Source organism: Hydra vulgaris, chromosome 14, assembly GCF_038396675.1.
Source record: "Hydra vulgaris chromosome 14, alternate assembly HydraT2T_AEP".
NCBI classification, from domain to species: domain Eukaryota; kingdom Metazoa; phylum Cnidaria; class Hydrozoa; order Anthoathecata; family Hydridae; genus Hydra; species Hydra vulgaris.
The window spans coordinates 23,608,492-23,680,580 of record NC_088933.1 but is presented as its reverse complement, the minus strand read 5'-3'; the positions used below and the strand labels follow the sequence as shown (position 1 = coordinate 23,680,580).

The following is a 72,089-nucleotide window of genomic DNA, read 5'->3' as shown; positions in this document are numbered from 1 at the left end:
TAGCTGTATTTAATTTAGTGGCAGCATCAGAACTGGATCCTCCTGAGAACTTGTTTCGCATTCGTCTTGTTTGCACTTTGTTAGATACCTGTGGCCAATATTTTGATCGTGGATCATCCAAAAAAAAGCTTGACTACTTTTTAATTTTTTTCCAGGTTCCAATTTTTTAATTTTTCACTTTACGCTTATAAATAAAAATGCAACAAACTTTAGAAATGCAAAAATAAATATACAACAAAACATAAGAGATGCACCAATAAAAATACAAAAACATTAGAGGTGCACCAATAAATAATTAGCTGGTTGTTATTGGAGTTAAAATTAACAGTTGATTGTTATTTATTTTATGTTTATGCAAGATTTTTCTGTAAGGGTTTTGGCATTGATTTTGTTACATTGTATAAAAAGCTTTTAAAACATAGATGACAGGTCTATTCAATATACCTAGCATGCACGGGTTAGCACACCACTGTTACTTACTGTATGCAGGGCGCGGCAAATCAACCAACGTGAAAACGCTTGTTAAAAAAAAGACAGAAAAACGAACGTCCCATTTCCTTACTTTTACTTAAGCAAATGTTGGCGTTCGCCTAAAATTTTTAAAAACAAACGCATAACTTTAGCAATTTTTTTTTCCAAATAATTATGCGATTGATAGTTTTTTATTTATTATTAAAAAAAAAACATAATTATTAATAAAAAGCAGTAAGTTACTAGAACTTAAAATGCATTTTCAACGACATTAAAAGAAACCGTGCTAATACTTTCTTCGATATCATTACTTTTAAGTTTAATAATTAAGTACGCAACTGAAGAAAGTAATTATGTCTTAGCATGGTTTTTACATGCATATACAAAAGAATGGGAAATTTTAGTTAAAAATAAATGCATTTGCGATTACTTTAAAAGAAACCATGCTAAAACATGCTTTTTTTAAAAGCGGGCTTTTTTTTTAATTTTCTTATTATCATTAAATTAAAGTAATGTTTGCCCTCTTTAAAGTTTTGAAAAAATTTTGTAAGTTTGCAGAAATATATATAATTTAATATCACCAATAATGTGATAATTTAAAAATATCACCAATAATGTGATATTTTTTTATTAAATACTTAATATTATAAAAATATTAATATCATATTAAGTATTTAATAATAACTTAATATAATAACTTATTAAATACTTAATATTATATTATTATTTTTAAATATTTTAAAAAAGAAATGTCAAAACGACTTTTATTTTTAATTCCCTTTTATTTAAATTTCTTCAAGTTTATACCTTCTTTTTATAAGTAAATAAATTTAACAAGCTAAATTAAGATAAATTCACTATTTTGTATAAATGGATAACAGTTTACAGTCATAAAGTTATTGCATATTAGTTATCATTAATTTGCTCGCCCTTTGCAAATGCGTGAAAAATTGTTTTGAATGAATTAAAAATGATAAAATTTAATAAACAACTTTTATATATCTAATTATTATATATCTTATTAACTAGAATAAAAGTTATTTGAAAATAAAACTCCCTTATAATTTAATAAAAAATTATTTGAATAAAAAAAAAAATTTGAAAGAATTGAAAATAAAACTGGCTTATTCATGGCTGACAACACAGGTTTTGAAGTGGAGGTGCACAACCATCTATTTCTAAAAATCTAGAATTTCTTTTTTTTTTTTTTTTTTTTTTTTTTAAACGGGGGGGGGGGGACCTTTAGAAAAAAGTAAGGGGTATGTGCCTTCTCTCCTCTCCCCCCCCCCTCCTTCTGCATTGTCTGCCCTGCTATTTGACATACCTCTTAAATTAGGCGTTCATCAATAAATAAAGAAACGAACGTCTAATTTCTAAATAGCTTAAAATGTCTTTTAGTTTTAAAAACTGATAAAACAGTTGTTAATATCAATTTCCAAATTTACATCATCTACATTGGTTGCACTATGTAACAAATTTTCACTTTTGTTTTGTTCCTGGGTTGAAAGTGTGTTTTGCTAACCCGTTAGGTCTAGAACAGAAAGGAAATCACTGTTATTCCAGAAAAATTTTGCTTCTGTGATTGAGACAATGAAATTTGGAAAGTCGCATGTTTTTGACAAAATTCTCGATTTGCTTTCAATGCCGAGCTTCCTCCTATAATATTCCTGAACTGCTAGAGTTATCCAGATGTTTCTACAATTTTCCTAAACACTCTAGAATATTCAAGAAACTTCTAGAACTTTCGAGAAACTCTCAGAACTTACGAGAACGTTCTTAAACATTCCAAAAGTAGCTGTACAAATATAAATACACAGGTGTCTCAAGCCAAAATTCCCATTTGTGTTATTGTAGACTGAAAGGATAGCGATTTGTAGTTGAAGAGAAGTTATTTGATATGGCATCAAGAGGTTGTTTGCATCCAGCTGATTCGTTCTGCTTTGTGTGTGGACAATTCATAAAGACAAGAGCGAAAAAGTATTCAGCGGAAGCAAGTTGTATAATGTGTGAGGCCTACAAGGCATACTTTGGCGTGCTGGTTGGGGATAAGAGACAACTTGGGCACTGCATTTCACATGCTAGTATTGCAAGAAAACACTTTAAGGTTAATTGAACAGCTGCTTCTTGCTTAGATGTGTTTTAATTTATTTTCATAAAATTTCAATGCTTTAAATCTTGTTCATTGCAAGAAAACACTTTAAGGTTAATTGAACAGCTGCTTCTTGCTTAGATGTGTTTTAATTTATTTTCATAAAATTTCAATGCTTTAAATCTCGTTCATTTCAAGGCGTTGTAGTTTAGAAAGTTTTGTCGTAAGTCTTGTACTGTAGGCAAATATGTTTGATCTTGAAGTTGTCCTCAATTATTATAATTCTTTTGTATTATTATGTGCTGTGTTACAGGTTGGTGCAGAGGAGAGAAGCGAGCTATGAAGTTTGCTATCCCGCAAGTTTGGCGTGAACCGACGGATCACTCAAGCAACTGCTACTTCTGCATAGTAAACCAAAAAAAGTGTTGCATTGGCAAAAATGCCCCTTAGGTTGTTTATCTGGACATACCTTTCATCACCCTAGTACCACACAACCCCAATCTGCCTGTTCCGTCTCCTAGGTGGCCATCTTCAGAAGACAGCAGCAAGTCAGAAAGCGAGGCAAATACTGGAGATATGGACTACGATTTCACAGATGAAGTTGGGGATAGTAAGCCGTAATTCCCTAACCAGAAGTTGTGAACGATTTAATTAGGGACTTCAGGCTTAAGAAATCGAATGCTGAGCTTTTGTTATCCAGGCTCAATCAATGTAACTTGGTTGATGATAGCGTAAAAGTCATGGATCAGAGAAAGCGGTATCAAAGACTCTCCAACTTCTTTAGTCAGCGTTATGGGCTTTGCTTCTGCAATGATGTTGCCAGTCTATTTCAGGCTATAGATATTGCATGTAATCCTATTTAATGGCGTTTATTCATAGACAGTTCATCCCAGAGCCTCAAACCCGTGCTGCTTCACAATGGAAACAATAACTGTTTTTCCTGATGGCCTACTCTGTGCATCTCAAATAGGACTACACCAGTGTCAAAATGTTGCCGAACGCATTAAAGTATGATGACTAGGGATGGAAGGTCATCAGTGACTTCAAAATGGTATCATTCCTCATGGGTCTTCAAAGACAAAATTTCTTTGTTTCCTGTCTCTGAGACAGCCATGACACTAAGGTGCATTATCGCACAAATGACTGGCTGCAACATACCAAGTTTTCTGTTAGGAAGAGCATAGTGGAGTGGGAGCCGCTGATAGAACCTTATAAAATGTTTATGCCACTGCTTCACATCAAGTTAGGCCTCGTTAAGCAATTCTCACTGCTTTTAACAAGGAGTCAGTAGCATTTCAATACCTCTAAGATCTTTTTCCAAAGCTGCCCGAGGCTAAGGTCAGGGATGGTATATCCGTCGGACCACAGATCAAGAAGATCATAGAATGTGAGGATTTTGCAAAGCCGTTGAACAGGACAGAGAGAACGGCTTGGAGCAGGTTTGTTGCAGTTGTTCAGGGTTCTGGAGTTGGTACAGACTCTCATAAAGAATTAAGCCAAAATGAGGTGCAGAATGTCTCTGAAAATTCATATCCTTGATTCGCATCTTGACAAATTCAAGGAGAACATGGGTGCTTACTCTAAAGAGCAAGGCAAGTGCTTTCATCAAGATATATTGGACTTTAAACGTTGTAACCAAGGACAGTGTAATGAAAACATGATGGGGGACAATATATGGGGACAACTTTGAGAGAGTGATTCACAGTACAATCGTAAATCTAGAAAATCTAAACATTTCTGAACCTTGTTGAGTGGTTTCCGACTGTGTTTATTCCTTGTGCAGTTTTTGTTTTTACCTAATCATAATGACATGTATTTATTGGTGCATCTATTTATAAAATTGGTTCAGAAACTTATGGGGCAGCAATCTTTTCTTTTATTATTCTTCAAGGAATTTCTTGAATTTCAAAATTATTTTAATTTGTCTAAACTTGAAAAAAAATTTCAAACTTGAAAAGCTCTTTAAAATGTGATCTCAAATTGTCTAATTTGTATTTATTGTATTAAAAAACAATATTGAATTAAAAAGGTAATTTTAGTTTTAAATTTATAACTGTTAACATAAAAATAATGTATAAAAATATCTATGAAAGAATTAAAACATGCAATTCTTAAAGAATATAAAGTTAAAAATAAAATTAAAAAAAATTTTTTAATTATAAAAAAAAGTTTAATAATTTTAATGTTATAAATTTTACTTTTGAAAACTTTTTTTTCTAATAAATTTTTTTTTTTCCTTTTTTAAAGAACTTTTTCTAGAAAATTGATAGATTTTAAATTTACCAAAATTTTTTTCAAAATTGTTTTAGTGTTACATCTGGCAAAAAAAAGAAAGTGACTGCTGGAATGAACAGTGCCCTTTTCCTAAAGAAGTTGAGTATATGGTACATGATACCTTTGAAAGTTTGCGGCCTTCTTTAAAATTGTTTACTTCATTAGAAGATGCAAAACAAGCAGCTGAAGATTTGAATAAAGAATTTCAGAATAAATTTTGTAAGATTAATACTTTTTAATATAAATGTGGAACTCAGAACTTGTGCGTTCAGTACAATCAGTTCGTTCATTCAGTTTTATATTTACAATGCATGAATATTTGGATTATACAAACTGCATGAATCTTTAATTAAGTATTGTTGAAAAATTTAATATAGGTGCAATAATTATACAAACTCTATGATTGAATAGAGTTCATGACATTGCTGCTAAATTTTATTTTACCAATTAAAATTTGAATATTAAGAATGTTGTTTAAAGGGGGTAAAAATGTTTGAAGGGATTTAAAATTGTGTTTTTTTGATTAATAAAAAAGAGATCAAGTCTGTTGTGTCTTAAAATTTTAAAATAGCAAATTTGTTTAATAAGGAAATATTTTGTTATTTCATTAAACTAATGATATTGAATACAATTGTACAAGTAGTAATTATGAATGAAAATTATGAAAAATAAACTATGAATAAATATTGTCAGTAATAAGTAATACAAGTAATAATTATGAATGAATATTGATTGTAAATAAAAAATTACTCTTTATGAATGAAAACAAAAGTTTATAATTAAAGTTTATGACTGAAAATTAAAATATTATAGGCTTTATAATTTTTTATACATAGTTTAATGTCTAATAATAAATTATTAAAATTTCTAATCAATATTTTCCAAGTTAATGAATTTACTTTCTTGTCTGATTTGAAGAAAACAATTTTCAGGTTTGACTGTTCATAATTTTAAATTTTTTGCATTTTTGTTCTAGCTGAAGTTGAAAAGAATAGTCAAGATAACTTTTCAAATGCTTCTTCCTTATCTAGTCCATTACAAGATTCTCCACAGGCTTTTTCTTTTGTTGCATCTCAATCTTCTCAAGAAGAAGAGGATAGATATGAAGGAGAAGATGAATATGAAAATAAAGATGATAATAATTTTTCTGGTAGTGAAAATGATGAAATGTTTACTATGGATAATGTTGAACAGGTATTGTAGCAGAACGGTTTAAAAAAAAATTGTTTTAAAAGTTTGAATTGTTTGTCTTGTAAAAGGTTTTCTGTCTTGTAAAAGGTTAATTTTTTATTTTAATAATTGTTTTAAAATTTTTCATATATATCTATTTAAAAATGGTTTAAAATGTTTCATATATATTTACAGAGGACATTATTTTCATACTTATGTATTTCAATAAATTTTTTAAAATTTTTTTGATAATAAAAAAATTAACCAAAATGAAATTTTGTATTATAATAGTTTTAGGTTGTAAAAGCTATTATATTTCAGCTTTAGATGTTTTTTTTGTTTTTGTTTTTTGTTTAATAATTTACCACCTATAGGCAACTATAGGGTCCACTATAGGCAAGGCAACTGCACTTTCTTTCTTTTAAAAGTGATGTTACAACCCCCTCTCAGCCCTTTGACACCGAAATACAAGGCCTAATTAACTAGGCTACCACGTGGAGAAACAAGTTGAGTCTGGTACTACCAGAAACTCAATGGATTGAATTCGAAGCGTCCCATTTACAATGTGAGTGCTCTACAACTTCACCACTATCACAAGTACATACAGCTGAATTTAAAATTATGACCATTAGTTATTCTTATATATTAATTATAAAAAGTTTTTTTTAAAAAGCCCTAGATTTAATGTTTAATGCTTTTCAGGTTGTTTTACTTGAGAAGCCTAAGCTCTACCAATGTGAAGAGGATGACTTCTTTTGCAAGCAATTTGAGCGTATGATTGGAGAAAGTGTCACGGAGCGATTGCAAGATAATATGGTTACACCAAATCTGGACATTGCCATTCCGATGAACTTAAAAGGTAATTTCAAACTTTCTATTTATTGTATCTTTTACATGGATACTCTGTTTATATTTTTTTATATCTCATTATGTTTATTTGTATGTTCTGTTGATATTTGCATGTGTGCTTATATTTAATATCTTTATGGGAATGTTAGGTTTTTTAGGTTGTTATATACAGCACGTTTATATACATGTTATATGTTTATGTTATATGTATATGTTTTATATTTGTTTTCATATATAGTATTTAAGCTTAATTGATGTTTCCTGTTATTGTTGTCCTGTTATCTTGTATGTGAATTTATATAAAAAAAAAAATTGTTTTTTGTAATCTTAAAAAATAGGTAAGCATAAGAAGATGAGAAATAATGCTGAAGAGCCTGTTGAACATCCTCAGTCAATTAATTTTGTTATGATGTTAAAAAAAAATAATAAACAAATTCTGAAAGATTTACCCATTCCAATAACATCAGATCTTGCTGCCAATATGCATGATAAACAAAAAGCAAAGCAAGCTGAACATGAAGAGATGAAGAGACTTGTGCTGGATTATAACCAAAGACAAGAAGAGGAATCTTTGAATGGTCATTTATAATTTTAAAATTTTCATTTTCTTATATTTAAATGTGTATTTAAAAGTAAATGGTTGCAACCATAAAGATATATTACTATAATTTTAACTAGTTATTACAAAGTATCTCCACTAATTATATCTCCACAAAGTGTTTCTCTCCACAAATTTTATTAACCTTGATATAACATACATTTATAACTAAACTAATCAAACTAAACATATAATATATTTATAACTAAACTAATCAAGCTGTGTTATTATGATTGCTTTTGGAAAAAGTAATTTACAACTCTTAATGAATTAATTTAAGTTATTTATAATATACTTTACAAGTAATTTACAAGTAACTTATTACTTCTAGGGCAGACCTAAAATTAACCAAGTTCACTTCCTCTTTTTTCTTTATTTTTAAGTGCCTTCCTCCATTTAACTTAAAACTTGTTTAATATAAATAATTTATCTTACATTAGCACTATCTTTTAGTCAACAGGTGTAGTTTATTTTGCAATTAAATTCTGTTAAAAATATATTCATTTGGAAAGAGTTAACAGATGCCATCTATTAAACAATTTAATTTATTAGTTATCATTTATTGGGTGTCATCTATTTATTTGGTGACGTTTTTAACATAAATAATAGAATTCAAGTCAAAATAAAAATATTAGTTTAATTCATTGAATTTATTCAAAATTTATTTAATTAACTAAACTTTTATTTTTTATTTATTAAATTATTTGAATTTTCATTTACTTTATTAAATTTATTTATTATTATATTTCATATTATTATCTTTTTTTTCTTCAGAAATTATGGCTCACTCAAAACCAATAAAGCGAGCTTCACAGATTCGTCCTTTTTCTGCAAAAGGTATGAATTCAACCCAAAATCGAATTCGTGATACTGAACAACAGTTTTTTGGCTCTTCTACAAGGTATTTATAGCACAGTTCTTTTGTTTGATTTTGTAAATATCTTAACAAATGTTTTTAAAATCAATAAAATAATCATTAAAATTGTTAACTCTTATATTGCACACTTTTTTTTTAATTTAAAAAAACGAACAGCTACAGTTGTCTTCAGTAAAAAATAAATCCAACCAAATTAAGACAACAGAAGATTTTAAAATTAAGCAGTTATTATGAAACATGTGATGCAATGTTTTTCTCAGGATGGTAAAAATGTAAACAAACAAGTAAATATTAAATCAAATAAGGTATAAGATTTCAAAAAATAAGAGCATTTTCTCACATAAATACAATTAAAATATAAGTTAAGAAAAAATCAGCAAAGAAAATATTATCTGCACATCTTTAAGTCAATAAAATAGAAAAGATGTGAATATCAAGTTAAATTGTATTATTGGTTAAGCAGGCGCTTTTGCAATAAGTTTATTATTAATTTTTTTCTTATTTAAAAAAAAATCGATTTTGTACAATTTGTTTATTCTTTAATTTTATAGAGAGGTTCATGTCTTATTTTTAGGTCAATATAGTCACTTCAACTTATATAATCGGGTCATAAAAAGTAAATTAATTTGTAAACTATAATTTTATAACGTTAATATGCGTCGATTATACTCTTGTATAAGCTATTTTGACTATGATATAATATGACATAAACTTCTCGACTTACACGAGCATATACGGTACTTTACTTTTTATACTATATTTTGAATTGAATAAAAATAAAAATCATTAAATATTTTAATTTGAAATGATTGAGTAGCAACATTGTGAAATAATTTTGCATTCTCATTTAGGCGTTAAAAGCAGAGTTAAAAGCAAAGTGAATAAACATGTTAACTTTGTGCTATCAGCGTTTAAAGTTGAGTTCGTGTTGATGCGAACGAGTTGGCTTGTTTCGTAAAGATGATAAGAAATAATTAGATACAAAAAGTCACTTGGTTTCCTGTAGATTAATGAAAAACCTGGGAATCTATCTTATACGATTTAAGTTTTGTTCAAAATTGAATGGCTTTTTATGTTAAAACTTTATGTTTTTAATTCGATAATTTACCATTAAATGGAGGAACATTTCTTTTGTACACTTTGTTTTCAATTTCTTTTTAATTGTTTAAAATTGAAAAAGGTTTGCAAAACGCTGCCCTTTACTACTTAATCCCTGATCCTGCTATTTAACATTTTTTGGGGTTTGAGATAAAAATTTTATATCTAACCCCCTCAAATTGAGAAGGGTTCAAAATTTATGTCATAATTTTTGAAAGCTAAGAGTTTATACTATGAAACTTAAAACTTATCGATGAATATAAATTTAATTAAAAAAGTTAAAAACTCTTGTTGCTCTGACGTTTAAGTCAGGGGTGAGGGGCGAAAATTTTGGAGCTTTTTTGTTCCCAGGTTCTAATCTAATTTTTGCAAAGCATCCTTATTTGACATAAATATAAACATGTTTATACTTATGTCAAATAAGGATGTATATGTTTGTAGTTTACTCTTTGTGTGGAAGTTATTTCAAATATTAAAAAATGCTTGATCTGCCCCTGGTTGCGATAAATAATCAGATAAAATTTAATAAGATCATATTAAATAGGATCTATGAAGGAAGTAAAGATGAAGTTAGACATTCATTGTTTCAGTGGCGTCACTAGGGGGGAGGGGGGGTGTCGCGCCGGGTGATGCTATAATGACCTGACAGAGAAAGGTGACACTAAAACAACAATCCTAATGAACCCAAGTTATACATTTTGAACATTGCCTCAACTCCTCTCCTTTTGCAGCTTTACTCCATAATTCATTACAAACATTACACTCTCAGTCTTTGACATTTAAACTTTTTATCTTTTGTTTACTGTTTCCTAATGCACTTTTATTTTCTATTTTTTTGATTTTTCAGAGGATTCAAGTAGTGATTTTCTGTAATGTGAAGTTGTAATTTTCTGTGATTCTTCTCCCTTTCATAGTGTTAAAGCGATATTTGGCATTGCTACAATATAAGAAATCTGGCATTACTATATTAAAATCAATATTTTATTAACATTCTGACGACGATGAAAATAAGTAGCTTGAATTAATTTGTTATTAAATTTTGATCAGGTTTATGTAAGGGGCTGTCCATAAAAGATGTAACCATTTTTTAGACAATTTTTTGACCCCCTTCCCCCTCCCTTTGTCACCGGTTGTCCATTTTTCCAATACCCATTTAAAAAAGATGTCATAAATTTGGCCCCCCCCCCCCCCCTATCTCTCTCTTTATTTAAAAATAATAATTCGTTCTTAATTTAAGCATTTTTGTTGAAATTTTTCACATGAATTACATTTTTCTGAGTTTACATATCATCCAGCAGCTTATTGAGTATTTCCACTTTTGTTTCAGCTGTTTGTTCTTATAGGCCTCCCTGAAAAAAAAAATTATGTTATATTACTCACATTTTATATATTAAACTTAATCAAAGTGTGTCATGGGAACTTGTCTCACTATTCGTCCCTCCAAGGATTTTTTAAATAACCTTCAATTGATATTATTGGAATAGAGGAGCCCGATTCAACTGAAATAGTCGCATTACTTGGAGTAATAAGGCTCTCAATTTTCAATTTCGTCTTCATCAAGCCATTTACCAAAAGTCTTCTACCGCAATTACGGCTATTAACTCTCCTTAGCATTTGGCGGCAACGCAAACAAGTCTAATTCGCAAAAAGGTATTTCGTATTCTAACGCAAACAGCTATTTGGTAAATAAAAATGGAAGGAGTAATGCTAACATGCTTTTTTATTATGACTTGGGAGGCAAAGTACAAGTTACAATTCTTACAGATTCTCCGAGATAAACTTGGTTGCTCATAGGGACAAAAAAGATCGTAATGAAGAAGTTTGAATAATTTCAATGATCGAGGAGTGGTACTCTGAATATTGGAGGCGATAAGAAAAATACAGAAGGAAAACTATTCTTGCTGGTGATGTCTGAAACGGCTAAAGTTTTCAAGCCATCATCTGCCTAGCAGATTAGAATAGGTGGAGGCAGAAACCAACCGGGAATAACATGGAAATAAGAGCTCCTTTTCAAAGAACAGCATCCTGGATTTTCAAATTTCACAACTTGCGTTAAATATTGGCTGGTGCGCACATGAGAGGCTAACCATTCCTGAATTGAGATACTCAACCACCGCTGAATCAATAATCAGACCTGAAAAGATCAAAGGATATATCTTTCCAGCAAAATAAAAATTCTGTTTCTGCAAAAAAAGATCCACTGTCCTACCTTAAATACCTTTAAAACCTTAAAGTTGCAATGCAGATAATTAATTCATTAATTCCTTAAGTCTTGCTATATATATATATACTTTCGACTTCATAAAAACAAATGTCTACATAGCTTTCCATGTTATTAAAAATAAAATAAAAAAACTTAACATGACGTCCTTTTCCGATAACCCCCCTCTCTCTTTTTGTCCTTTTTTGTCCTTTTTATCTTAAGCCCCTCTCCCGCTATAAACATGAAGCCCTTTGTGGATGGCTCCTAAGGTGGCATTAGATCTTTTGTCATCATTAAACTCAATATCTAGAATTATATCCTAACACAAAGGACATATTGCAGATGTACAAAAGCAAGAACAGATAATTTCTACAAAAATTGTGATAGGCTTTTAAGAATAAACCTCCAAGTTGACTATTATTTTTCGTCCAAGATGCTTTCGCAACCACGATCAACATTCTATATTATAAAGTTGTTTTAAGCGGTTTGAAAAACTTTCGATTGAACGACTGCAACTCATGAAAAAGATGAGTTGGTAAGGTTATAACAACTATTCCATTTTCCTTTGCAAAATCTAACAAATTAATATTTTTTGTATGTGTTTTGTGCCCACCCAAAATTAAAAGAATTTATTTTTCTAAAGAAGCTATTGTGTACATATAATCTATGATTCTATCAGTTTTAATCCAGCTATTTTTAGAGCATCCTTTATTTGTTCCAGTGTGAGAATGATCAATGAGCTCTAATTTCATTCGTTTTCTCTTAATAATCATCATTTACGGAATAAAATTTCCAGTCACGTGACTTTCGTGACTTTCCAGTCACGTTCATAGCACAAACAACGGTTGTGCTATGAACAATACCAGTATTTACTCACAAATGAGCTAAGGGCTCATTTATGAGTCACTCTATATGTTATTTCCATGATAATATATCCACTGCAAATTAATTTACTGTTTTACTAAATTCCGTAGCAAACTCAGAAAATCATTTTCTAAGTTGAAGCTCGCTTCTCTGGTTTAGCAATAACTTCTATTGAAAAAAAAATCAATCGAGCCTTGTACTATTCAGATTTACTTGAAATTTCGTGTTTTTGTCCCAGACTTACTTGAAAATTCGCCTATCTGTGAAAGCTGAAAAAAAAAGTTGTGAACTATTTTTACTTGCATTTTATTTTATAAATAGTATTTCAGTTTTACTTTATTGTAATAAGTTTTTTTTAATAAGTTTATTCACTCTGAGCTTCGTTATTCCTTGGCATGCGCCATTTTATCTTAATAAAAAATATCTTGTTTGTATACACTATTATGTGTTGTTTCAACGTAGATGTAGTATAAACGTATGTAGAAAAGACCTATCGTTTTCATATTTGCCTAAGGCCTCGAACATCTCAACGCCGTTTCTACTTTGTTACATTGACCATAAAACACTACATACAAATGTTTCTAGTTACAACATTTCTAGTTACTAAAAATATATTATTTAACAGTATTCTTTCTCAATCCATTATATTTAGGCGACAGATCAATGAAAACTCGGTAAAAAATTTTTAAAATCTTTTAAAAGACAACGTTGATTGGAATTTGGTATTGCAGTCACATGACGTTAACAACGCATATGATCTATTTTTAAATCAATTCTGCAAGCAATATGATAAAGCATTTCCTGAAAAAAAAAAAACTGTAAAAACCAAAACTGTTTTAACTCCATGGATGTCTAACGGGTTACTAAAATCTTCAAAAAGAAAACAAAAGTTATATGATAAGTACTTGAAAAAAAAAACTTATAAAAACGAAATGACATATAAAAATTATAAAAATATATTTGAAAAAACAAAAAGGAACTCAAAAAAGCTTTATTATGCAAAGCTATTAAGCAAAGCCACCGGAAACACTAAAAAAACATGGAGTGTAATTAAAGAAATAATAGGAAAAAATATTTATGCGAGAAACATTCTGCCAAAAAAAATAACAATTGATAAAAACACAATTTATGATAAATCAATTATTGATCAGAAACTAAACAGCTTCTTTACTAATACTGGTCCGAATTTGGCATTAAAAATTCCTATGAATTCAACACCATTTGAATCTTATTTAAAAAGTTACGATGAAGTCATGGATGAACCTAATTTAAAACTAATTGAATTGCAAACCGCCTTTTTTTGCCTTAAAACTAACAAAAGTGCTGGATTTGATAAAATTAACGTTAATGTTGTAAAATCAGTATATAATATAAAAGAACCCTCGTTATTTCACATATTTAATCTTTCACTTAAGACAGGTATCGTCCCTGAAAAGCTAAAAATTGCACGAATCACGCCGATATTTAAGTCCGGAGATGACTCAAATATTTCTAATTATAGGCCAATATCTATTTTACCTTGTTTTTCAAAATTACTTGAGAGAATAATGTACAATAGACTTTTTAATCACTTATCAGAAAACGACATGCTGTATTCAAAACAATTTGGTTTCAAAAAAAAAAATTCAACGGAGCATGCAGTGATTGAACTAGTAAATCAAATATCAAATACAAGTGCATTCAGTAGTAACTACTTTACCTTAGGAGTTTTCATTGATCTGTCAAAAGCTTTCGATACCGTTAATCATAATATACTAATAAAAAAACTTGAACACTATGGTGTAAAAAATAACAACTTACTTTGGTTCAAAAGTTATTTGGCCGATAGAAAACAATTTATAGTTTATGAACAAAAACAAACATTTCCGACTGCCGTAACTTGTGGGGTTCCCCAGGGCTCTATTTTAGGACCACTGTTGTTCCTAGTGTATATTAATGATTTAAATTTAGCAACAGACCCATTAAATTGTATTCTTTTTGCAGATGACTCCAATCTTTTTTACTCCCACAGTGATATTAATACACTATTTGAAACAACAAACGAACAATTATTGAAAGTTAATGAGTGGTTCAAAAGTAATAAACTTTCTCTAAATGTGGATAAAACCAAATTTATTTTGTTCCACAAAGTTAATAAATCAAAAAATATTCCCATCAAATTGCCTAATCTAATAATCAATAACACTAACATTAAAAGAGAAAACTCAGTAAACTTTCTAGGCGTAATCTTAGACGAACATTTACGTTGGAGTTTACATATAAAAAGTATTGAAAATAAAATATCAAAAAATTTAGCAATGATATATAGGGCTAAACCATTTTTAAGCAGTAGTTCTTTGAAAAGTTTATATTTCTCTTTTATTCATTGTTATTTAACTTACTGCAATATTGCATGGGCAAGTACAAACCATACTAAATTAAAAAAATTGTACTGTAAACAAAAACACGCGTGCAGAATAATTTTTGGAGCTAATAGAACACTACCTTGTGAGCCTCTTCTGCGTATACTTGGAGCATTAAATATATATAAAATCAACTTACACCAAGTTTTAATGTTCATGTATAAAACAAATTTAGGATTATCTCTTAAAATATTTCAATCCTATTTTGACAAAATAGTTCATAAATATCCAACAAAATTTTCAAGTAACAACTTTGTTGTCCCAAAATATAATTCAAAACTAACTTCATATTCAGTTCTTTATCGTGGACCCTACTTGTGGAAAATGTTTCCCAAAATTGTAAATACACATAAAACTAGTATAGAGCAGTTTAAAAATGAATCAAAACAAGCATTCTTACTTATGGATTTTAATATATCCGATTTTAAATGTTTTTTTTAATTAAAACTCAAATACATAAAATAATTAATACAAAATTATGTCACTGAGTGTATCAACATTTTTTATTTTTTTTTATTATCTTAATTATGGTATTACCTCTATGACGTTTGATAATTTATTTACGTTATTTCTATGAAGTTGACTAATTTATTTTTGTTATTTCTATAGTGTATATTAATTTATTTACTTTTTATTTTTAAATCTTACTTTAAATTTTTAATTCTTAAATAAATGATAATATCTTATTTATTTTTTCTTATTCTGAAAAAATGATCTTACTCTTTCCTTAAAGTTTTATTCTTTAAGTTTTTCTTTAAATGATAAGGAATTGTTATCTATTTTGCTTTTTTACTTTTATTTTTTTTTTATAAATAGTTTGTTAACTATAGATATTTAAATATTACGGTTTTTGTAAATACGTGAGAATAGGGCTAAATTAGTCTTCTTCTTGCCCTGCCAATATTTATTTTTATTAATGTGCTTCGAAACTGTATGTATTATTTAACGGCAAAAAAAAAAAAAAAAATGTGACCTCCAAAAATCTAGCAGCTGTAGTATAGGATACATTGTTAAAGAGTTTATGTTGCTTGTAAAATATATATTGTTATTTGTGACACCTGTTCTGTCAGTGCAGATTAGTAAAAAATATATTATTAGTTTTTAAATGCGTATCAGTTAATGAATAACACAGGTTAACAAAAAAAAACTTTTTCTGTTGCAGAGCAACATTCCTATAGCATTTCTCATTTTGATTTTGAATTTACAACTCATTTTTCACCATCACGTCAAGTTGTAATGATATTTGGGTTTGACAAAATTAGGGATTGTACCCCAAATGCTAAAGATTTGGACCCAAATATCTTTTCAACCTGACGTGATGGTTAAAAATGAGTTGCATATTTGAAATTAAAATGAGAAATGCTATCGGATGCTCGGTAAATTTTCATCAATTTAGATTCATTGATAGATAATAATATTGAGTATTACAATTTAACACTATTTTCAAAAGCATATTTAGTTGGTCATTTTCATTGATTTAGTTTGATTGATTTAGATTCATTGCATAAAACACCACGTTCTTCTACAGTAAAAACGTAAAGAGATGATTATAAGCTATTGACTAATCTTTTTTCATAAAAATGTTCTTTTTAATGATATTTATGCATTATAAATGTATTTTATTGATTATTTTTCTAGGTTATACATTATCTTAAGGCAATAGTTGGATGCCAATATTTTACCCAAACTGGATTTAATAAAATTGCCAAGTTCTCACACAGCAAGGTTGAAAAGCCGATCAATTCAGTGTTTACTTGGCATTTTTTTTATCCCTGAAAAGTACAGGATGCCCGTAAGTTTCGTCCACCCTTATTTTTCTTTAGTCCTGAAATCGTCTTACATTTTTTTACTTGAAATATACACGCTTTTTTAATCAAAATATAAACTATGTTATAGAAAATTACAAAATTTAATTTTGTTTTTTGGCTTAGGATCCTTAAACACACTTTTTGGAAAATGTTTCATAAATGTTCATTTAAGTTAACATCTGAGCTGTTCCCAGGCAGCAAATCTTTTGGAATCATCATTGGAAAGGCTTCCACACACCTTTTATTGCTGAAACACTTTCGCTGTGTGTTCTGGCGCGCCATGTTGTTAAAACATTGGAATTGAAAAACCTTTTTCTCTCATCAGCATTTTCAACTTATGGTTTCTTGTAGTAGTCTCAACGCACTAAGGTAAAATATGATTGAAATAGTTATTGGTGGTAACTGTCTGCTTTTCTGGCACAACAACCAATTTAGTCAATCCATACCTTGACATTCCTCTACATAGCATGCATACATGTATATATATATATATATATATATATATTTATATATATATATATATATATATATATATATATATATATATATATATATATATATATATATATATATATATATATATATATATATATATATATATATAATGCTATGCAGAGGAATGCCAAGGTATGGATTAACTAAAATGGTATATATACATGTTTATATGTATATATATATATATATATATATATATATATATATAAATATATATATATATATATATATATATATATATATATATATATATATATATATATATATATATATATATATATATATATATATATATATATATATATATATATATATACAGTTTATACCAGTATACCAGTTTCTGGTCTATCGTGAATTGTATTCGCAGAGATAATTGTAGTCTTCCACCTTCTATTGACTCTGCCTAAGGTCCTGATAATGTATGCCACATGTGGTATAATAACAATTCCACCCTGTTCAACTCAGTCAAGCCAGCATGCAATATAAATGACAACTTTATAGTTAAACTCTGTAATCTTCTTAAAGATGATGCCTATCTTATCACTCCTGCTGAAGTCCAATCTATCTTAAATCATATGTCTTGTGGAAAAGCAGCTGACCATTTTGGACTTCAGTTGGAGCATTATCTCTATGCTAGCCCAAATTACTTTAATATTTTGTCTTTGTGTTTTTCCTCCATGCTTTGCTATGGATACATGCCTATTGGTGCTTCACACTCTGTTATTTCTCCTGTGGTTAAAGATAAGAATGGTGACATCTCCGATTCTCCTAACTATCGTCCAATTGCTTTGGTGACAATTTTCTCCAAGATTTTGAAATATATTTTTGTCTCACGCATTAATGAAACTTTCACTGGGACTCCCAACCAATTTGGATTTAAGAAAAACCATAACACTTTTATGCCAGTTCTTATTTTAAAAGATATTTAAAATTTTTATCTTTCACATGGCTCAAATATGCATGTGACATTTATTGACATTAGTAAAGCCTTTGATAGAGTTCGCTTTGATACACTATTACGAATCTAAAATTATCTCTCGTGTAACTTTACGCTTACTCATTTTCTGGTATGTTGGTCAAACAGCTCAGATCCTTTGGGAAGGAATATTAACCAAAATAATTAATATCAGTAATGGAGTGCGACAAGGAGGTGTACTGTTTCCTCTTCTATTTAATATATATATATTAACGATCTTAGTGTTTTACTCAATAACACTACCGTAGGCTGTTGCTTGGGTCCTTCTTTTGTTAACCATCTTCTTTATGCTGATGATATTGTCCTGTGTGCACCCTCAGCCAAAGGTCTCCAGATCTTACTTGACTTATGCTTCAGTTATGCTGTAAAACATGATATAGTTTATAACAATATTAAGTCTCAAACAATGTTTTTTGAAATTTATAAACCCCTTATAAATAGCCCTCGTTTCACATTATCTGGCATGGTTCTCACATACACTAGTCAATATAAATACCTGGGTCACTTGATCTCAAATGATATGCAGGATGACAAAGATATTTTAAAACACGTGCGCTCTATGTATGCTAAAGCTAACCTCATCCGTAGAAAGTTCAGCTCTACACAAATACAAACGAATATCATGTTATTTAATGCCTTTTGCAGCCCAATCTATGGATGTCAGCTGTAGTATCTTTGGAGAAAAGACTCATTTCATCGCCTATGTGTTGCATATAATAATGCACTTCACTGGATATTAGACAAGCCACAATGGAACAGTGCTAGTGAATTATTTGTGAAAGATGGTGCCCATTCACTTAATGTTGTTATTCGCAAGCAACAATACTCCTTACTGTTACTGCTGCAGAATAGTGAGAAAATCGTCATAAAAGCTTTTGTTAACTCAGACAGGTTCTTGCAGTCTCCACTGATGTTTAAATGGAGAGCTGAGTTATATTTATAACACTTTAATTTCTTATCTTTACTTATTATTGTTTTTTTCTTAAGTTTTGTTTATATTCAAATGCGTTAGTCTTTGTTTTATTCAAATCCACTTTATTTTACCCATTGTATATTTATTATATTGGGCCTTGAGTCTGTCATTAAATTTGATTGTTTGATTGATTGATTGATATATATATATATATATATATATATATATATATATATATATATATATATATATATATATATATATATATATATGTAGAAAATTTTTTTTGACTCATCAGGTCGTAAAATAATAAGTCCCAAACAAAAATTTTCTTGTTAAGAAATAATTTAGCAAAATAAAGCTGTTTTTTATGTTTTGCGTAGCTAATCATTGACAGTTTTTTGCTCTAAATTTATATAAACCAATTGAATTTAGTTTCTTTTGTATATAGTTAATTCAAACGCACTTAAAGCAAAATCTTCTCTTAATACCAATGCTACTATTTCTAAGGAAGAAATAACTTTTTTCTTGATCAAACAAGTTTTATGCTCATTTATTAATGGTTTTCAGCCTTCACTTGACACTTGCTCGTGGCATTAATTGTATAATTCTTCTTAGACTTCTGGCTCCTCCAATCAAAATAGAATGCTTTTTCTTGATATTTTTGTAAGTTATTTTATCTACCTGTAAGAATTGATTCTTGTACTTCGACTGGTTAAAACTTGTTGTGTCTAATATTTTGGCTGAAAGGATTATGTTTGGTTTGACTAATATTTAAAAGTAAGTTTTATATAATTTATTTTTAATTGTGTATAGAAATATAAAAATCATACTTTGAATTGACCACAAATTAATTTAATTTTTACAACTTTCTATTATAAAAACACCAATATTACAACAATGAAACACCGATACTTTCCAAAAAAAATACCAGTGCTTAAAACAGATTTCAACTGGTAGTTTTTACCTTGCGCATTTTGTACAATAATAGCACGCTAACGGAAAGCGATATAAGTGCAATATCGTCGGGAACAGTGCAAATCTGCGAATCTACTTTAGGTAGGGTATTTGCACTACAGATAGTTTTACAGAAGAAGGTTATAACTTTATTTTAACAAATTTTGGGCTCATTTTGGCATAGTGACTTTTATTCATTTTCTTTTTAATGTAGGTGTTAAAATTATAAATTTATATGCTCAATATAAATTGGGTACATTTGTCAGATATGTTGTATTATCCAATACTAGTTATGCAGATTTGAATTATCCCCAACGATATGGAATAATAAGACTATGTAGATTTAAAGGTAAATTTATACTTTCAATCAAAATGAAATAGTGCTGAATTTTATTAATGATTGCAGTTTTTAACTCAAAATCTATCAGAGACTTAGAGTTTCTTAGCTTAAAGAATAGGGTAGAACTTTTTAACCTTAAGAAGATTTTGTGCAATGTATGCAAACTAGTTTTGGTATTTAGTACTTATTAGTTTCTTTCACTTAAACAATTAACTACCCAGCAAATATTCAAAAGCTGAATTTCGGTGGATCCTTATAGACATTTTGAGGGGGCTATTGTAGTTTTGCTCATCGTTTACTTGGTGGACTATTAGTGGCAGCCGCCAATAGTGGCTAGCCGATGACTAGCCACTATTAATATGTTGGAAAGTTATCAACTTGCCATTTATAGCGGCTGCCAATAATGGTCCACTAAGTAACTGATGTGCAAAAATTTATTAAGATAATGCTTGTAATATTATTTTTATAGACATAACTCTCTAGATTGTAATGAATTTTTAAATTGATCATTTTTAAACATTTTAACTATTTTTTTTTTGTTAGGTTTTTTTTGCCCCAAGAAGTCCTAATGGTCTTGTCATAGAGCACCGCGGAAGTGCATTTATCCAGGAAGTTCACGCCTCTTTACTTTGCGCGACGCGAAAATATGTCCAGAGATGGTTTCGAGCCTGGATCTCCTGCTTATAAAGCAAGCGCTCTAACCACTGCGCCACGGCCGCACAGCACGATTTTTCATTTTTATATATTTTCAATACAATCTCACAATAAAAAAACAATATTTAAAAAATAAAAACATGTAGGGCTTTTTTCCTCCAGTTTTTACACCAATTTCAAATTGTTGTAATCTTTTTTTTTTTAAAAAAAACCATATTTAAATATAAATGGTTTTCTTTTGTTTTACAATATTTGCATGATAATAGCTAGTATGAATCAGGCGATTCATACTAGAAATTATCACGCAAAAAATGGTCTTTGAGATAATAGGGTGAAGTGATTTTGGAATCAGAACTATAGTAACCCTGGATTAAATAGATTATCAAAAAATGTATAATATGTACTTGTTAATAATGCACGGAAAATGGTTGCTTTACAAAAATGTACATTTATTAAGACAACCTATTTTCGAGGAAAACTGCCATTTTTTAAAGTGGGCATGCGCATTACACGTTCTTTGTTATTTTTAGATGATCTTTAAATTATAATTTAGAAATAGCAAAATAATTCATAGAAAAATGTCTAAGAGCAAATCCAGAAAAACTCGTTTGGAAAATAGTCCGAAATACGGAGGTCTCCCATCATTTTACACTGTGTTTTATCAACAAAGATTCATCAGAAATGAATGATCAAATTAATAAAACTTCAATATATACAAAAATTAAATTACAGGAAGTCGCAAATGTCTTAACTACTGTAAATTTTCACACACTTGTGGAATTTGCTAACACTATTATAAAAAAAGTTCTTTTGAAATGATTACTTATGCTTTTTTTAAATGTTTTTTAAAAAAAAGAGTATTTAATGTAAAAATTTATTTGAATTCATTTGATTTTATAGTTTTTTAGGAGAAACTTATTTTCGTGCCTACATTTAGAAATTAATTCCGATTTTTTGTTTAATAAGCATTCTTGATTTGCATGTGTAATTATTTCAAATTTTTCTTGAAGGCATTGTATGCATTTTTTTGGAAATATTGTTACATGCAGGCGCTGTTTTAAGGACGGACCAATTCAGTTTAAAATCATCAATATTTTTTTCTTTTAATTCCCATATATATTTTGACAGCATGGTATCTTTTGAATACTTTTTATTTTTGAAAGATTGCTCATGATTGGCAAAACGTTTTTTCCATTCACCCTCTGTAATGCCGATGTATTTTTTATCAGGTGCATTCTTAGAGGAAACAACACATTTATATACCACATTTTTTGATAAACAACTTCCACTCATTGGACAATTTTTTTTTGTTTACAGTTACAATTTTCTGTAGTTTTTTCATTTAGGATTTCTTTTTTGTTTAACAAAGCATTATTTTGACCTTTTATAATTCTTTCCATATTTTTTGTGCAACTGTGGCTAACTTTAATTGTATTTCGATTAAAAATTTTATGTAATTTATTAGAGGGCGGGAAATGCTTATCGACCAATTTTAAAAACACTTTTCCTATGTTAGCGGAAACATTTTTGCTATATGTGGGGTTGAACCAAATTACATTTCTAGTTCTATTTCGTTTTTTTGTATTCTTTTTTTCAGGGTCAAGTTTTAGTTCAAAATTTTCAAAACCACTTTTTTTAGGGCATCTTCAAATATTCGTTTAGAGGAGTTGAATACATTTTCATTAGAGGAGTTTTGGTTTAATCTGTTATTAATTGAAGTCGGGATTTGTTTTAGAATTTGGGGTGGATGATTTGAGTTAATATTAATATACAATAATTCATCGTTTGGTTTTTTGAAAGGCTTATATGAATTTTCAGAGAGGTTAAATGTGACACCAAGAATATTCACAATTTTTGAATTTATGTTTATTTCGATTTGAAAGCCAATATTTTGAAAAATTTTTATAATATCTTTTCTAATTTTATCGAGCTGTGGACCAGATTTTCTACGCATTACTATTAAACCATCGTCGCGATAAAGGCCTAAATCTTTTATATTGATTATTTTACTTAACAAATCTAAAATATATTGTCCAACAAATTCACAAACTTCTGCTCCGTCATAACTGCCCATTGTTACATCAAAGCAGTCATGTATGTTTTTCTTTTTCCAAGTTTCCTTATTAAAATAAAGTAAGGTTTTTCTACAATGTTTTATTATACGGATTGTGTCATCAGGAATAACTGTGTGGTTTTTTTCAAATTCCATGGAATTTGAAAAAGAAAAATGGGCTTTCCAACGAATTCTTTTAATGAAATGCTCAACTTTTTCAATCAAAGAAATGGTATCTTTTTTCATCTAGTATAGGTATACTTTTCAACGAGTAAGTGAAATTATTAGTTTCCATATTTACACAGAAAACCCATTTTTCTTAAAACCGAATACAAACACTGATGATGTATTTAATAACAACCAAGATAATGATAATTATGGGTTAAAACAAAAAATACCCCACCTTTTATATCTGATTTGGAAAATTTTGAAAATGACCTATTGCATTTAATAAAAACGATAAAGTTTCGCCCTATAAATAACGAATTTCAAACAGAATTTAAGTTAGATGTTAAAAAAATTTAAATCAAACCCTAATATTTTGGTTTTTGCTGATAAAAAAAATAACATTTACCAACTCACAACAGAAAACTATAAAAAAATTTTACGCGACAATATTACTAGTTTTTATGAAAAAGCCCTTAAAAATTTGGAAAACGCAATTAATTTAGAAGCGCTTAGTATTGCTAAGAATCAACTGCCCCTGCCCAAGCCTTCGTAACACTAAAAGACCGTAAACCAAATTTTCAAAACAAACTTCCTTGTAGGTTATTGGTTCCCTCAAAAAGTGAGGTTGGACATATAAGCAAAATTAAAATGGACAAAATTGATAATATTCTTAGAAATAAATTAAATCTGCCACAGTGGAAAAATACCACTGATGTTATAAATTGGTTCTCCATAATCGAAAATAAAAATGACTGTACATTTATTCAATTTGACATTAATGATTTTTACCCCTCAATAACTGCAGATATTTTAGAAAAGACAATTGAATTTGCAAAAAGCCACACAGTTATTCCTGATGACACAGTTGCACAAAAAATATGGAAAGAATTATAAAAGGTCAAAATAATGCTTTGTTAAACAAAAAAGAAAATCCTAAATGAAAAAACTACAGAAAATTGTAATTGTAAACAAAAAACAATTGTCCAATGAGTGGAAGTTGTTTATCAAAAAATGTGGTATATAAATGTGTTGTTTCCTCTAAGAATGCACCTGATAAAAAATACATCGGCATTACAGAGGGTGAATGGAAAAAACCTGACTATAATAATAGAATATAAGAAAAAAATTGAATGCGTTTTTACTAATTTATATATATAAATATATATGAATATATATATATATATATATATATATATATATATATATATATATATATATATATATATATATATATATATATATATATATATATATATATATATATATATATATATATATATACAGTTGGTTGCAAATGTTTATATATATATATAAAAATTTGCAACCAACATCGAACAATGCTAAAAAGTGTTCTGAATTTTACATGTCTTAAAAACGAAACGAACTATACTACCACAGCATATAGTTCAGGAGTCTGGAGTCATAGCATGCCATGACATGAGCAATCAGCTGACAGGTGACAGCACACAGGCAGAATTTCGTTGACAAGTGACATTTTGCAGCGGACAAAACAAGTGCAACTTTTTTGGTTTGTTTCATTTTCTTAAGTCTGGTCCGTGTCAACGTCACGGAGTTTTTTAATAATTAAAGGAAGTATCCAAAAGTTTCGAGAAGCATCGAAAAGAAGCATCTAGAATCTCCCAGAACAGGTTCACACAGGTTCATTTTACTATATAAGAGACATGTAAATCGACATGTAATTCAGTAAGTATATGGAAGTCAATCAGTCAGTATTATCAAGACAGTTTATCGAAGTGAGTTTTATCAAAGTGTTTTATAGAAGAACATCAATACAAGAAGTGAAATACAACAAGTGTTTCATTACATCAATACAGTCCACATCCAACCAAGACGTTGTGTTCCACAGACCATTATTGTATCATCACAAGGTAAATGTAACACGGTAAGCCTTGAGAAGCGTGATTATTTATTTTTATTATTTTTATGACTTCAAGTGCAAAAATGGCTTCAGACAGTCTTGGATTGGAACTAAGAAAAAAAATTATTGGCGATTACGTAAGTGGAATGTCACAAAAATGTATTTGTGATAAATATCGCGTGAAAAAATGGACCGTATCAAGACTATGTTCCAAATATCGTTCTACGGGGAAGTTGGCAGCAGATAACAAAGGTCGAAGACCGCGTTCCACCACTTCTAGAGTGGATTCTATAATCGTCAGATCCGTCAAAAAAGATACCTGGATATCATCAGTCGAGATACAAAAGCAATTAGAGCTGCCTGTATCGGACCGAACAATGAGACGACTTGCTGTTGAAACCGGATTGTTTTCTCGACGCCCTGCAAAGAAACCGCTGATTTCACTAAAAAACCGGACGAAAAGACTTCTGTTTGCTACATCTCATATTGACTGGAATGTGCAGAAATGGCGAACTGTCCTGTTCAGTGATGAGTTGAAGTTCAACATCATTGGGAGAGGTGGCATTTGCCGTGTACGTCGACCGGCCGGAAAACGCCTCGATTCACGTCACTGCTATAAGACCGTGAAGCATGGTGGAGGTAAATAATGGTCTGGGGGTGTTTTTCTGCTAACGGTCTAGGTCCAATACATCGAAGCGATGGAATAATGGACCTTTTCATGTATAAAAATATCCTGTAAGATGTTATGTTACCTCATGCTGAATGGAATATGCAAATAAAATGGTTTTTTCAGCAAGACAACGATCCGAAACACACTGCAAAAGTAGTCAAGCAGTGGTTTCAAGACAACCACCTATCGGTGATGGATTGGCCGCCTCAACCTCCGGATTTCAATCCTATCGAAAACCTGTGGGAGATCGTCAATCGCAGAATTAATCGTAAAGGTGTTCGTAATGAGGATCAACTGTTTGAAAAAATCCAAAAGGCCTGGGCAGCGATTTCACAAAGTTTTATTGATCACCTGATCGAATCTATGCCTCGAAGATGCAAGGCTGTGATCGACAATAAAGGATTCGCCACGAAATATTGATAGTAAAATACAGCTTGGTCAACATTTTGTCGAGTTGCACTTGTTTTGTCCAGAAGGAAATCAACTTTTTTTTAATACTTTTGATTAATTTATTAATTTTCGTGTACAAATAACAAACTTTGTGATGAATAAAACTTGAAGAACTCTGTCTCTAAACAGTTACATAGTTACTTCTCTAAATTGAATATATATATATATATATATATATATATATATATATATATATATATATATATATATATATATATATATATATATATATATATATATATATATTTATATGTATCCCGGTGGGCACAGGACGTAAAAAAGACGTCTTTTAAACGTCTATTGAACGTTTTGGACGTCTTTTGAACGTTCAAAAGACGTCTTATTTAGGTCCTGTGCCCACTGGGATATATATATACAGTCAGAGAAATAAGTATCCGAGCAAAACATTTTATTGTGAAAAATAAACTTTGTCAGGTTATTTCAGAAAAACATATGTTTTTGATAAATACTTTTATAATTATTCTAAAAGCAAATTTAATTACGGTTTTATGTTGCAAAAAACTAATCAACGGTAATTAACTTGCGTTGCTAAAATTTAACGATTCCCGAAGGAGTGTTAAAACTTCAATGAAAAATAATTATCCGAACATGTTGTTTTGTAAACGAAGTTTTGAAATTGATTATTAAAAAAAGTTTTTAAACCAATGGTTTTAGAAATATTGTTGTTTTACAACGAGTAATTTTTAATAATTGACTGATATTTTTTTAAATTCATTTGATTTACCATTGATATCATCAAGTATGGGAGTTAAAATCAAGGAATGGTCTCAAGCTCAGTGCAATTTGGTTATTGACTTGTTCAAGCAAGGTAAAACGTTTAGGTCGATAAATAAAGCGACTGGAATAGCATTAGGAACCATCAGCGATCTGATTAAAAAGTATAATATGTTTGGATATGTGCAAAATCAGCCCAGATTCGGAGCAAAGCGTAAAACAACATCAAGAATAGATCAACAAATTGTCAAGATGGTGCAAAAAAACCTCTTTTTATCAGCACCAAAAGTGTCGAGCCTCCTTGAGAAAGATTTTGGGTTAAAAGTGAGCTCATGCACTATTCCAAATCGATTGAAAGAAAGTGAATTCAAAGCAAGAGTTCCACGCAAGAAACCATTCCTTTCAAAAATCCATCGAAAACGAAGACTTGCATTTGCTAAAAAATATGTAAATATCCCGGTATCATTCTGGAGGAAAGTTTTGTGGACGGACGAGTCAAAATTTAATCTTGTGAAGTCCGATGGAGCTCAAAAAGTATGGAGAAAAAAAGGGGAACCATTCACACTCAGTTGTATTCGAGACACAATAAAATTTAGTGGAGGCAATGTTATGGTATGGGGATCGATGGCTTGGAGCGGAACAGGAAAACTGGAGTTTATTGATGGAATTATGGACTCTGAGGTTTATGTTTACATTCTCAATAAAAATCTTATGGCTTCAACTAAAAAACTGCGATTAGGAAAACACTTTATCTTCCAACAAGACAATAACCTTAAACATACGTCAAAGAAAGCAAAAGAGTTTTTTATCCAAAAGAAAATTGAGTTACTTGAATGGCCTGCGCAAAGTCCAGATCTCAATCCAATTGAACATCTCTGGGCTATTCTGGATAAAAAATGTGGCACACGATGTCTAAAAAGAAAAGAAGATTTAAAAATCATGCTCCAAGAAGCTTGGGCTGATATCGACTCAGATACGACAAAGAAATTAGTTGAATCGATGCCATGTCGACTTGCAGAAGTCATAAAAGCTAAAGGCGGTCCAACTCGATATTAAAAAGTCATAAAAATAATTACTCGGAGAAACGTTAATCTTTAAGCCTTAATCTTTAAAATTTTGTTCTGATACTTATTTGATGCTAAAAAATTGCATAGTTTAAATGTATCTTAATTTTTTATCAATTAAATATTATTGATATTTTTTTTTTGCATATTGAATTCGTAATAAAATTTTCTTTCAGAATAATCATTTCTTTTATTTTTATAAAGTTTTTTTTTCCGGAAATAACCTGACAAAGTTTATTTTCCATAAAAAAATCTCTTGTTCGGATACTTATTTCTCCAACTGTATATATATATATATATATATATATATATATATATATATATATATATATATATATATATATATATATATATATATATATATATATATATATATATATAATTAGGGTCTAAAATCTGAGCAATGATCAAAATTAGGGTCTAAAATCTGAGCAATGATTTCAGCATCAGTAGCAAGTGAACCGGTGGTTACTACATCGCAATCTAAACCAATGTAAGATTCCGCTGAAAGATCTTCTTGGACGGCACGAGGATCTAACTCTCGCAAACGGTTAAGTTCTTCTGTCAAAAATTTAAAAGAATGATCATCATCAGCTTCTTCAATACTCTTGTTTGTTTTGCTGATACCAGCTTTTTTAAAGCAGTTGATGACAGTCTCCTTCGACACAGCATTCCACGAAGAAACAAGATCTTTCATTGCTTGAAGTATAGAAATTTTTGGCATGGGTTCGTTATTATCGACAGCCTTGATACACAAACACACAATTTTGTGACGATAATGAGCTTTGAGACTTCGTATTACGCCTTGATCCATGGGCTGAAGGACAGATGTGGTGTTAGGGGGGAAAAATATTAGGTTGATGTTGCTTAGCCCTTCAATGTGTGGGTGGGCAGAACAGTTATCCACCAGGAGTGCTACTTTCCTGTCTTGAGCACGAAAAAATGAGTCAAGTTTCATTACCCATTCTGTAAAAAGGTCTCCGGTCATCCAACTTTTTAGCTGATTTTTATATGTGCAAGGAAGTTGTTTAATGTGCTTAAAACACCGTGGGTTTTTAGATTTTCCAATAACAAACATAGGTAATTTTTCTCCCGTTGCACTCCCTGCTGCTATGCCTGTTAGTCTGACTTTACTATTTTTTCCCCCAAAACATTTTTCTCGTGATAAATGGTATGTTTTGCTTGGTAGGCACTGGTAAAATAGTCCAAACTCATCGGCATTGAAAATGTTTTCAAGCTTGTAATTCAAAAGCAATGTTGGAAGTGTAGTTTCATTCCACGAAGCAGTCAGATTATTCGTCACGGCGGCACTTTCGCCTGAGATTATTTTAAAGCTGATACCGTTCCTAAAAATAGGAACAGAATAATTGAATTTTAATTACACGTTTAAAAAACTGAATAAATTAAATATAAACAGATACATGTTATTTGTTTATATTAAAATTGAACAAGATTTGACAAAATTTAACTGACCTTTTTTTCAAATTATGAAACCAACAATCAGATGCTTTAAAATCCAACTCTCCTAATGCTTCTGCGAATTTTAGTGCCTTTTCTTTTAGTATAGTACCATCAATTGGTACTTGTTGACTTCTTTTTGCAACGAATCACGTGTATATGGCCTTGTCTACATTTTTGAAATAACCACTACGAAGTTTCTTCCGTTTAGATTTTGTGCCATTTTTTTCCAGTGAGGTTAATAACTTGGTTTTATTTTTAATCCAGGTTGATAATGTGTTCTTTGGGACTCCATACTTTTTGGCAACCTCTTTGTTAGACATCCCAGTCTCTAGGTCTTTTAATGCCTTGCATTTTTCTATTATAGATTTGTTCGTGAGTTTTCGTTTAACGAGCGGCATGTCGCTGCGTTTGACAAAAAGAATAAATTATATATTAAAGGAAAACTTTTCAGAAATTCGATTCTTAAAAAAGATCGAATTTAAAAATCGAATTAAAAATATTTTTTTTTCGAAAATTGGAATTTAAAAAAATTAAATTTTAGTAAAACATTTTTGAAAAAAAAAATGTTGAAAAGTTCGAGATAACGAGAGAAAATTGCCCTGTGGACCGAAAATATTGTTTGAGATACCAAAAAGTTCGAGATATCGAGAGGATTTTAGCCTAAACTAGTACGTTATGTCCATGGGACCGCTAAAGTTCGAGATACTCAAAAGTTCGAGATATCAAGTATTCGAGATATCGAGAGTCGACTGTATATATAAACTTTAAAACCGTTTAATTAAAATAAAATTGTTTTGTTTTCATGCAAAAAAAAAAAAGAGCAGAAAAAAGTTTTATTTTAACAAGTTAAAACTTAAAAAATAATTTATATATGATATAAGTTATATTATTATATTATATTATTGTTATATCATATAACAATAATAAAAACTAGCAGAAAGCAACCCGTAATACGGGTTATTAGTAATTAAATCAATAATAACAATATGACTTGATATTTCATCTTAAAAAATATAAGTAAATACAAATTTATCTAAAAACAATATTTTAAATTAGGCTCCTTATTAGCAATGTTATTGCTTATAGTTAACAACATAAAGACAAAAAAGAACTTAACATCAGTTAAGTTTCTTTGAAAATCTGTTACAACACAGTAGGTACCAGATGAGGAAAATCAAGAAAAACCTGCCAATATCTAAAACAGTGTTTCCAAGGCAGCATGTTAAAAAAAGTGAAAAAGACACGCAATAAATATTCATGAGCATAAGAAAAGTTACTGTTAAGGACAAAAACAACATCGTAGCACAAAATAACTAAAAACTGGTAACCATAACTAACCATAAAAACTGGTTTTATTATGTAGACAAAATTGTTTTTACCTTATTATGTAAAATACCAGCTATTCCTTAACTGTTGACTAATGATTAATAGAGTAAACATTACACCATACAAATTTACTAAATTAAAACCATGTTTCAACAGTAAGCAAGCTAATCGAGTGATGACAAATGCAACTAAAAAAAGGACATAATTATATGTTTGAATTTATAAAAGATTAAAATCATTTAAATTTAAGACTTATTATTTGTTATTATAAATAGTAAAATTCATACTTAGTTTTGTTCCTAAGTTAATTTGATTTTACCTAAGTGTCTTAAGTTAAACCAAATCAAATATACAACATAATATATTATTAAAAAAAAAATTACAAAATTAAAAAAAAATAAAATCACCGAAGAAAAAACGGCAACAAAAAAGTTATAAATATCTTTACTGATAGAAGAAATTTACAACCTTTAGGTTGCTGTTTTTTCTTCGATGTCTTCCAATACTCCAGTATGGATAAGCCCTCCATTTGAAGGAGGGCTCATCCATACCGCCATTACTACACCACTTTTTTAAGGACCTCTCCGAGAGAGCCCTGGACGCTGAGAACGATAATTTCTCAAATGTTAATGAATCTAAAATTACAAAAGCTCTTAAATGTTAACAATTCTAAAATTACAAATTGAAGAATATAATAAAAATTATAAATATTTGCAATTTTATTTAATCAAAATATAAAGCACAACCTCACCATTTTTAAAGGTAACAGAAGGCGATGCTAAAGATATTTTTAAAAAAATGAGTAAATTTAATAGGGTTAAACATGTAGTTAAAAGTTAAAAAATGTCATATTTATTAAAAATATTTGCAATTTTATTAAAATATAAAGCATAACCTCACCATTTTCACTGGTAAGAGAAGACGATGCTAAATTTTTTTTTTAAAAAAAAAAAAGAGTAAATTAAAAAGGGTTAAATATGTGAAAAACTTTATTTTAATAAAAATATGAGTAAAACGCGAACAGTTAAAAAATATCTTATTTATTAAATAATTCTTTCACATATTGCACATATTTCTCCATACAAAATATATAAAATATAAAACACAGCCCTTTCAGTTATGCTTCTGCAAGACACTAAAGACAAAAAAATATACCTCAGAATAATCGATAAAATAATATTTACATATAAATATATAATCATAATTTTTTTTACCTATTCCCCTCATTTCCTCCAAATAAACTTTAAATCTTAATATCTGTACCTCAGAAGACAAAGGTCGGTTGTCCAGTTTTTTGTGAAAATGAGTTATGCATGAGACCTTTTTAGTTTTTCAGTATCTACACAGAAGTATTAAGACTGTTGTACTACGACAATGTGAAACAAAGTGCGCCCGTGGCGCAGTGGTTAGAGCGCTTGCTTTATAAGCAGGAGATCCAGGTTCGAAACGGGCTTTGGACATATTTTCGCGTCACGGTAAGGAAGGAGGCGTGAACTTCCTGGTTAAATGCACTTCCGCGGTGCTCTGTGACAAGACCGTTAGGTCTTCTTGGGGCACCTAGATTTACAAAACAAAAAAAAAAAAAAAAGTTAGGTCAATATAAAAGGTCTGGCGTCCTACAATGTTCAAAGGAAAAACGTCTGTTGTCCAGAAACGACTTTTTACTTTTTTTATTCAACTTTTTTTTTTGTCAAAACTATATTTCATGTGCCTTAAGACAAATTAAATAAAACACAAAAAATATTACATAAGTTTAACCATCAAGAATAAGCCAATAAAGACTAATTATTTTACTATTCCCACTCTCCTGAACAATTTCTAAAATGGGACAATCGAGCTTTAACTTCTGAGGTGCAGATATAAATGCTTCAATTACATAACTATACTAATCATATAATTTATACTTAGTTTTTGTTCCAACAGTGTTTACTTCATCATGATTAATTTGTTTATTTATTAAAATATTGGCACAGCCGTGACCCTTGCATATGTATTTGTACAAATATTTAACAGACATGCAAGCTTTAACATTAATGTGAGCTTGATATTTCTTTGATAAACATGGATTATAAGGTACCACCTAGCAGTTATCTACATCGTTACCTTTAATATTGATAACCAAATCATTATCATGTCTATAGCGTGGATAACTATTATGAAAGGCTACTGTGTTAGCATTAAATTTTTTTAGATAGTTTTTGTTGCACACCCACCTTTCATGCAGGGAGAACTTGGATTAAGTATGCCACATGGACCGTGAATCATGCAAGTTTTAACAACATCACAAAGATCACGATTAACAATCCGATCTGGAATTTCTGCAGATATTAAATTATTGATATCATGTGCTGTTTCAAGCTTATCATCATATGCAAAATGAAGTAAAATATGAACATAAGGCAAACCACGCTTTTAAAATTTAATAACCTAAACATGTGTTTCAACTTTCCCTAATACACCCTGCTTAAAATGTTATTGAGGTTATTAAATTTGAGTTAAAATACTCGAGTAACCAAGTAAGGTCTATCATTTGCTGTCTGACCTGGATATAAATTTTCAGTTATCTCGCACCATTTTGGGTTGCAAGTGAAAGTAATAAAAAGATCTGGTTTAGCATAATTTTAATTATAGCCTTAGCATCTTTAAAGTTTTTTTTAAAGCTCTAGGACTTCCAACACAACTTTACAAAACGCCCTGGTCTAACATTATGATCATTTCCTGGGTTGTTTAAATGTTCGTGTAAAGCATCATACTACTCGCTTTTCAATTTGTTTTAGTTATTTCTGATGAAAACAAGGCACTGGCCTTCAGTTTTAACAAACGCATCAACAGCATGTTTTGTCATAAAAAAGTGAAGAAAAAGATTGTCTAACTGAAAGTTTATAATTGTAATAATGAGATAATGTAACATGATTTGCCTAACCAAGCTCTCCTCATTTGGGTTTGAATTATATGCTGCTTGCCAAGCAGCATTTCTAACATTTTGTTGATTATTAATTTCATCTCACCTAAGCCTATCTCTTTCATTTCTGCAATGGTTAACTTGCCTATTAACACTTCCATTTTCTAAACTAATATCTGCTTTTAGCCTAAACCATTCATTTAAACTTCACTTTTAATTGAAAGTAGTAACAAAAAATCTTAAACGAATCCTGAAGATTGTGATCTTTCCTATATATAATTTTTTTTCTACTATAAATAGAACACACAAATAATTTTTATATATAACAAACTGTCATTTAAAATAAATTATATAATAATCTTATGATTTAAAAAAAATATATATCAGCTAGGAGATGTTTGAAAAAAAATTAACTTAGCAAATAATAACAAAAAAATTATTAAAAACATACAATTCTAATAATAAACATACTGCTAACACAGAAAAATTAAAAAAAAACTGTTGTAAACCCTTTTTTGCAAACTTAAATATTATTTCTTCAAAAAAAACTATTAGTAAACGTTTTTAAAAAATTCACAAAACTTTACAATATTTTGATCTTCTATACCACGTAAATACATCATCTGATAAACCTAAAATAAAACATGTAACAAATAAGTAAATAAATAAGAAAAACATTACATAAAAAAATGAAAATCAATTTGTCTTGGCTTTTAGTGAATGATTAAAAGCAGTGATTTTTAATAATAAAATTACCTATTTATCATTCTTAACAATAGACACGAACGTGAAGGTAAGCTAAATGTCTATAAACTCAAAAGATAACAAAAAAACATCACAGCAACAGCACACAACAATAGCACGCACCATAAGTTAATATAATATGCATAAAACATAACTTAAGTAACATAACATTCATATATAACAGAACATAAGTAACAACATTATGCAAAATGTTATTAAAATACATTATTATGTATTTTTAGAATAACTAATAATAAAGGATTGAAAATATTTAGACCTAAAGCAGTAACAGTTTGACACTAAACACTGTTGTGTAACCCTCTGCTATAAGTACATCACTTGGCTGGCAAGGCTGACAAATCTTGCTCTACACGTTTACCAAGTTGCAGGACTTTGAGAACATGGAAACAACATAACATAAACATATGTACAAACTATTAACACAAAAAATGTGTTTAAATATGTATATAAGGTTAAATATATACCTTATATACATATTTAAACACATTTATAAAACAATTATATACCACTTATTAACACATACACAAACAATAAAAAAACACTTTACATTATCATAAAAACACATTGATAAAACAACTATAAAGCACATATTACCACATACACATACTTATCAAATAAGCATATATGCTAACAATAAGCATGTGCAAACAAAAATTTTAAAAATGACGCGAGAAAATTTATAAAGATTCAAAACAAAAAAAAATATATAAAAGCAATACTCTTTACCTTCATTTTTTTTGTAATCCTCTTAACAAAATTTAACTTTTACATACAATAACATGTGACATGCTATGTCAGTGTTGGCACAAACTTTTAATTTATTTTTCTTAATTTTCTAAAAAAGAACAAAAATAGTTAATAGCATCACAGAAATTTCAAAGTAGTAATAACCAATTTTATGGAAATAGCATTAGTATAAGTTTTTTGTTGCATAAAAAATAAAATAATAAAAATAAAACTGCTTAAAAAAAATTAAGCTAAAAGAAAAACTAAAACAAACAATATAAACGATTTAAAAAATTATTAAGAATGATCCTTTCTACTTTATATCTAATAAAAATGTATATACAACTATTTTCTATACTTACTTCAATTATAATATGATCTTAACGATTATTATTTATCCTAATATGATTCTGTATTTAATATTTCTGAACTAATAAATAATAATTAAATTTCAACAGGAAAAAAGTTTTAACTCACTTAAAAGATTTTTCTCAAACGACCGCTTGCATTTTGGTAGCGCGCCATTTCAAAGCCTAGTAACTGATAATACAATGTTAAACGTTAAACGTTTCTGTAGCAATTATATTATAGATTAGTGTTGTTAACCACTTCGAGTATATCGGTTAAAAGTCGACTAGTCGTAAGTCGAAATTAGTCGACTAACATATATATATATATATATATATATATATATATATATATATATATATATATATATATATATATATATATATATATATATATATATATATATATATATATATATATATATATATATATATATATATGTTCAGAAATGTCAGGAAAAACTCTCAAAACATAAATTTAAAATAACATAAAAACATAAAATTAAAGTATAATTTACGTCGTATTAGCGTTTAAGTCGCTAAATTTTTTAATAAAATGAGCTTTTTAAAACCATATCATTTCAAAATGTGGCAAGTTGAGGCACCTTACTTTTTGGTTTCTGATAGAATTATATAAACTCTATTTTAAAAAAAGAATTGGCTTCGCGAAGGTAGTCGAAGGTAAAAAGTCTCCATAAAAATCAGTTTAAATTTGTTAAAATTGCATTTTTTAAATACATTTCTTGCAACATGTATAACTAGAAACATTGAATCTATCATTGTAAAAAAAATTTGAAAGGTTTTGTATTTAGGGAGAAAATTAAGTTTTAATAATGATGAAGTTTTAAAGATAAAAAATTCTGTTTTAGTCGATTTTAGTATTTTGAGTCGATTTTAGTAATTTGAAAATGTATTAGTCAATTTAGTCGACAATCGAATTACTTCGTAACAAACAAATTAAGTCGTAACAACGCTATTAAAAATAAAAGTTTTATATCATACAACAATAATTTAAAAAGACAAAAACTACATATCGAAATAAAATAGCATATAGACTAGAGCTGTTAACAGGAAGATTTCGTACAATATCAAAAACATAATTCTTTCGGAAGGATATCGAGAATCAGGAGTTTTTTTTTTCGTACCGAATTTTACGAAACCACAAAAGCCGCCTATGTTCATTTTGCAAATGCTACTTACGAAACTTAGCCTTTTGCAAGTTGAATTACGAAATAAAATTATTTTGCTACTTACGAAAGTAGCGCTTACGGAAGTCGCATTTGCGAAGCGAGCTCTTTCGCTAAACGACATTTTGAAGTCCATAAAAAAAATTTTGTTGGCCAAACGGTTTTAAATGTAAAAAATAAAATTTTTATATACCAGAATGTGTATAATAACATTTTATTTTCAGTATTGCAACATATGAGCATTTTAAGGTTTTATTTTAAGGTTTTATTTTAACTTTTGTTATCTTTTGTAAACAATTTATATATCAAACATTAGTTCAATTATCTAAACAATTTTTATAAATGAACGAAAAGTTATTAATAAGTAGCTTTACTTACTTTCGATAAAGGGGGTTATCAAAAGGTTTAATTTATTTTTTTGTAATTTACTTTTTTGTAAATTAAACCTTTTGATAACCCGTTTTTTTAAAAGTAAGTAAAGCAACTTATGTGGTATACTCAGTGACACCATGCTGATTTTAATATATATATTTTCAATCGTCAGCATATTTCGATTATATTTATTATTGTAAAAGTTGACGTTTAAAAAGATGAGGAGCAAGGGTTGCAATCACCAGTGACCCAGTTAAAAAAAAAAATACTATCTTTATAGTCGAGCATTTAACAAAGTTGTTTGGCGTGTTTGCCAACAAAAAAATCTCAAATAGTTTTTTAATGTAAGGATAAAAGTATTAAATTTTAAACATTAATTAAAAACGTTTTTACTTTTCTGAATTTGTAATGCTTTTTTCAAAATAATTATTTTACGCTAATGCAAAAACAGTTTAAGTAGACATAAAAACAGTTTTAAATTCACTTATATCACATTAAGTTGACATAAAAAAATTTGCATATTTCAGTATTATGCTATTATCTTAATGCAGAATTATCTTAAATTGTAATTACTGAGCAATTACTAAGTAAATTGCTTAACTTTACGTGAATAAAAATTTGTTCAAAACTGCTGAAGTTTTTATTCACGTAAGACTGACCAATTAATGAGTAAAAGTAACTGCCTTTTATTTAATCAACTGGCCTAAATTCAAAGTTAATAGTGCCGATTCACCTAATATATTAATGATTTAATACTTAAACTTTGACGCTAATTCAATAACTTTAACCACTGATTCATTAATTGGTTTACTTAAAAACGAAAGTTAAAAGTTAAGCTCAGATTTTTAAAACTTACATCAAGTTATAGTTATATTTATATCTAGTTATATTTTATTTTATTTGGTTTTTATATTTAAAATGTAATGCTATATAATAGTAGTTCCAAAAAATAATTTCAAGTATTATTTTTTCAAAATCAAAGGCGACCATTTAAATATTTAACGTTTAAGCTAATCTAAAGATTAAGGTAATACTAGCCCATAAAAATTTAAACAGTCAAAATAATTAATTTTAATGCAATATTTGTAAAAAACTATTTGTATTAAAAAGCATTTAGATTAAATATAATAAGAACTTTGAATATACTCAAAAACATGCCGAGTCAGCAAAAAATATGCAGTTTTAACTAGGGTTGTTCGCCGTAAACAAAAACTTACGAAAATTTCGCATTTTTATCTCCCGTATTTCAAGTTGCTATTGCGGAAGTTGTACTTGCGCAAATTGACCTTCCGTAATGCATTATACGAAAAAAATTAATAATAATAATTCCGTAAAAACCATTTACGAAAAAAAACTTGCGAAACAAATCATTTCGAAAGAATACTTGCGAAACAGTTCCTTACGGAAGGAGCGTTTCGGAATGTGCGCTTACGGAATAGACTCGAAAGCATTCATTAAACTGTTATACAAAAAGTGTTATTACTTATTATTTAAATAAAATAATGTTGTTAAATGATTCTTCAATAGTTTATATATATATATATATATATATATATATATATATATATATATATATATTATATATATATATATATATATATATATATATATATATATATATATATATATGTATATACAGTGACTTAGAAAGGTTAAGAAAGTTAGGATGCAGGGGGGGGGGGAGGCTGAAACAGAAATTAAGGGGGTCTAACGCAGTTAAAATTTAAATAGAAAAAACTGAAACTTTGAGTTAGTTTTGAGGGAAAGGGCAACGCTCCCTCCACAACATGTCTCTATGCCAGTTTTTATATATGTTTATATTTATCAAGTACCGACTTTGATTAACTTTCTACTCGGTTGTTTATTGCCTTTGGCATTACAAATTTTAAATGAACTTTAAGTGTTGTTTGACCGTTGTCAGTTCTTACTGAATCTTGCAATTAAATTATCACTACCTCTCAGACTAACTACAGCTCTGAATCTTTCAGCGCTTGTATAGTCCTGGTGAGCTTCTATGTTAAAATTTTTTACAGTCTCAAAGACCCGGGGATGAGTCGTATTGTAAGGACCCGTTTTTTTGCTGCAAAATCTCGCAACTAATTTTTTACTTCTCTCCGAAACAGCTAAAGCTTTAAAACTTTCAGCAGTTGTATAGTCCCAATAACGTTGGGATGTTGAAAATTAAAGCATTTTCCAGGGCCAATGGTACAAGGGACGACAAATGCCCTTCCCTCCCTCCCACCCTTACTTTTTTTATTTATTAAGAAAAACATTTACGAAAAAATCATTGAAAAGGATGTGTTTAAATTTTTTTTTAATTTACTTGTTGTTATTAAGGTAATAAAAGGAAAGGAGCATATAACAGAGCACCTCAAAAAAAAAAATTGAAACTGACTAAGCATAAAGTTATACTATTTGAAAATAAGTAGAAGCTGTTTTTAGGCATTTTATTATATAATTAAGTTTTAGCATTTATCCCTTAAATTAGGTCTTTTTTTGATTTCAACAAAGGAATTGTTTCCCGATTTCGCAATTGCATTCGTATGTTAACGTTGTTCAAGTTATCTTCATTATTTAATTCTTATTTATTAAATGACATTCTAGTAAGTCGAACAGCCGTTTAAGCAAGTTGAGCAGCCGTGGCGCAGTGGTTAGAGTTCTGGCTCAGAACCCAGAGGTCCGAGGTTCGATGCCAGCTCCAGCCATATAAGCGACATTGGTACGGAAGGAGGCGTGAACTTCTTGTTAAATGCTCTCCCGCGGTGCTCTGTGATAAGACCGTAAGGACTTCTGGGAGCACCTAAAATAACTACAAAAAAAAAAAAAAAAAAAAAAAAAAAGTATATTTTATGAAAGTATATTTTATGAAAGTATATTTTATGAAAGTATATTAAAAAGTATATTTTATGAAAGTCTTGATTCCTGTATAGAAGTTTAAAACTGAAACTTTTCAATATCAAATAAAAAATTAGTACTTTAATTACTTAGTTATACGTATTTGATTCATAAAACGTAATTAAACAGATTTATTATGCCGCGTTTCGTAAGTTTTTTTCCCGGTAAGAACTGTTTCGCAAGTTGCGGTGCGAAAGAGTTTCGTTTCAAAAGAAATTTGGTTTTTTATCATTATTTTAAAAAATAAAACCTTAAAATGTGTTTATGTTGCAATACTAAAAATAAAATTTTATTATAATCATTTTGGTATATAAAAATTTTCTTTTTCACAATTATATTCGTTTGACCAACAAAATTTTTTTATGGACTTCAAAACGTCGTTTAGCGAAAGAGCTCGTTTCGCAAGTGTGACTTCCGTAAGCGCTGCTTTTGTATGTAGCAAAATAGTTTTATTTTGTAATTCGACTTGTGAAAGGCTACATTTTGTAAGTTGCATTTGCGAAATGAACATTGACGGTTTTTTTTGTTTCGTAAAATTCGGTACGAAAAAAAATATTCCTGATTCACAATATCCTTCCGAAAGAATTTTATTTTTCCGGAACTGTACGAAATCTTCCAGTTAACAACTCTAGTTTTAACTACATTTTTAAACGAATACTTCTCAATAACTAGTCAGATTTTGAGTTAAAATTTTTCACAAAGTTTAGCAACATGTTGATTAAAGAATTTGACCAGAATCACCATCATAACATTTATAGTATTAATATGGCAGCATTTTAAGTTAAGGTTTTTAGTTTTTATGTAAAATGTGTGCTGCCAACATCAATATCTCAATAACAGCAAAATATAAAATGTCGTTTTGGTCAAATCCCTTCACAGTAATCAGATGAACAGTTGGTGAAAATTTTAGCCATATTCCTCAAGTAGTTAAAAAGATATTCTTGTTCAAAGTTTAAAAAAACGTTCACAGAGAAAACGAAAAAAAACAAATTAAAACAAATATAAACAATAAAAACTCCTTATTAGTTTTGTTATTTCTTTTTTTTTTTTTTCCATATGACTGATGCGATTTTTGTCTTTTTCCCAGAAGAAAATGTTTTCCCCAACGGAATCTAAGGTGCTGAAATATTTCTTTATGTGAAGCGTAACCCCCATTAAATGATGAAGCTACTAAAAAAACAAGTCTAAATTACTTTTCGAAATAAAATGTCCTTTCGAGCATTTTTCCCAAAGTATTGGTTAAAGAACTCATTAGGATTTGTGTAAGGTTGTGTAAAAATGTTGATAAAAGTTCTTCAAAACTAAGTTCCATGAATATTGGATTCAATAAACTTTTGATAGCAACAGGCAAATTCAACTTGTTTTTAGTGTGGTTTTCCAGTAATTCTATTCCTTTAATAAAATGTTTAATTTTTATAAAATGGCATAGTCATCGTGTTTGTAAATGTTTGAATACCTGCATTATCTTTACCAATCTCACTATATGTCATAACTGTGCAATAGTTAATTCCATGTGCTAACTGTTTTGCAAGCTTACTATTTTGAGGAGATATAAATTGAGGAGAAGTATAAGAAAACTTGAATGCTGAATAAAAACTACATTCTATAAATAACCTAAGTGAAAACCCATGGTGTTCATTTCTAACATGTGTAAGCTTAACAGGTGAGTTACAGTCAGAACAACGCAAGAACTCCTCAAAGAAATCTTTCATAAGATCAAAATGCATGAATATAAAAAGTTAAAGTCTTCAGATGTATTTTCGTATTCATTTGAACTGTTTTCCATTTGAAATATAATTTCAAATTGAAAACAGTTTCTTTGTTTAACTATTTCTTTGTTTAACTATTTAGCACTTGCACTAAATATGTCTGCTTAAGATGCACTTTCAAAGGAAATATTTTTTCGCTCTGAATTTTATGTTTGTTTCTATGAAAATACTTTCTTTTTAATCTCTTGTAATTTTTTTTATTTTCTATCTAAGAATATAGCATTTAAATATAAAAAATTAATTAAACAATTCAATAAAATAATAAAATATCAACATATTGTCATGTCAACATGTTGTCATGCCAACATGTTGTCATGTCAACATGTTGTCATGTCAACTTGTTGTCATGTTAACATGTTGTTAGATGTTTTTTTTTCCTTCTAATTTTTCACTATAACTATATTCCTAATTTTTCACTATAACTATATTCCTAAATTATAGAATTCGCTTCAACAAATATAAATGGTACGTATACATACATTAATTTTACAAATATAAAAGAAACTCTGCCGTCAGTGTATTTATTTATTCTACTTATTTATTATTTTATTAATAATTTATTTGACGTTTGCTAAAATTGCAACAAGGAAGTTGAAATAATATAAAAACTGACGGGAGCAAGAAGAAGAAAACTTGTCCCCGAGCCCTGTTACAAATGTAGTCTATTAAATACGCTTTAAAATAGTTTATTACATAATAAATATAATAGGAAAACAAAAATAAATCATATACAAAACTTCACAGCAAAATCGTAGGTTCTTTGTCTATATGTTAAAAAATTTATTTTTTTAAATAAAAAATATGTTTTTTGTTTTAAGAAATAAATTGCTGGTTAAAAAATTTGGTTCTTAAAACAGCAAATAAATTTCTTGCTTTAAAATTCACAGCAAAATCGTAAATCCATTGTCCATAATTAGGAAGTTTATTTCTTAAAACAAAAAATGTATTTTTTGTTTTAAGAAAAAGTTTCTCATTAAGTATTTTGTTACATTATATTAAGAAAAAAATACAATATATTCAGAAAAAAATACAAACTAAAACCAAAAACTAAAACACAGCAAAATACTGTAGCAGAATATTTCCACAGACAAGAGACAAAAGAGAAAAAGGAGATAAATACAAATTAAAAAAAAAACTAAAGTACAACAAAATACAAGTTGAATGCTATATGTTCAAAAAAATTTAAGTTTTATTATAAATAGTATAAGTATTAAAAAATTTTCAATGCAATCTAATAGATGTTAGTAACAAATATAAAAGACATGTAATGATGCTTTTGTGACAATTTTAAATGTTAATTAACTATTTTAAAACTTGTAAATTGTTTTCAAAAAAAATATTTAAAATTTATATTATCAAAGTCAATGTTAAGTAAATTTCGATTTAACTTTAAAATTCTCTAAAGTGAAGTACAAAGACACAATTTTATTTTTATACAAAATATCATGGATCTTTTTTCGATGCAATATCGTGGATCTTTTATTGGAAAAATTATTCCCAATAAAATATCCACAATATTGAATTTCAAAAGAACTTATTTTGATATGGTTTATGTAAACAGCAAAGTTATTATCTGAAAATTTGGTAGGGCCTTTATTTTTATTTTAGAGCGATTAGTACTTCCACCGTCAAAATTACAGTAAAAAAGATAGTTGAAAAAGAACTTTATTATCTTTGTAAGAAAAAATTAAGAGTTTTTTAATGTTAAATATAAGTCGTTTATATAAATATATGTAAAGAAAAAATTAATTTTGGTCCTAAAATAGTACCATTATTGTTTTCATTGAACCCACAAGTTGTTAGATTTTTTTTTTTTTTAATTTTTAATAAGTATTCTTTAAACCATGGTAAATTTTAATTTTACCATGGTTTAAAGAATACTTTATAATGTTTTAGTGTGACGAAGGTTTTTGATAAATTGATAAAAACAATGGTATAACAACCAGTATTATATACAATGGGTATATGTTCTGACTAGTTTTTGTGGTCTGTAGAATCGTTCTTTTTACTGTAACCAAACTGGTTACAGTATAACATTTTGTTCAGGTTGTTTTTTGCAATTTAATTTTTCCAATTAAATTCTAAATGATATTAAATGTTTTTCAAACGTTTTCAATGTTTTTTTCTAGCAACTTTATGATATTTTTTATTTTATTTTATTTTTTGATATTTTTTTAGCTTTTTCAAATAATTTTTTTTAGTTTTTGCAATTAATTTCGTTCTAATATATTTTATGTTTTGAATAATTTTCATATAATAACTTTTATTTTTTTGATTTAAATAAGCCTTTTGTCATCCGTGGGCATTATTGTTCATTTTTTCAATAGGAAATGCCTTAATATACATTTTAGAATTTGTTCAAGAATAAAGAATATACGTTACGACATTTCCCACTTCATTTCGCTTAGAATAATTTATTTAATATACAAATAAAATAGTTAGGTTTTTTCTAAATTCATTAAGATAATATAATTTTTTAGTTTGTATGCAAACTAAAGTTTAAACAAAAAATTTACGTATATAAAATATTGTATGTGAACTCGCTTATTTTTACTCGCTTATTAAAAATAAAAATACAAAAGTAAGTTTATTCGTTCTCTTTTTGAACACGGAATCATATACCTGAGGACGTGCCCAAAATAATTGTTACAGTTTGTGCTAGTAATGTTCAATGCACCGTTTTGTATATTTTCTTTATATTTATTTGAAGTAGTTCCTCTTCAGTTATAGACGAACATCTTCTGATAAACTGTTTCTATCCAGAAAACATATTTTCAATAGGATTTAAAAAGGAAGAACATGTAGGTAAAAACATCAAAGAATTTATGCCCTTTGCTAAAAATATCAAAAAATGCCCAGCAGTACATACAATTTTATCTAAAATAACAGCAGCCTTATGAAAACGAACATTTTCTAAAAGTTAGCTCCAACAATTTCTTTAACAGTTAATTGTGCTAATATTAAACGAATAAAATATAAAAAATTTTCTTTATTAAAACGCTCTTGTTTGTGCTTCATATTTCAAAATTCTATTTTTGTTTATTGCACAACAGATGGAAATATTTCTTGACATGTATATTGGTCACTGTTTGCGTGGCCCTCTTTCCAACTAAAGACTAAACCCTACTCTCCTCTACCTAATTATAAGAACTGGGAGGTCAAATAGTTACTGGGAGTAGACACCAAGGCCGATGACACGGGATTCGAAGTAAGGCGGGGGTAGGCACAATCGCCAGTTCTAAAAAAACGTCTTCTTTGTCTAGAATTTTCTTAAAAAAAAAGGTCCTATAGAAATAAGTGGGGGGAGGGTAAAAATTAAATTTTTGAAAAAAAGTTAATTTTTACTTACTTATTCATTATTAAAGATTTAAAACTTGTTGAAGAACTCTTTCTCAAGATTGAAGACGTCAAACGTCGGTGTAGGAACTCCTTGTTGCCATGCCTTGTAAAAATGGAGGGGCAATTAAAAACTTGGAAGGCAATTGCAAAAAGAATCTATGTAATGTTTACTACTGAAATACATAGTTTTATATAGATAAAAAGGTGTATTTTTTGTATGTATAGTTTTGTTTTTCTGGAGGGCGGGGAGCGGGAGTTAATTGTTAAAAAGAGTGGATGTTTTGAAAAAAATCCTTGTCTGAGAAGGAGGGAGGGTAGAAAATAATTGGAATCGAGGAGATTTTTTTCCATAATCGAAGATTTACCTCCCCCCCTCCCTTCTATAACTAGGTAGGAGAGAGTACTTCATCAATAAAGAATATTTTATTGTCATTCATAGAAGACAAAATGTTCATGAACCTTACTGCATAAGTAGCTCTTTGATCAATAATCTTTTATCAAATGCCTTCAGAATTTTTTCTCCTTGAAATATTGTGAACACGTTTTAAAGATTGACTAACTGAAATGGATTTTTGTTTAAGAAGTCTTTGTTTAATTTTATTAAAAGTTATTCCACAATCATTATCAATCCAATTTTTGATTAGTAACTTGGATTCTTCTGTTAACTTTTTGTTTCTAGAACCACCTTTTAATTGCCGTTCTATCGGCAAACTATTTTTATGTTTTTTAATAATTGAATGGATTGTAGTTCGTTTAAATCCAAGAATATTTGCAATTTCTGACGGTGAGTTTCTATTTAAGTAAGATTTAATTATCTTTAATATTGTTTGGTTTGGCATTGCTGTTTATAAATATTGAAAATGGTATTTAAGCTTTTACAATGAACTCTGATTGTATTGAAGAGACATATTTTGGATAATAAAAATGTTTTTATTTTCTAGATAAAAAGTTTTGACATTTATAGTTTGATGACAATTTATTATTGTTAGGATATTTTCCAAAACGTGGATAATTTTTTTTTGGCAGTTAAAAATAATTAATTCGGTCAATAAATATAACGAATATGGCAATTAAAAACGATTATTATGGCAACTTGAAATAATTAATATCCACATTATTTTTTTTACACATATATTTTACCCATATCCAAATAATTATTTTTGAAACCACATTTATGATTTTCATTATCCACTTAAAATATTTTAGAATTAAAAAAATAGCCACATTATTTATTTTTTTGTTCCGATTAAATACAACCCATTATTATTTAACAAAAATTTATGAAATTTTTTATTCACAATACAGTGTTTTTAAATTGTCGAAATGTGATGCAACAGTATTGAAATTGAATGCAACAGTGTCGAAATGTAGTGATATAATGTCGAATTTGAATGATACAATGTCGAAATGAGGTGATACTATGACGAAATGAGGTGAGAAACCCTGTAATATAAAATTCTAATCAACGTAATTATTTAAAAAAAATTTGAAATTGGCAAAAAATTTAAATATAGAGTTTTCATTGAATTGTCTTATAAATACTTTTGATTCGAAAAGTGGGAAATACTTTTCAGAGTTACGCTGTTATTAATTTATTATTAGAAATATTGGAAAGTGATTATATTATCCAACCAATAATGCTTATGCGTTTTGAGTTACTTTTTTTGTTTTTCATTAGTTGGGATGAGTTTGAACACGAGAATAGCATTAATAGAATATTTGGCTTTACGTGATTTACGTGATTGAGCAAGTTAATGCTCATGTCACCGACAACGTCAACATCTTTACGCGATTGATTATTTTTGGTTATAAATGTGCGCAGATAAGTTTTAAATCCTTTTAAATTACCAGCAGTTGGTTCTTTACATGTTTTTACACATCTAATGTCAAGCTGTATTGTGCGGAATGCATATTGCGACGGCTATATACAACCTCAACTTTTATAACCAGCAGCCGTTACTTTACTCGTTTTTTACATATCTAATTTTACTTTGAAGACAAAAAGACAATTTTACTTTGAAGACTTTTTAAACGATGTTTTACTCTAAATATTTTTTGTTTTATTTTAAAATATTTGCTTGGTAATCAAAGAATGAATTCTTTTTCAACAAAAAATCAATGAAAACAGAAAAGGGTTCAGTTGCAAATTAAGCAAATAAAATTACTTGTATACAGTTTTCTCAAAATAAAAAAAAAATTTTAAAACAAAAAAATAAAAGCTATGTGATCTCAAGAGAAAACAAAAAGAACAGGTTTAATTTTTGTGTACTTTTTGTGTAAAATGTTATTAGATAAAGCTAATTTTCATTATATTGTATTTTGATTTAAAAAATTAATGTTTTGTTTTTGTGCAAAATAAAAACAACCAAAAAAAAAAAAAATTTTTTTTTTTTTTAACAAGTTTAAACTTAAAAAATAATTTCTGTATGATATAACAATAATAAAAATAAACGTTCTATATCATTCATCAAAAATTTAAAAAGACAAAAATTACATATGGAAATAAAATTAGCATATCAGCAGGCCCGTACCGTAAATTTTTTCCGATGGGCGGAGGGGGGGCGGTTGTTTTTTAAAAAAGGGCAGTTTAGAATAGCCAATAAATTTTTTGCTCAATTATTGTTATAACACTTGCATGAAACTAAAAGAATTTATTAAAAAAGAAGGGTCAATCACACCCGACAACCCCTCCTCCAATAAATCTTATAAATGAACAAAAGGTTGTTGATAAGTCACTTAACTGACTTTCAAAAAAGGGGGTTTCCATAAGATTTAATTTATTATTTTGTAATTTACCTTGTTAGTTACTATTTAGTCATTAAAAACTTGGTGGTATATGGTGCGTGACACCATGCTGATGAATTTTTTAATATATTTTTGAAAACATCAGCATAGCCAATTATATTTTTTATTGTAAAAGTTACCGTTTAAAAAGATGAGGAGCAAAGGTTGCAACTCACTTGTGATCCAGTTATATTGCTTTTGTAATTTAATGATTTTATTGAGACATACTTGCTTTATAGTCAAACATTTAAAAAAATGATCGGCGTGTTTGCTATAAAATTCTCAAATTTTTAATGTAAGCATAAAAACATTAAATGTTAAACATTAAGTATAAACTTTTCTTTCTCTCTTTCTTTTTTTTTTTTGCTTTTCTTTAATCATTGGAATTCGTAATTTGATTCTCTTTTCCGAATAAGAAAGTTTACACTGCAAAGTGGGGCAGAATAGCTTTAAAACTGGACAAAATTAATTTTTCTTAGTTTGGGATTTTTAAGTTTTAAGGACACTTGTTAGACTTAGGAAAACTTACTCCATAGATTTTTAAATATTTATTTACAATTGTCAATTGAAAAATTACTCCATAGATTTTTAAACATTTATTTACAATGTTTTTAATGTAATGTAATTTTGAGTAAAATTTAAAAAATTAAACGGTAAGTAATAATAGGGAAAAAGAAAAAAAAAATTAAAAGCTTGCATAAATTATGACAATACGAAAACATAATCTAATTGATTCACTAAATAAATTACAATTATTTGAATTTAATGTAAAAAGTCACTAATATTATTAATTTACAAATAAAAGAGTTGAGCTAGATTATGGGTTCTTCAGGGTTAAGGGTTAGTCCTACCCTAAAAAAAACACGCGAATAAGATGGACCAGAGACTCTTTTATACATTACCACCAAAAATTATTTCATAACGCCTTTTTTTCATTTTCGCCAAATGCCCAATTTTGAAGCAATTCTGCTCCACTGTGCGCTGATATAATAGTTGTTAAAGTAGACTTGAAAACAGTTTTAAGTTGACATATAACAGTTGATATAAAAAACTACAAATTTATATAACTAAAATACAAAAACTTATATTTATTGTAGTACAGTATTATGCTTTCATGAATCTTCTTAAATATTAGTTAAATTATTGATTAATATTTAATAAAATTATTAATTAAAACTTAATAAAAATATTTGCCAAACATAAGATATAAACAAACATGGAGCAAAGGTGTATAAAATAAAAATCAGCCAAACATGATTGATAGAGGGCCCAGCGAACATTTTAAAGCTGAATTTCAGTGATCTCTTATAGGCATTTTAAGCGGACCACTGTAGTTTTGCTCATCGTTTACTAAATGGACCATTAGTGGCAACCGCCAAAAGCGGCTGGCCGATGACTAGCCACTATTAACATATCGGAAAGTTATCGGCTTGCCATCTATAGCGGGTGCCACTAATGGTCCACTAAGTAACCGATAAGCAAAACTCCAATGAACCACTAACAAATGCCTATATAGGTCCTTTGCAAATCCACTAAAACTATGTTAGCTGAGAAGACATAACGTTTAAAACAAAAATAGTAGCTTTTTGAAGCAGAAATCTGAATCTCTTAAAAAGTGATAGTAGAAATTATCTATAAAAATGTTTTTACACGTAAACTAAAAGTTATTAGTGTTCACTATCTATGCTAATGATTCACTAATTAAACTAATGATTCATTAGTTTTTAATGCTGGTTCCCTAATTTGGTTTACCTAACAACGATAGTTAAAATACATACATATTTTAAATATGTATATTAAGTTATATTTATATTTAGTTATATTATATTAGGTTTTTTAGTTTCAAAATGTTGTGCTATATAATGATTGTTCCAAATATAATTTCAAGTATTTCTTTTTATGGTTTATCACTTTGATGTTTTACTTTATTTACATATTCAAAATGTTAAAACCCAAAGATTAATCAGATTAATCTTGGATAAAAGCAGAAAAGAAGAATTAACTGTTGGTCTTTCAAAGTTTTATTTTTAATGCGAATATTAAAATTTATATATAAGTTTGCAATTTTGTTTGTTTTTATTCATCATGGATGTAGTTTGTTAATAAACGTAACGGGGAGCAATTAAGTTACACCTTAGATTATCTGTTCCTGTTTAAAGTTATAGTTGCACCTAGTCATTATTTTTGATAATTTGATCTCAATCCATTGTAGACAAAAAGGATGTTTTTTTTTAATAAGTTTAACATATTTGCTTTTTAGTTGTTCCACTCAAATCCATGTTTTGTAACACAATCTTGTTTTGTTCTACAAATATGTTGAAGCTTCTAATCGACTTGTTATACTGGTTATGGGCATCTTTAATTAGTAATTCTCTTATTTCTATGTTTGACACCTACTCTGCCTAAGCTATTTTTTAGAGTTTATTAAATTTAGTTTTTTTTTAATATTTTTGTGTGTGTGTGTGTTTTTTTAGGTGTATTTGTATTTGTAAAGACTAAAATAATCCTTCATACTGTTGTTGTTATTAAATAGCACCAATATATACGTTAATATATAACATGATACTAACATCAATAATGTTGCACTTTGTTACTTATTGGTCACAGTAAAAATTATGATATATAGGTAAAAGGTACTCTTGACGCATAGTGTGTAGACAGGTTATCTATACTGAATCAACTGGATGTATTCGTTTTTGTTGTACTAACACTTTAGTAACCGAATCAAGAGTAAACTCTCCCGTTATTTGTAACCGGTTTGTAACTGGTTCATAAAAACGTCAATAGCGCGACATTGATTTATAAATATTTTTTTTTTTTTACAATGTTAAATCTGCATAAATAAAGAGATTTAAGTAAGTAATCTTTATTTATCATCACCAATCATAATATTTATTTGAAAAAGCATGATTTAAATATGTCAACAAAAGTCATCATTAAAGCTTAACCAAAGAAATCAAGCTGATACTCGAATAAACGCGTTTCCGGTTTTTAAAAACCAGAAACTGAATATAAGATTTAATAAAACTGGCAATTGAAACATCGAAAATGCTATATATGTTTATAGTTTTGACAACTTAATACAACTACTACATAAAAGTGCTTACAAGTTGATAGTTTTTTAATAAATGAATTATTTATTAGCGACTTATTAATGACTTGCTTTTAACGAAATAAAAAAACTCTTTTGATAAAGTTCTGACAGATCATGTTCTGATCAGGTCTGTTAAAATAGGTTTGTTCAGTATGTTTTCATGTAGTTTTTTTATTTTATTTTGAATTATATTTTTAAAAGCCAAAAATAAATATATTTTATAGATAGCCTTTTATTTTATTTGTTTTGGAAAACATGTTTATCTTATTAACCTTTCCTATTAATCTCACTAATATGGCGAGAGCAGACACCCCAGACCTGTTGGTTCTGAGGCCAGCGCTTTAATCGCAGCGTCACGGCTGCTTAAATATTGTAATATATTCCATTATATGCTTACATCATAATATATGTAATCTATGTATATATAAAGATCCTATGAATCGAAACTATTAGTTTCTAATTAAATTTCAAATCAAAAGCACTTTAATAATAGAAAATCGAACTTAATTTCGAATGGAATTAGCAGTTTAAGCACAACAATGATGTTAGCCAAAATATTTAAATATTATTAAATATTACTTTTTAGAGCCACACGTAACTATTTTCTAAAAAAAAAAATGTTAGAGAGTAACTTTTCATTGCTCTAGCAAGAATCACATTAGTTTTTTAATGATACTTTTCAGCTGTTGTAAGTTAGTTTGCAGTTTTTTAAAAGTTAAAATATTTTAACATTCAAAATTAATATTACAAAAGCTATTATTTAAAAATAACTAAACATAATATATATATATATATATATATATATATATATATATATATATATATATATATATGTATATATATATATATATATACATATATATATATATATACATATATATATATATACATATATATATAATAATAATTTGATTGGTATCATCTTGTATTTTTTCATTTTACTATATAAATAATGTAAATTATGAAATGTTAACAAAAACTTGAAAATTATTTTAACTTTTACAGATAATTGTACATTAAAGCTATTTTGGAGTAAATTAAGTCTTTGAAATTTTGTGTTAACTTAATGTTTTTTTTATATGTAATATAAAAAAATCCGAATTCTTGCAACTCTTGGAATCTATCAAACATATCGATTGCTTTTGTTTTATATATGTCCGATGACTTTTGCACAACGGCTTCCATTATACTTATGATTTGTATTTTTTGAGAGCGACGGTGTTTTATCGTACGGTCTTTTGAGAGCGATAGCATTTATAAAAACCACACCGTATTTTCATACGGTCTGGTTTTTTATGAAACTTGTTTTCGCTGGGATTTTTAGGATTCTTTTAAATTGCCCTCAAACGCCGAAAGTTTGTTTCCAAATCTAAAATGTAGATTTTTTTTTAAAGAAAACAAATCAATATTTTTGTTGATAACAATAAAAGAACATTCTGACTAAGATATATCTAGACAGAATCGATTTTTATGTATTTTAACTTAACGTTAACGCAATAATAAGGTTTGTATTCTATATAACATTTTTAACAGCTTATTTGGAATTCAAGCAGTGTTTTAGTAAATTGCAGAATTAAGACAGGTAGAAAAATCTATATACTAAGATTGGCGAGATGTTTGCAAGTAATCAGCTTTATTTTGTGTTCATATTTAAAATTTTTTCCACTAAATTTTGTTGAGACAGCGCAATAACAAATTAACATATAGTCTATAATAACTAAATCCTTTATATAATAAATCAAAGAAAATCAAATTACTATTTTTTCTTACTATTGTTATCTAAACAGTATCTTTTCTTTCAACTTAAATAGAATGTTTGTTTTGACGACTCAAACTTGTTATTAAATCTCTTATTATTTTTTTTTTTTCAATAGTCTTAAAAGAACCAACTTAAGGTTAATTCCAAAATAAAAACCAATAAATATGCTACATATGATATTTGGCCTCTGACAGTCCTCGTTGGCCGTAATATGTTGGCCAACTGCCAACTATAGATCCAATTTTGCCGACTCCAGTGTCCAATTTACCAACTAATAAAATTTGTAGGAGGGCTAGACATTCCCCTACACCCCCCCACTCGGGACGGTCCTGTATGAATATATGTATGTATGTATGTATGTATGTATGTATGTATGTATGTATGTATGTATGTATGTATGTATGTATGTATGTATGTATGTATGTATGTATGTATGTATGTATGTATGTATGTATGTATGTATGTATGTATGTATGTATGTATGTATGTATGTATGTATGTATGTATGTATGTATGTATGTATGTATGTATGTATGTATGTATGTATGTATGTATGTATGTATGTATGTATGTATGTATGTACGTAAGTAAGTATGTATGTGTGTATGTATGTGTGTATATATGTATGTTATATTCATTCGAAATAGTTTAATGTATATGTTTTTAAATTTTAGATTAACACTATTCAGACCATTAATAAATAATAGGGATTACTAAGCCTAAGCGTAATATGCTAATAATGATTTCATACTTTCGTTTTGCTAAACAAAGTTTTTATAATATTTGTTGTAAAAATAAGCCGAACTGAGAAATAAGATTTTGCGTTGATAAAATTTTTCATATTTTATAACTAGTTTTTTTTATAGTTTTGGATGTGTTTTTAATGCATTATATATTCAAATTTGTGAATGTCCAAATACACTTCAATACTTTTAAAAAAATTATATATACTGTTGCCTAGAGAATCGGAAAAACCAACGCGGAAGGCGATCAAATTAGATTTACATTTAGCGTGGTCATACTTGCAATGAAGATTAATTTTGAAACAATTGATATTCTGTTTAGGCTTGCTTCTAAATGTAGCCATGGATTTACGTAACAATTCAAACGGCTTTTTAGAACATATTAGTGTAATGTAACTAAGACAAGTAAAATTTTTGCATTAATCTAAAATAAAATAGTTACTTTTACAAATAACAAAAAATTCTTCCATAAATTTCAAATATAATTATATTGGTTTTGTACATTTGTTTTAGTGTAATATGATGAGTTCTAATTTGGTAACTTTTTTTAGAATAAATATTTTTCATTATCTAACATAATTTGTTATAATACCATATACCATAATGTAAATATAAAAGGTATTATATTAATCCTTTGTGTATACGTAAAAAGATACAATTGTTTTTTTTATAAAACTTTTCAATGATCTTTTATATACATGCACGGATACACACACATACACACGCACACACATATATGTATACATATATATATATATATATATATATATATATATATATATATATATATATATATATATATATATATATATATATATATATATATATATATATATATATATATATATATATATACATATGTGTGTGTATATATATATATATACATATGTGTGTGTATATATATATATATATATATATATATATATATATATATATATATATATATATATATATATATACATATGTGTGTGTATATATATATATATATATATATATATATATATATATATATATATATATATATATACATATGTGTGTGTGTATATATATATATATATATATATATATATATATATATATATATATATATATATACATATATATATATATATATATATGTATATAACTACATACATATATATGTATACATATGTGTATATATATACATATATATATATATTTATATATATATATATATGTATATATATGTATGTACAGTATATATAATTATATATATTATAGGCACTACTCAATTTTCTCCCCCCCCCCTACTTCTTGTTTATATAATTGATTATGATAAAATACATTACACTGATTCAAAATCATATAAAAACATAGGTCTAAAAACTTGAGGAAAGTACTCTAGTTAGAGTACTTTTTTCAAGTTTTCAGACCTATCTTTTTATATAATTCTGAATCAGTATAATGTATTCTATTATAATCAATTATAAAAACAGGGGAAGGAGGGGGGAAAGAAAGGCAAGTAGTACCTATATTATATATATATTTGTAAATATATATGTGTGTGTGTGTGTGCGTGCGTGCGTGTGTGTGTGTGTGTGTGTGTGTGTGTGTGTGTGTGTGTGTGTGTGTGTGTGTGTGTGTGTGTGTGTGTGTGTGTATATATATACAATTCAAAGTTGTAACAAAAATCGTGAGAAAACAGTAAACATTCTTATCCCATAAGTTTGATTGAATATAAATGTTACAACATGTTTAAGTGTGTTATACAATGTGTTAAAAAAGTTTTCAGAAGCGTAATTAATTATCACGTGGTATTTTGCTTTAAAGTTTTTCTTTAATGAAATGGTCATGAGCTTTCTGTGATATTCAACAATCTGAAATATTAACTGCTGTTCAACTTCATCAAGTGTTAGCACATTATTAAAGTCTGTTGCAAACTTAACAGCATGCTCAGCGCAGTCATTGGTGACTCTCATGCTTGTTATTTTTTGTTTAACAGTGACATAGACAGGACAGGAAACCCATACAGCTAGATTATAAATAAGAAAAATTGGTTCAATTTTAAGTGCAGTGAACAGATACATTGAACTTTGAATAATAAAATCTGACAAAGTTTTTTCCTGAAAGTGGTCAACTAATTTTGAATCAATCTTCTGATATCAGTTTTTATTGGTGGTTTCTTGAGAACAATAATCATAGCCTCTTTCTGCTATTTGGAACCATGTCAGAAAATAATCTTATTTTAAACTACCAATTTTGAGAAAAGTATCTAATTCAACTGAAAAAAGATTACTAAAAGATATTGCCGTTCTGCAAATGTTAAATTAGTTTTTACCTTACTAAAAATTTCTATATATACACGCAATTAATCTGACATTCACTTTTTATTATAGTTATATATATATATATATGAATATATATATATATATATATATATATATATATATATATATATATATATATATATATATATATATATATATATATATATATATATGTATATATCTACTATAGCATATTTATGTAAGCATTTGCTCTCTTTTTTGCATATCTAAATTGATAGGCTTTTTTAGAAAAATAAAATAAAAAATGAAGAATAATGAATGAAAAGATTGCTGCCCCATGCGAAACCCTCAGTCGATGAAGTAGCACTCTGCTGTGAGTCAGGCTATTTGTCAGTTGATGTATGTACTGAAGCCCCCTGTAGCAGGCTATTTCAATTTGATGTTGCACTGCTCACCTAAATCAGCAGTATAATATATATATATATATATATATATATATATATATATATATATATATATATATATATATATATATATATATATATATATATATATATATATATATATATACACAAAAAAAATTAATCAAACATTTACTTATTATTATAGTTTTGTTTGTTATCCTCATTGTTGTTGTTAAGTTATAATTGTACATTTTTTGTTAACAGTGTAATGACTATTTTAAGAAAATTAAATTTTTTCTGTTATTTTTTTTAAAAGTGTAATCAAACAAACAAACAAAAAATGAAATGATGTTTTTTTATTTTACTGTTACATTAAACTAACTCTTGATGAGAAAGTATAGTTTTTTTTTAATATTTATTTATAGATTTATATATACATCATTTGCTTTAGACTATTTCTGTCTTAATCACTGTTAAAAACTTTACAAATTGTTAGTATTAAAAACTGCATAAGCAAAAACTCTCTAGTATTTAAGTAATGACTACAGTAACATTATCACCAACAATATGCCCATCTCGTCGCCATTGCTTAACATTGCAAAATTCTGAAGAAAAGAAATCAATAATAAACACTGCTTTTGCCATTGCTATGTATTATATTCCATTTCATCTTCGGAGTTCTGTAAGTCAAGAAAACTTGCGTGGTTTGCCAAAACAGTATTTAATACCACCACAACAACCTTCACATTTATTTACTACAGTTGCAAAACTCTGTTCAAATATGGAATTAGATAATGCATTTTTTTTTAAAGGACTTCCTAACCGTGTAAACTTAAATTCCCATAATGCACAAGCAGTTTTTATGAATGTTGCTAAAGAAACCTTTGCTGATGGCACTAAAAATTGGGGAAGAGTATTGGCTATTTATACATTGGCTGGCTGCATGTCTCTCCATTTCCTTCTTCAAAATGAACTTGTTATAGTAAAATCTATTCCTTATTGGGTTAAAGAGTTTGTCTCTATACATTTAGCTGATTGGATAGAAAAACAAGGTGGCTGGGTGAGTGACATTTTGCTCAAAGGCATTTTGTAACAGTACAAATTTTTATTCATTTTTAATTTTTAGATATTTAAATATAGCTTTTAAATTGTAGTTTAACTTTATTGTTATAAAATTGTAGACTATAGTGTAGTAAGTTTGACTTGATAGGCTTTTCAGAGTAAAAAATAATTGAATAAATGCTAGGATATCCTAGCATTTAGTCCATTGTTTTTTTAAAGTTCAACACAAAATAAGGTTTCACACTTGTGAAACCATATATGTTTTACCTTGTGTGGTGTGGATGGGTGAAAAGTTGTCACAGTTTTTTGTTATAACTGGATGCCATTCCTGGCATCGAACCACTTTTGCAGATCAGAACAAAATATTTTATTTGTAGTGTACTATCTCTAGGAATTTACCATCCAATTTTTAATCGCTCCTCTTACCCTTACAAACAATTGAATTAGGGGTTTTATATCAGAGTTCAGTTACTTTCAACATGACTAAAGAGCCTCATCTGCTCTACTATAGGAGCAGTTCATGACAAGGATGTTGATCTAAAAATTATAAAAGAATATTTAAAAATAAATCAAAATCAGAACTTCATTTGTAGTAATAATAACGAAACAGTTATAAACTGTTTTATTATTATTTTTTGATATTAGGCAGATATTTTGGTATAATCAGTTTTGCTATACTTAAATTATTTAGCAATTTTATTATAAAAGGTTTTACAATAACTTTTAATTTTATTAAATGAACAAATTTGTGGATTAAACAACAAAATTAAGCATACATTTATTTCTATCAAAATAAAGGATAAGTATGTATATGAAAAACTTTTATTTATTAAATGCATTAGGAAATATCATTTTTCTGCATTGATTGGTATTAGCAAAAAGTATTTATGAGTATTATTTTTTATAACTTGTTTTTTGTTATAAAAGTTCAGTATACACTTTGATCTAAGTTTGCCTGAGAGTTATAGTTAGGGCATGCAGTACATTTGTGAAAACAAAAAAAAGGTTGCTTCTTTTCCTTTTTTTGCATGCATTATTGAATATGGATGCTTTTATAATTAATAGTTCACTTTTTTTTTAAATTAAGTTAAATTAAGTTTTATAAGTTTTAAGGAGAATAGATACTTGAACAAATTTAAAGAAGTGATATATATAATACTTCTGAAGAATAAGTCAGGATGAGAGTCTCATCAACATGAGAAGTTAAAAAATGTTATTTATGGGTTTTAAATGTGGCAAAACATCCTTGTGTCTGTTTTTCAAAGTCATTTATAAAAAAGAAGCTATTTTCAAGAACCAATTCAAGGCTTTATATTATGCAAAAAAATTTGGTTGTGTCAGTTTATAAACATCAGATGGGTAGGATACATGGGAAAAAAGAAACAATGCTTCGTTTAAAAGAATATCAGGTATTTTATCATTTTATCAATTTGTTGTTATTTATACATTTTCTGAAAATTTTTTACTTTTTTTATACATTTATATTTTACTATATTTATACATGTTTTGAAAATTTTTTAATCTATTAATTGAAATAATAATATCCATAAACTCCCATTTCCACTCCCTAAATTCAATTATTCAAATCATTTTGCTCTAATTTGTTTATTGCAATTGCATCACTATCATGGACCATATAAAAACAACCCTAATACAAAAGTAAATAAAAATGCTTTTGAAGATCAAATAAAACCCTAACACAAAAATAAATAAAAGTTACTCTGATTTTAAAATTGCTTTTCTATTTTTGCTTAGGTGAGGGTCAAGATGTTACAAATGAAATGATGGTTCCTTGGAAACAACTTTGCCGACAATATTGTCTTAGTATGACTCCTATTATATATTTAATCCAGATGAGTTTGTTATTTTGTTGCTGTTACTGTGTGTAAATAGTATGCATTTAAAAGGTGAGAAACGTGATGGAGGCATTTTTCTCCACTACACTTTTCAATTTTACAATTAGGCAAGAGTTTTGATTAAATGGGCTTGCTGCAGCTAAGTTTGGCATTCTGAGCTGTTACTGTGCGCAAAAAAAGAGCAAGATGAGCTCTGAGCTATTTAAAAAGTGGGTTAGAGAATACGACAGAACATATGCATTGGAAGGGTGTAAAGTAGCATAGGTTATATATAATTTTACCATCTGTCCTGTATATTAAGAATCTTAAATGGATCACACTCTTCTTCCTTCTCCCAAATACAACTTTCTGTTTGCAGTCTAAATATTCAGTCTAAGTAATTATTTACAGCAGATTGATATTTTTAGCATTTTTGAAGCTATGAAAAAACTTTATCATTCTTGGAATCAAGTTTTGAAAATGATTTTTTTAACTGCATCCACAAATATGAATTTACGGAAGCAGTATTGAACAAAATGATTAAAAAAGCTCTTTGCAGAGATTTTTTTTTAATGTACATTAAAAAGTTTAAACAAACAATTTTTAATGTACATTAAAAAGTTTAAACAAACAAAAAGTCAAACAATGGCGGGCTATATAGTCTGTGTCTGCATTTACACCTGTGAAAGTTAGTTTGCACCTGCAAAATAAAACCTGCGCAAAATATAAACCTTTTGATAAAAAATGTTAAATATGTTGATTGTTGTAGACCCAATCAAGACCAATACAAGTAAGTTAGTAGTAAATTTATTATTATATTATCTAAAATATAAAAGAACACAATATACATAATATGAATATAATAACACAATATCACAGTCTTCCACCCTTCCAATAGATATTTATATATATTTTTTTGACATAAGTTTTGTTACAAATTAAGCTTTGAAGGTAGTCTTCTAGTACGATGTGGACGATTTGTGTTAACTAGTAAGTTTTGAGTAGTAGCATTGGTATTATGTTATTAATTAAATAATTAGTAAATTAAAAAGCAGGCGAAGTATATGCATGCGTTACAAAATAAGTTAACATGTTCAAGTTTAACGAGTTCACTAGAGAGTAAATAAACAAATCAAAGCAAAACATAGAACAAAATAAAATAAAAACAAAATAAAATGCATACAAATATATATGATCATAAAAAAGTGTAGTGTGACTATGAAAAACTATCATCTTAACTTTAGAAGTATCTAACTTGAAGAAAAATGAATGACAGTCTAATAATAATACATAGAATTTCAATCAATCATTAACTACAATTTGTAATATGATTAAGAAATTATCCAAAAAAAGTTTTGTATTAGGTGCTTCTTTTGGATGAGATGTATTTGCAAAAAGCAGCGCAATATCAAAGTGGTGAATATGTTGGTAAAGATTAATAAAGTAATCTTCATAAAGAAGTTGTTGTTTTTATTATTTTTTGTCGCCTGAAGTTTGCATGACATGTTCATGGTTGAATAAAGAAATTAATAGGTTTAAGTTGAAAAAAAAAAATTAATGAGTGTATTACCTCATTGCACCAATCTGGAAGCAGAGTAAGAGCTGTTGTCACTCATAATCATTCTACCAATGTTAATGCATTTTCAGAGTTTCATAAAGTATATATTGGAGATCGAAAACTATTTATTTATCATTCATTTTATAATGGAATATTTGAAACATACTTATTATTTGATATATTCTGTTTATAAAAATGTAAAAAATATTTTGATGAATGCAAAAAAGTATCTTGATGAATGTAAAAAAATATTTTTCCTTCTTTTTCATTTGATTTGTTCAAAGACAAAGTTGTAGTTCCTGTTGGTTACATTGCATGGAATTTATTTCATAAAGTTTACAAAAAAGATCAATTACAAACAGGAATATGAAAAAACTAGAAAAATTCATTATCAGGTCATTCATCCTTGAAATAACAAACATGTTGTCAACATTATATTGACAATATTTGAAGGTCAAATATTGCTAATGAAATAAAAAAATGAAAAGTTAAATATTGCCAATGAAATAAAAATTGAAAGTAAGACAATTTTGTTTTCTAGGATAAAAATATTTATCAGGCATTTGATACTTCTAATTTTAAAATTATAAGAAAATGTAAGATAATGCTTTGTTGTTTACGGAGGTATTAGGGTTAGTGCCGTGCCAAGACATAATTCCATACCATTTAACTGGAATGGGAGCTCAAACTAATGTGCCCAAATTAAATTTTTTTGACAATAATTAGTTTAATGTAAATAAGTACAATATCAAAAAACAATTTGAATATTCCAAATGATTAAAGATTTTATTAAACGTAAATTGCTGAACGTATAGATGAAATTGCCATTTTGTACGTAAAATGCGCACTTAATAATGCTTTATAACTATTTATAACTTCATAAATTCACTGGAGCAGGAGGGAGGTAGTATTTGGCAAGGAGGTCATCAGCCCAGTCTAAAGGACCTTTTTTTTTTTTTTTTGAATGGTACTGCCCTAACTATTGCTGGGTACGGCCCTCAGAGTATCAGCTTTTTGAAGATAACATAGTTATCTTCAAAAAGCCAATACTCTCAGTGCCGTACAAGTTGCTTTGTCATCTTCTTGGTATTCTAGATGTTATATCTCCTATTCTAATCAAACATTGCAGTTATTTGTTTTCAATTAAAAATTTTGAAGAACAAGTTATGAAGATATATTGTATCAGTGTTGATTTTACTAGTGACTATCACCAAGAGTAGGGAATCTAATACAGATTTCCTATTGTAATAAATACTTTTATGACAATTTGCAAAATGAAATTACAGACTCAGTAATGAAAGGTCAAGTGAAAAAGTTATAAATTCCTAAATAAAAAGTTGTGTTGTTATCAACTATAAGTCGAATTGACTTTAAATTGACTAAATCGACTTCAAGTCAAATAGTCAAAAGTCAAAATTAGTTGACTTTGAATCAACTAATTTTGAAAAATTGAATAGTTGATTTGATTGACTATAACCTTCCTACTTATCCACTAAAAGTTGATTAGTAAAATTTTAAAATCCTTATATCTTTTCATTTTATTTAACTTTTCAATCTTTAATTTTTTTTTTGTTCATTTAATAACAGTATGCACTATTATAACTATTATCTAGTTTTTTGTTTACTCTAAAAGTTTTACTAATTCATAACATGTTAGCATTATCTATTACTAATTAAACTTTTGATTATGTATTTCATAAGTTTTTTTTTCTTTTTGTTCACTTGATGCTTAAGTTTTAAATAAATACTTTCATCCAGGGCTGCTCCAAGTGGTTGGAGGCCCTGGGGCAAAATTAAGTTGTGAAAAAAATATAAATGTCGTTAATCTGTATAATTACACTGTAAATATGATTGTAATGACTTGTGGGTATATAGCAAGTATTTAAGGCAAATCCTAATTTATTAGGGTCATTATTATTTAAATGGTATGATATTAAAAAATAGAAAGCAAATATAAATTACTTTATTATTTTTATTACAATTTATTTCAAAAAAATAAATTATTCCCATACTTCGACTAAAGTCTTTTAGTTGATTTAGTTGATTTCAAAAATTTATTAAAGCACGTACACGAAATAAATATGAAAGTAGAAAACATTTGAAAAAAGATCTTATCAATTTTTATTTAGAACTAAGTAATAATTTTAATACATTGATATAAGAAGATAAAATATTTCAAAAAAATATGTATTTATTTCTGTAGGCATCTAGTAAAATTTCCAACTTTCGCATTGGTGGTACCCATAAGCTTGCACACAGAATAACAATCAAAACTATTTGATGCTTTTTGAAGACATTTTCAAATCTTTTTGTAAAATGTAACTTACAAATCTTAGTCGTTTCTACATAGTTTTTTTGTTTTTTTTTTCATTTTTTTGTTCAATAATTGCCCTGTACTTTTCATTAACTCTCATTTTTGGGCAGTTCGGAAGTTTTTTTGTTTTAGGCACAACTCTCACATCATTTTATTTACAACATTCCATAGACAGTTTACTATAATAGCTAAAGCTAAATCAGGTCAAAACACATGTCTACTATCACGTGATTTAATGAGGGGTAAAAAAGATTTGTGTAAACTTTCTTTAACATACTTTACCAGAAAATATGTGGACTCAGAAATATAGAGTGCTGGTTTTTTGCGACTTCTGCAAATAGCTTGCCAAATCAAAACTTTTTTAGCAAACTTATCATATTTTATGTGCTTAAATATCTTATCTGCTTTTCCTCTATATTTAGCAATATATTAGATAGCACTAGGAATTTGTTGGTGGTTGTACTTGATATAAATTTCATCATCTTCAATAATAAAGTACATATCTTCAATAGTAATAATAATACTGCATACTTCAATAATAATAATAATAATACTGAAGTTTTTAAAATAAAATTTTTTAAAACTTCAGTATTATTATTTACAACTTTTGGCAGCCGGTTCTTACACTTTTTTTTTGAGTTTAAGAATGATTGGGTACTTTTTGTGATTTGAAAGAATGAAGACTATGTTTATATCGAACTTTTGCAACAAAACTATGGGAAAATTTGCATCTTATTGCGCGTTCCCTAATTGAGAGGCTTGGGTTAATCTTAAAACTGTTAACCAGTTTTCTAACCAGTTTTATATCTTGAAAACCTTTCTTTCTTCCACCACCAGATTAGTGTTTGATCAATTTTTTGGGGAAAAAATGTTGAATAACACGACTAACGGTGTAGGAATGTACTTTTTTGCAACTTTTTTGCTATTGAATTGTTGTTTACATTCCTATTTTCTAAATATTTGTGCATAATTTTTTCTTTAATGTCTTCTTCTTTTGTCATTTATAAAACTTTTTTTAAGTTAAATGGGAAAAATAAAATATTTTCTTTGCAACAGCAACATGTTGTAAACAAAATAAAAATGATATTAAAAATATATTAATACCACTGAAAAAAATGGCTCATTTATCTTTTCATATTTATTTCGCATACATGCTTTAGTCGATTTTAGTCGACTTTTTGGTCAACGTTTGACAAAACGTCTAACGTTATAATTGTTTTATCTAGAAGTTTTATATAATAATTTTATTTAGACATAATATATTATATAGTAATGAAATGTTTGTGTTTCTTTTTTGTTTTGATTGATTTGTTTACCATTTAAATAAAATGTTCATATTTAGAATTTATTTTAAACGTTTTAATTTAAAATTAACTTAATAAAAAAGTTTGCCGTTTTTAATTTATTTTATTAAGTATTTGAATAAAACGTTTACTTTTCCGCTGGTTTTTAGTAATATGTTATTTAAAAGTTAATCAAAACGTTCGTTTTTCGTTTTTATTTTATTTAGAATTTAAATAAAACGTTTATTCAACCGTTTTTATTTAGAATATAAATAAACTGTTCGTTTTGCCGTTTTTAATTTATTTGAATTAGCAAATAAAATTGTTGTAAAATTCTGACGTGGAAAATAAATTGCCGACTTCATCCACTGTTAAGTCGGCGGTGGTGTCGGCATTGCCGAATGCCGACTCTAATTCCGAGGGCTATATATTCATTTACAATTATTCCTACACATTTTTTTTAAAATTTTGATATATTTGTATCTGAAAGCTTAAAAATAATTTGTTCTAAATATATAAATAACTAGATTTAACTTTTTTAAGTATTTATAATTTTTTGCAGCACAGCATATTTAAGCAGATATTTACTTTATTAGCTTAGAAATAGAAATGTTAATAAATATACATTTATAATAAAAAAATGTTTTTTTAAATTTATTTGTTAATACTCATTATAATGCTGCTTATATTATTACAGGATGATTTGCCTAAAAAGTTGTCAGATGATTCAAATAATCAATCATCATGGAGCAAAGTAATAGCCGTTGGCGGAGTAGTTGCTGCTACAGCAGGGTTGTTCCTGTTTTCAACTGGTATGAGGTGATCTCATTCAATCACAAGAGATTTGCAATCAGAGATGTAGATTGTCATCCTACACCATTTTGATGATGATTTTACTTGTAAAAAAAAAATGGTTAGGGTCATATTTTATACCATATTAAATTTCCTTAATAACTTCAAACATAAATTTAAATTATGCTATTTAATTTAAAATAGCATACTTGACAAACATTAGAAATGCTTTTCATAGAGTTTTTTATGTGCGTGTAATGGTTAACAACAAACCTTTTTTTTTAAATATATTTAAAACTAAGTATGTTCACGATTTGTTTTGATTAATCTGTTTTAAATAAAGTAAGTTAAACTCGATTAATGGTTTTTAATTAGTTAGGCCTACAAATTATAAAATGGTATTTATTTCCGGGAAATTTAACGGTTTTAGCATTAAGTACTGCTTTTTTTTTCAAGGGTTTTTTATTTTTTCAAAATTTAATTATAAGTTTAAATTCAAAATATTTCGTTGTTTTAGCGAGTAATGGAAAGCGAGAAATCGCTCTCTAAAACGATTTTTACACGCTATCAAAACGATTCTTGCACGGCTAACAAACCATCTTTTTGTAGCTTTTGCAGTTTAATCTTTATATGCGGTTCTTGCTAGCGTTTTTTTTACGCTGACAAGCTTGACGTTTGTAAACTTGTTTATTATATCTTATAATATGGCAAGCCTGAACCCGCAATATTTTATTATTATTTTAGTCTGATGTTGGCCAGTATAATACTACGCAAGTGTGTATTTAGTGTTTTCCGAGTGATATTACGAGGGATTTTCTGAGTGGGTATCGTGGCTTTTAGGTTTTTATTTGTTTGTTATATAAAAAAGAAAATATTAGTGGAAACATCTTTTATTATTGTTATTATTATTTTAATATTTGTTATGTTGGAATTAGAAAAAAATGTAAACTAAAGTAGTATTCTTCTGCTGGAATTTTTGCTTTCATGTTTTATTGAGAAAATAAATTTTATAGACATTCTATTATTCTTTTGTTATTTAGAAAAAAAACAGCAGGATTCTACTTTTCATTTCATCTACTATTTAAAAGAAACTATTAAATAGTGATCTGAATAGTTTATGAAATATATTTTTTGAAATATGCTTTGTTAAATGTGTATTTTGAAATTATAGCCTTGTTTATTATATCTTTTTAAAAAAAAAACTGTTTTTTTTTAGTTGTTCACTCTTATTTCCCTTTAATTTCCCTATTTTATTTAAAAATAATTTCTAATAAAGCATATACATAGTTTAAATTTACCTGGGTAAATTTTTTTTATAAATCAAGGAAATATCCCGATAAGAGTTTTCATTTATTTTTTAGTGCTCGAAGTACTTAACTATTTAACTTTGTTCTAAATATATTAAATGTATTAACTATTAGTAAGAAGTTGGTGCGACTAGATGTTTTTGAAAAGTGCTTTTATTAGTGACAAAATAATTTATAAATAAAAAGTTTAAGTAACTTAACAAAATAAAGTTTTAAGTAACTACAACTTCAGTTAACAGACTACTAAATACAAAAAAGCAACACAACAGACTAGCCCCAAAAACTTATGGACCCCAAAAGCCACACGCTCACATTAGTACCCGTAACTCATAGACTAAGCCGTATCAAAGAGCAAGATAAATTTTTTTAATTTGACAAAATAGTTTTTTTTTTTGAAAGGAATCTTAAAATTAATCAAATTAGCCTAATTTAAAAAAATTATACTAAAAATAAAATTTTTTATACCTTTTTGACATGATAGTCCATAAAAACTTGAAATTTTCATTTCAAATTTGCAAAGTAAAGTTTTATTGTAAAGATTTAAGTCATTTGCAAAAATATATAAAAAAGACAGTTGCTAAAATAATTTAACTTAACTAATGCAGTATATCTGTGTGGTTTTTGGAGTCCCGTAACAAACAAAACAAAAAAAAAATGGATCAAAAACTCAATTTTAAAATGGAATTTGTTTTTTTCTATTAACAATCAAGTAAATGATTGACTAGTTGTTTATAAACTAATTTTTATGTGTAGCTATATTTGTCTTTAAGACAATTTAAAAGTGTTTTTAAATTTTCTTAAAGACAAATAAACTCTAAGTGTTAACTTTCTGCACTGTCAGTAAGCCAGGGATTTCTTCAAGCTGAATTCTCTTTTTGCTCAGCTCTTGAATTAGCTCTTGTGAACGCTCAAATTTTTCTTTCCGAACTGAGCTGAAATTAGGATATTCAATAGTAAATCTTTCAGGGGTTGTTGTATTTGGTGAAACACTTTTGGAAGTATCAATACATAAAGTAGCTCGTGCAAACTTATCCCGTTACATGTCATTGACGTTTAATGATGTAGAAGTAACTCACACACGTCTTGCAGCTTTGATTATAAATTCTTTTGGGGCTCAGATGTTACAAATACGTCCTAAGATCATTAAATTTTTTTTTTTTTTATTACACTTTAAAAGAGCATTTCGTTACAATATTTAAACTAATAATATATGATAGTATCTCTCTCGTTCTCTCTCTCTCTCCACCTCTCTCTCTCTCTCTCTCTCTCTCTATCTATCTATCTATATATATATATATATATATATATATATATATATATATATATATATATATATATATATATATATATATATATATATATATATATATATATATATGTAATGATCGTTATTAAAAAAATAAAAGAACGCGGGGACTCGTAGATGATGAAGTCTTGTTGAGAACCGCTAAAAAAATTACGCGTTAAAGTTTACAACACATTTACAAGATAAGTAATAAGTTAATAAAATAAAAAACTTTATTTAAGAGTATACTTAAAGATAAACGAAAGAAAAGAAAAAAAAACAAAAAAAAAACAGAATTCCTTTATAAATACCGGATGAGTTATATCCATTACATATGTAGATTACAGTTAATAATGATAGATAAAACGTCTACACGAAATAAATGTGAAAGTAGAAAAACAACTAAAAAAAAGTATTCCTCAATCTTATTTCGAACCGAATAATAATTTTAATACAATAAAATTAGAAGATCAAACATTAAAAAAAAATTAAATATTCCTGTGGGAGTCTAATAAAATTTCGAGCTTTTGCTTTAGCGGTACCCATAAGGTTGCGCGCAGAATAAGAATCAAAACTATTTGATGCTTTTTTAATTGATATTTTAATATCTTTAATGTTTCTGCAAAGCTTTTTGTTTTTTTCATTTTTCTTGTAATATTAGCCCAGTACTTTTCAATAACTTACAATTCTGGGCAGTTTGAAGGATTTTCTGTTTTAGGCACAAATTTCACATTATTCTTTTTATACCATTCCACAGCTAGTTTACAATAATGAATTGAAGCTAAATCAGGCCAGAACATAGGTCCGTTATTGTTTGATTTAATGAGAGGTAAAAGGCGTTTTGGTAAACATTCTTTAACATATATTTGACCAGAAAGAGTGGACTGAGAAATATAAGGTGCTGATTTTTTGCTACAACTGCAAATAACTTGCCAAATCAAAGCTTTTTTAGCGAACTTGTCATGTTTTGTGTATTTAAATTTCTTATCTGCTTTTCCTCTATTTTTGGCAATATAATAAACAGCACCAGGAATTTGTTGATGATCGTACTTGATATAAGTTTCATCGTCTTCAATAATACAGAAATTTTTAGGAATAACGTTGTCATACACCTTTCTGCCGCGGGTTCTTGCACTTTTTTGTTGAGTTTCAGAACGGTTGGGCACTTTTTGTGCTTTGAAAGAATGAAAACCATGTTTGTTTCTAACTTTTGCAAAAAAACTATGTGAAAATCCATTTATTTTGCGCGTTCTCTTAGTGAAAGGCTTGGGCTATTCGATTTTGCTATCGAATTGTAGCTACTATTAGGATTTTGTAAATATTTGTGCATAATTTTTTCTCTTTGGTCTTCTTCTTTTGTCATTTTTAAAACTAATTTCAAGTTAAATCCAAAAACTAACATATTTTTTTGAAACCCTAACACGTTGTAAACAAAATTCAAAACAATTAAACAGATTTTAATACAACCACTGAAAAAAAAAGACGTGCTATTCTTTCACATTTATTTCGTGTACACGCTTTATATAAATTTTATAAATTCTTGTATAAATAGAGGGTAAAAAGGAGGATCACTAGAAAATATTAAAAGTATATTATAAAATCATCAATAGTAAAAATAAGTTCCTTAATTTAAAATAAAAGTAGTTTGATGAATAAAATCATTAGTAAAATTTTCAAACATTTTTTTGTTCTATACCAATGGTCAGCAAAAATCTATACAAAATTTACAAAAATTTGTTTGACGTATGGGCTGCTTAACAAAATTACCATTGCGTAAAATTTTTTTGTTTTTATCTTTTGATACAAAATTATGGAAAAAAATTAGGGATGAATTGATTTTACATTTAAACACTAAAAAAAAAAAAAAAATACTAAAAATATTAAGCTCATATATATTAAAAAATTTCATTTCAAATAATAAAGCTTGGCATAAGTATAACAGTCTTTTATTTTTATTTTTTTCTCTATAATAAAATCTTTATACAAATATAAGTAAAATAAAAAGTTATCTTACATTAATTTAAATTAATTACAAATAAAGATATCGTTAGAAAATAAAGAGAGATAGCAGAAAAAAGAACGAAAAACTCGTAGAAGACCATGATGTCTTGTCACCGAGAAACCGCTCAAGCTGACTAAAAAGATTTTGCTGGTTTAATATAGAGCTTTAATGTCTTCTTGTTTTTTTTATATTTTTTTGTTTATATCAACTAATTTTATCAGTAATCCTTCGTTAAACTGGAAGAACTGATAAATTTTCTCGGTTTAGAAAGTTCACGAAGTTTACGCTGTCTGTCACAATCAATCAAACAACTTTCCCAAGTTATTTGATTGATTGTTAATATTTTCTTTAATGCTTTCTTATTTTGAGCTTGGTTATTTATATCTTGGCTATTTAAAATATCATAATCTAATTTTTGAAAATAACACATTTTAATATTTTATATAACATTCGATTTTAATAATTATTTTACAACATTTAGTTCATTTTAGGAAAACCATAATGCGAAAAATAACTAAAATTAGAATTATTCATACTCCAGAGTATACTTGGTGTCTAATAAATAGTTATTTTCGTCTGTGCTTTTTGTGACGACTTTAGTAGAATGACGACTTTTAGAAAGCAAGCTGCTAATGAATATTCATAGATTACCAGCACATACACACCCATACCAACGCATACACACAATATACTAACAGCACATATACATACAAGCATACACACATACACAGATACACACACACATATATACATACATATATATATATATACATATACATATATACACACATACATATACATACACATATACATTTATACATATACATACACATACACACAAACATATATACAGATACACACATACACACACAAACATACATATACGCATATACATATACACCCATACACACATACATACATACATTTATATACATATAAACATACATACATACATACATACATACATATATACATGCATACATACATATATATAAACACATGTACATACACATACACAAAATGCATACACGTACACATATACATACATAACACACATACATGCATATGTATACACATGCATATTTATGCATATATGGATATATACACTTTTTTTTCTCCCACAAAGCCGTGTTATAAAAACCGTACCAAATATTTTTTAAATACTGAATAAAAAATAAAAAATACTTGACAAATTATATATACTAGCAATATACAATACAAGCAATACACAATACGAACTCAAATAACAAATGTTTATAAATCTATTCATAACTATTAATTTAAATAATAAAAAATTTAAATAAATAAACTAAGTTTTAATAATAGGTAGACAAACCCAAAACACTCTTAGTAGTTTAGAAAATCTTGCTCGGTAGAAAGATTTAGATTTTTAAGCTTAATTTTAGAAACAGAAAACGAGCAAGGCAGATCAAAAAAATATATAAGACGTGTTACATGCTTGAGCAGACAATAAAGAGGTTTAAGTTTACTTATATTTATGCTACCCCAAACAATGTTTGCATAATTATGTGACAATGAATAAACGAGTAATATAACTGTACTAAAGTATAGTTATTTAAAACATTTCTTGCTTTTTACAATATTCCTATACTTTTTAGAATTTTACTTTATAAGTTTTTAATGTGATTATTCCAAGTAAGATTTTTATCACTACAAACACCGAAAAAGTTGGTTACTGATACTTTTTTAATTTGTATATTGTCAATAAAAAGTTGAAGCCTGTTAATTGGCATTTTTTGTTTTTTGATAAAAGGATAGAAAAGAATCCATTTAGTTTAATCATTGTTAAGAGATAATTTGTTAGTCTAAAATCAGTCAGATATTTTGATTAGTTTGATGTTCATCCAATAAAAAAGAGTAGATTTGTTTATCAGCAAACATAATTATTATTAAATCCGAGGCTTCGTTTGGATCATTAATATAAATAAGGAAAAGGAGAGGTCCTAATATGGTTCTATAAAGAACTTCACATGTAATATTTAACAAATTTAATGAAAATGTTTCATCGCACAATGCACTGTGGTTCAGGTGCTGGACACAAGTAAAAAAAAGATACATTTTCAAAATTTACATTGCTATATACCATTTTATAGCTTAAACATTCAGCTTTTATAAAATGTATATATTTTTGTATAACTATCATGACGTATGACGTATGATGACGTATACTCCAAAGCTGTAGAATAAAAAGCTTTTTTTTTAAAAAATTTTTTTTACAAGTTAAATGATGTATCCGATTTTATGTGACGAAAACATATGTATTTTATTCTAAATGGCTATGCAATAATTGGGTCTCAGCAAGACTAGATTAGTGTTACAAACTTGTTTTATTATAACTACACCTTAAAATACCTATTTATAAGATTTTATAAATGAAATTCATATTTTTATATAGTTAAAACATGAAAAATGTTGATATTTGTTTATATATAATGCAAGAAAACTTAAACT

The 72,089-nt window shown here is 27.7% G+C and overlaps 3 protein-coding genes and 1 long non-coding RNA gene across 5 annotated transcripts in view; 3 read left to right on the top strand and 1 right to left on the bottom strand.

Annotated features, from left to right (window-relative positions):
* Window positions 1-9,464, top strand: part of LOC100197170 (regulator of nonsense transcripts 2) — a 55,397-nt gene extending 45,933 nt beyond the window's left edge. Inside the window, exons 30-36 of the mRNA XM_065817459.1 lie at window positions 19-155; window positions 4,870-5,053; window positions 5,811-6,028; window positions 6,707-6,863; window positions 7,192-7,431; window positions 8,226-8,352; window positions 9,180-9,464. Coding sequence (XP_065673531.1) covers window positions 19-155; window positions 4,870-5,053; window positions 5,811-6,028; window positions 6,707-6,863; window positions 7,192-7,431; window positions 8,226-8,352; window positions 9,180-9,186 — 1,070 coding nt within the window. The 3' untranslated portion in view covers window positions 9,187-9,464. The remainder of the gene's footprint in view (window positions 1-18; window positions 156-4,869; window positions 5,054-5,810; window positions 6,029-6,706; window positions 6,864-7,191; window positions 7,432-8,225; window positions 8,353-9,179) is intronic.
* Window positions 9,465-28,439: 18,975 nt separating this feature from the next.
* On the bottom strand, window positions 28,440-29,916 carry LOC136090985 (tigger transposable element-derived protein 4-like). The gene is made up of 2 exons (XM_065817967.1): window positions 29,669-29,916; window positions 28,440-29,403 (listed from the first exon to the last, which is right to left on the bottom strand). Exons 1-2 carry the CDS (start codon window positions 29,914-29,916, stop codon window positions 28,440-28,442), a joined length of 1,212 nt encoding a protein of 403 aa, XP_065674039.1.
* A 16,539-nt stretch (window positions 29,917-46,455) lies between these two features.
* Window positions 46,456-54,250, top strand: LOC136091220 (uncharacterized). Of its 2 annotated transcripts, none has more exons than XR_010643792.1 (3): window positions 46,456-47,398; window positions 50,191-51,151; window positions 53,745-54,250. It is a non-coding gene; the product is annotated as an uncharacterized LOC136091220 (long non-coding RNA). The 2 variants fall into 2 exon arrangements; XR_010643791.1 differs by having other exon boundaries at window positions 50,191-51,165.
* Window positions 54,251-56,584: 2,334 nt separating this feature from the next.
* LOC100203439 (apoptosis regulator BAX) lies at window positions 56,585-65,954 on the top strand. Its single transcript, XM_065818336.1, has 2 exons — window positions 56,585-57,239; window positions 64,929-65,954. Exons 1-2 carry the CDS (start codon window positions 56,718-56,720, stop codon window positions 65,052-65,054), a joined length of 648 nt encoding a protein of 215 aa, XP_065674408.1. The 5' UTR covers window positions 56,585-56,717; the 3' UTR covers window positions 65,055-65,954.
* Window positions 65,955-72,089: the final 6,135 nt, after the last annotated feature.

What these genes read in the sequence shown, in the direction of transcription:
- LOC136090985 (XM_065817967.1), bottom strand. Translation starts at nt 29,916, where the DNA reads ATGCCGCTCGTTAAACGAAAACTCACGAACAAATCTATAATAGAAAAA. An exon ending in GTAGACAAGGCCATATACAC is followed by an intron (nt 29,404 to 29,668) that starts GTGATTCGTTGC and finishes TCCTATTTTTAG; the next exon opens with GAACGGTATCAGCTTTAAAA.
- LOC100203439 (XM_065818336.1), top strand. Translation starts at nt 56,718, where the DNA reads ATGACTACAGTAACATTATCACCAACAATATGCCCATCTCGTCGCCAT. An exon ending in TAGAAAAACAAGGTGGCTGG is followed by an intron (nt 57,240 to 64,928) that starts GTGAGTGACATT and finishes ATATTATTACAG; the next exon opens with GATGATTTGCCTAAAAAGTT.